General features: G+C 49.6%; 1 protein-coding gene across 9 annotated transcripts; it reads right to left on the minus strand.

The window, feature by feature from the left end:
- Positions 1–25,744: 25,744 nt before the first annotated feature.
- ATOH8 (atonal bHLH transcription factor 8) lies at positions 25,745–51,808 on the minus strand. Of its 9 annotated transcripts, none has more exons than XM_084263059.1 (5): positions 51,081–51,808; positions 35,227–35,418; positions 33,083–33,193; positions 32,020–32,099; positions 25,745–26,735 (listed from the first exon to the last, which is right to left on the minus strand). In XM_084263059.1, the coding sequence occupies exons 1-5, from the start codon at positions 51,519–51,521 to the stop codon at positions 26,519–26,521; spliced, it is 1,041 nt and encodes a 346-aa protein (XP_084119185.1). In that variant the 5' UTR covers positions 51,522–51,808; the 3' UTR covers positions 25,745–26,518. The 9 variants fall into 9 exon arrangements, 8 of the variants coding, with proteins under 8 accessions (XP_084119185.1, XP_084119189.1, XP_084119187.1 ...); XM_084263061.1 differs by having other exon boundaries at positions 26,624–26,735; positions 32,020–32,157; positions 33,080–33,193; XM_084263056.1 differs by lacking the exon at positions 25,745–26,735 and adding an exon at positions 30,870–31,322.
- Between the last annotated feature and the right edge of the window lie 18,838 nt (positions 51,809–70,646).

Here is a 70,646-nt window from a genome sequence, read left to right on the forward strand (position 1 = left end):
TGTCAGTAACTTTCCCAAAAATTTCGATCACAAATGCCATAATCATTGGAAAAACACTGACCTGATTTTTTCCCCCAGTTCACATTTAGAAGTGAAAATGCTTTCACAGCTGGTGGCTCAATATAGACTGATTTCCATGCACCCCACAACTCTGAGAATCCCAATGGATGTGTAATTGCCTGAGTCATTTTGGGTCACCAAACAGGCAGGTTATTTCAGTCACTGCACATCATTAAACTTCTGGGAGCCTCTAAACTGAGGGGTTGTTGTCACATAGAGCTGGTGTGGGATGAGCTTGGGAGCTGGGATGTGGTAGTACTTCATCAGAGCACTTGCAAGTAAGGGCACCAGAACCATTAGGGGCTTTGGGACAGCTGGAAACCATTGAAGTGAGATAAAAAAAAAAACTCTCTTTGCTAATTAAACTACTTTATTTTTATTTCCTATCCAAAGTGATGCCCACAAGACATTGCCTGGGGCCAGAAGCCCTTGTGTACTGTGTGAACAGTACAAGTGAGGAGGGCTCTGTTGTTTGAGGTGCATTTAAAAATAGTTCAGTGGCTCAGAGGGAAGGACAAAGTAGCTCAATCTTGCCAGCTCTTAAAGGTTTTGGTGTCTTTTTATTTGTCCCAGGAGGCTTCAGTGCTCATCCAAAGGTGTGAGCTGAGCAAGTCACTTGCTCCTTGGAGGGGACGATGCTGGGTGGCAGCTGGGGACTTACCTTCCAGAGACTCTTCTGCCTACTAGAGCCCTCCAAGTGGCCTGCCCTAGCTGAGGTGCAGCATCACAGCCAGCTCCTGAGTTAGAAGAAATGACTCACTACAGGTGCAATGAGTTCCACTATTACAGATCTTGCCATAAACTGCCACCTGAAGGGAGCAAAATGGCTTTTTTTGTGCCACTCACATGGGTTTCTTGTCACTAGGGGCAATTTCTTCTGGTTGCTTTTCAAGCTGAGGCCTCTTAGCCTTCAAATAAGCAAACCACCAAAGGTGGCAACTCATACCCAGTGCAAACCAGTGGTTTGGAGAAAGATGATGAGAAGCTGAGGGAGCTGGGCTGGTTCAGCCTGGAGAAGAAAAGACTGTGGGGGGACCTCATTGCAGCCTTCCAGTCCCTGAAGGGAGCAGAGGAACAGGAGGGGAATCAGCTTGTTCAAAGGGCAGATAATGGCAGGACAAGGGGGATGGAGTGAAGCTAAAGGAAGGAAGGGTTAAATTAGATATTAGGGGGAAGTTCTTTCCAGAGAGAGTGGTGAGGGGCTGGAACAGGCTGCCCAGAGAGGGGGTGGGTGCCCCGTCCCTGGGGGTGTTCAAGGCCAGGTTGGCTGGGGCCCTGGGCAGCCTTGTGTAGCTCCAGGCCTGGAGGTTGGTGTCCCTGCCTGTGGCAGGGGGGTTGGAGCTCTGTGATCATTGGGGTCCCTTCCAACCCAGACCATTTTATGATTCTATGTTCGGATCACCCCAGGAAGGGGAGGAAATTGAAGCAGGGCCCCTCATAGCCTAAGTGAATGTACTAACCATGAAGGTGTTAGGTACAAGCAAGGGGTGTTGATGTGCCCAAGGGAGGAACGATCATCACTGCTTTTTGGGCTAAATTTGCTCTCCCCTGAAAATAAACAGCCTGGCCTTCTCTGCTAAGAAGTCACAGTCTCCCATTCAAATCTTTGGGTTCTCTGTTCACAGAATGACCTTTAATTGTGTGAAAGACTCTGTGAATCTCTGCTTTGGGGAGAGCAGTAGCTAGAATGGAATGGCTCCTTACGTAAAGCCCAGAGACATGAATAGTTCAAGGCAGCTGCAGGGATTAATGCTTTGCAGGGCGGCTCTTTGTCTTGGGCCATGGAAAGGACTGGTATTTGGCACTCTGTTTTGTTGCATATTTTATGGTCTGGAAGAGGTCTTAACATCTTTTATAATGCAGTCGCTCCACAATGGCTCTCTTCAGCGGCTCTGAGGGCTGGTTGGTAGGGCTGAATGAGAACATGGGCTGTTTTTCTTTTTGTATGGGTGTATGGGACAGGGTGCTCTCCACCAAGGAATTCTTTCCAGGTAGAGGTAAAAGGTTTTCCTCTAGGAGCTGAGGTTTCAAAGGTCATGAGATTTGGGGTGGAGTTGTGAGCTCTGGCAAGATGACACGTGTGTTTTGGTTTGGTTTCTGCTTTCAGGATGGGAGCATGCTGATGTAGTGAGCCATTGGCACAGGGCCATGACCAGTGCTCTGTGATGCCAGACATGGGGATATGGAGACTATCCTTAGTAGATATTCATCTCAAGATACTCATCAGTAGGATCTCTCGCTCATGGTGAAGGAGGTGATCTGGAGGATGATTTGACCTCTCAGGCCAACTGCTACTGTGTGCACTAAGCCAGGGTGGCTGCTGCATTTTAGGCAAACAAAAGATACCTTGGGCATATATACCTTGGGCAGAAACTTGCTGCTGTACCAGTTATTATCACAGAATCATAGAATCCCAGACTGGTCTGGGCTGGAAGGAACCCCAAGGATCACAGAGCTCCAACCCCCTGCCACAGGCAGGGACACCAACCTCCAGGCCTGGAGCTACACAAGGCTGCCCAGGGCCCCAGCCAACCTGGCCTTGAACACCCCCAGGGATGGGGCACCCACCCCCTCTCTGGGCAGCCTGTTCCAGCCCCTCACCACTCTCTCTGGAAAAAAATTCCCCCTAATATCTAATCTAACCCATCCCTCCTTCAGCTTTAATCCATCCCCCTTGTCCTGCCAGTCTCTGCACTTTAACAAGCTGATTCCCCTCCTGTTTCTCTGCTCCCTTCAGGGACTGGAAGGCTGCAATGAGGTCCCCCCACAGCCTTCTCTTCTCTAGGCTGACCCAGCCCAGCTCCCTCAGCCTCTCTTCTTATTACTCCAGATTTCTTTCATGCTGCTTCTTTCTTGCAATCTATTTCTTCTTTCCAGCATACCTTTGCTTCCCACTTGTTTATTATGATGGCATCTCCCTCTTCTGTCTCAACCTTTACTCCCTAAAACTTTGCAGTGTCTCTAACAGCCACTGTTGTCGAGTTGGAGAGACAAATCCCATGCACCCTCCTTCTAGGCTGTGGGAGATCTGCAGGGATGTGGCCCCATTTTGAAATTTTGTGGAGGGGAAGTGCCCATTCTGTGAGATCATCCCCTCTGATATCTGCTGGGAGGAACTAGAGATGCCATGAGCAATGCTCAGCTCACCCAAGCCCTGTCTGACAGGAAAAGGAATTCCTGTGTAATAAAAATTAAGGTAATTGCCTATGAAGAAATGTTTCATTGTGGAGGGTATTTTCATACTCATTAGTGGATGGGAGGTCAAATTCAGAGAACATAAGATCAAGCCCTGGGAGAGGCGACTTTGTTTAGCTTTAAATTATCATTTTGGTTTTTACACAGACAAATTTGGTTCCTGGGGTAAGTCCCCACTTTTCTGGGGAAAGTTTAGAAGTCCTGAAAACTGTGGAAGCTCTCAGCAAAGGGACTATCTGTTCTATTTACCTCTCCTATGCCTCTTGAGGAAGAAAACTGATTTTTTTTTCATCTGGCACCTCCAAGTGCAAAGCTCAGTAGGTCACCTTGCCCCATCTGGCCCTCCAGTCAGTAGAGCAGCACCTGAGCAGGGCCAGATTTGCTAATCCCTGGGTGTGAAAACTCTGAGAAGATGGAGTTTCAAGGAGTCACAGCTGGAGAAGTTGTGGAGAAGTACCTGGTCCTCACCTGTTCTCATCCTGCCTGAACAAACTTCAGGTCAAGGGATGAATAAAGTGTGATTTTCTTGTTAAAGAGAGGGGAAAATGAGGAGAGAAAAAGGCAGCATGACTGAGACCTGTCGCACATTGAAGAGTTTGGAGCTTTTGTGGCTGGGGTAAGGGCAGAATTCTGCATGAGATACACACCCCCTTTGACTGAAACCCTTGACAGAAAGGGAGCCTGCCCTGTCAGTTTGAGTTACCACATGAAATACATCGGGTCTCCATATGCTAAATAATTCCTGTCTTTCCACCAGAGGGATCTAAGAAGGGGATGAACACCAATGCAGGCAGATGCTGGGGCCTTTATTCCAAAGCTGTCATTGCTGGAAGTGAAGCTGAGCTCTAGCTGGGTATTTGGCTTGTGTCAGAAACAGTGTGGCCAGTAGGTCTGGGGAGGGGATTGTGCCCCTGGACTGGGCACTGGTGAGGCTGCACCTCGAGTGCTGGGTCCAGTTCTGGGCTCCTCAGCATCAGAAGGACATGGAGGTCCTGGAGCGAGTCCAGAGAAGGGCAACCAGGCTGGGGAAGGGGCTGGAGGGCAAATCCTCTGAGGAGCAGCTGAGGGAGCTGGGGGTGTTCAGCCTGGAGAAGAGGAGGCTGAGGGGAGACCTTCTCCCCACCTCCACTGCCCTGCCAGGAGGGTGCAGAGAGGTGGGTGATGGTCTCTTCAGCCAGGGGACAGGAGATGGGACAAGGGGCAATGGGCTCAAGCTGCCCCAGGGCAGGGGCAGCTCAGCTGGGAGGGAAAAGTTCTTCCCTGGCAGAGTTGTGGGGCTGTGGCACAGGCTGCCCGGGGAGGGGCTGAGTCACCTTCCCTGGGTGTGTTTAAAAAAGGGTAGATGAGGTACTTAGGGTTCTGGTTTAGCTTTGGATGGGAATGGTTGGACTTGATGATCTTAAAGGTCTTTTCCAACCTTGTGATTCCTGTGATTTCCTTCCTTCTGTGTTGGAAGTTTCACAGGCTTTGGTTCAGATCCATCCCTAACAAGAACAGTGGTTGACATCAGCCAGTCCAGGATGGTGTCCATAAGGGAGCTCTCCATATCTCTGTCCCTCAGACTGCTCTGTGCCCTGGCCACTGCAAAGATGCACAGAGTGTTTCATCTGTCAGCACCTCCAGGGTCAAGCAGGGTGCCTTTTCACCAAAACCCCTTATCTTCTCATCTACTTTGGTACCAGCACTGGCATATTAAGAGCAAAGACTTGCAAGAGAAGGGCAGTGCTCATGCAGTCAAACTCATGATTGGGATTTGCACAGCATTAGCAGAAGCCCAGATTTGAGCTTCCAACATATTGTCAAGAAATACCTGAGGTTGGTGTCCCTGCCTGTGGCAGGGGGGTTGGAGCTCTGTGATCCTTGGGGTCCCTTCCAACCCAGACCCGTCTATGATGCTATGATTCTATGAAATGGGATTCCCAAGCACTCATTCTGCTTTCCAGCTCTGTGTGTTTTATGCTGTCGCCCAAGGGGCCCTCAAAAGAACATGTTTCACCACTCTCCTTCCCCAGGGACCTCATGTCAGATTTGCTATGGAGGGGTCTTGGCCTGAAGTACTGTCTGAGCAGCAGTGATTCCCTATCTGCTTATCTCCTTCAGATGCACTCTCCAGATACTGCTCCTTTTGTCTCCTTCTGACTCTTCTCTCCTCCTGCTTGTCCTTGTTTCTATCATCCAAGAATGTGCCTATGTGTTGTCTACAGTGGATTTTTGAATGAGTGCCTTTTGGCCAGCTGGTGCTGCTGGCATTTTGGTGCAGACTGGTGAGAAGAAAGGAGAAGGACTTGGATTCAGGACTCAAAGCCCGAAACCACCTCATTTTTCATCCCCTTTGATTAACTCGCTGGTTTATTTGCCTGTAACAATGACAAATGACGCCACCAGCTGATGCTATCACATTTGGCAGGCTCAGCCTAGTTTTGAACTGGGCAATTAAAATTCTACATGGGACAGATTTATGGTAATGTTTCACAAACTCTTGGGAAAAAAAAAATGTCTTTGACAGATACAAGCTAAGTGGGAATCTGAGAGGTCCTTAACAGCAAGAACAAATAGTTCCTTTATGTCCTATCTATTTATTCTGAGCTACTAATATCCACTAATGCTACTCACTATCATAATTGTAGGATGCCTGTGTTTTATTCTCATTGTCTTTTTGTGTGTCTAATCCTGTTGTTACTTACACCAGTATAAGCTGGGAGAACTTCCATGGAAATTAACTGTGCTGACTTTACACTAGCACAGGCTCCAGAGAGGCTTAAAATGCCTCCTGGAAGCAGCTGAGGGCAGGTGGTTGCTTGTTGAAGGAGAAATCTCACCTTTCACTTAAAATCTGCTTTTTTTTTTTGCCTTCATGGCTCTTAGGAGAGGCTCTCTGAATGCAGCAGGCCCAAACCAAGAAAGCAAATTACAACTCCAAATATATTCCTGCCCTCTTTGTTACTGTCACCTGGGGGGTGGCTGGGAAGATGTCTCATGGATGTTGAGTTTTCAGTTCTGCTGGATGCCAGGGCTTTGCACAGAAGCCATCCCATGTCATGTTTGTGCATTCATTAATGCCAGCACCAGTTTTGTGCCCTGAGTGTGGGATATTCTTTTCCTGAATCACACATCTGATGTGTTTTACAGCCCCTGGAGAGGAAAAGACATCCCCAACTCCCCTGAACTACTTGCAATGCTGCGTTGGGGGGCCATGAGACTCACCTAGTTTCCTAAAGTCCAGTTCGATCCCCACCATGGCTGTAGCAAGTGTGGTCAAAATTCCTCACCATGCAAACTCTGTAGCTAAATCCTCACATTCTTGAAAGCCAAGACGGGAGAGGAGAAGATGCTCCAGGAGAAGGTGCTGCTATGGCTCACAGGAGGGTAGAGGGTTCCCACAGGGCACTGCAAGATAGAAGCAAATGTCCAATGTCCACTGGGACATTTTCTTGCCTAGCCATGCACAGAGGAGTGGGGGTGGTTGTGTTTGGATTCACTTTGCTGGGAAATTGCTAGAATAAAAGCAGGGATAGGATTGTCCATGCCTGGTGAGGTGTGGGGGGCTGAACAGACAGGAGGAAGATCAGTCAGTAACAACACCGTCCTCCAGAGGAGACACAGGTTGACCTAAAGAACTCTGCCTTTTTCACAAAGCCTAAACTCATGGATTACAAGCAAATGGGCAGTAAGAAACCAAATGAGGTTCAACAAAAGCCAGTGGAGAGTCTTGCACCTGGGAAGGAATAACTGCTGGAATCAGGACAGGCTGGGGATGAGCTGCTGGAGAGGAGCTCTGTGGAGAAGGACCTGGGGGTCCTGGTAGATGACAGGGTGGCCACGAGCCAGCAGTGTGCCCTGGGGGCTGAGAGAGACAATGGGATCCTGGGGGGCATCAGGAGGAGTGTGGCCAGCAGGTCACAGGAGGGGATCCTCCCCCTCTGCTCTGCCCTGGTCAGGCCCCACCTGGAGTGTTGTGTCCAGTTCTGGGCTCCCTGGGATCAAACAGACAGGGATCTCCTGGAGAGAGTCCAGAGGAGGCTATGGAGATGCTGAAGGGCCTGGAGCATCTCCCCTGTGAGGAAAGGCTGAGTGAGCTGGGGCTGTTCAGCCTGGAGGGAAGAAGACTAAGGGGGGACCTGATTAATGTTTATCAATATCTGAAGGATGGGATGCAGGGGAAATGGGCAGCCCCTTTTCAGTGTCTGTGGGGACAGGACAAGGGGCAATGGCTGCAAGTTGGAGCACAGGGAGTTCCACAGCAACCTGGGGAAGAACTTTTCCCCAGTGAGGGTGAGGGAGCCCTGGGACAGGCTGCCCAGGGGGTGTGGAGTCTCCATCTCTGGAGAGATTCCAGCCCCGTCTGGACGCCGCCCTGTGCAATATGAGCTGGGGAGCTGCTTTGGCAGGGGGTTGGACCCCATGAGCTCTGGAGGTCCCTTCCAACCCCTGGGATACTGTGAAATCCAGCAGAATGAGTGGCTGTGTTGTAAGTCAGACCTGTGCAAGGCAATGCAGCCGTCCTCCCCTCCCACAGTTAGCAATCCATTCGGCACATCTGCTAATGATCCTTGTCTCTCTCCGCTGCCCATGGCTTTTGTTTAAATGTTAATACCACGTGTGGTACCTTTTATCTGGAGATGAAGATGGATTGCTGTGTCAGGCTGGATTTAAATTCATTTTGCTGTTAAAAATTTGTAATTATATTGAAAGGTTGTATGAAGTCCAAGACCTCTCTCTGCTACTGTGGTTAATTAGCTGCTACAGATATTGTGCATTCAATCAAATCCGCTCTCACTGCATTAAATTAAGTTATTAAACATTTGAAATCGTTGAGATATTAGCAATGCTTGATGGCTGGAAGGTCACACACTTCGTTACTCATCTAGGCCAAGTGCTGTGTATTGGGCAATTTAAGTGCAAATGGATTTGCAGGTTGAAGAGCCCTCTGAGAAGGCTTTTGCTAATGGTTGGCAGATTTGCAGAGATACTGAGAATGTAGTTAGGAGGCTGAGGCTGGCAGAGCTGGGAAAGCAATGAGTTCCTCATGCAGAAGATCAAGTGAGGTCTGTCCTTGCTTACAGGCTTCACCAAGCAAATGGTATTCGTTTGAGACCTATTGAAAAGGTCCTGTCTGGCCAATTGAAGGGAGAGGATTGCTCCAAACAAATTTGGATGGAAATGGATGCCTTTGTGCTGCTGCTGCTGCTATGGAATGCTGGCTTTTGCCCTTGGATTTCTTTTTCAAGGGCCTTGTCTCTCACACCAAGCTTTGTGCCAGGGGGTCCAGGTGGGTCCTGTGTCCAGTCCTGGCCATCTCCACATGCTGGATGTGTGACTTGCAGAGCTCATCACAGCTGTGTCTACACCATGCTGTGATATTCTGGGACACCTACATGTCACAAACAACCAGGGTAAGACTTTCTACCTACACAGGTCAGCTGGATCTGGTGGGGTGCTCACTGGGTGGAGATGACACTGGGCTGGTGGTGGTGGTGGTGGTGGTGGTGGCATATTCCCCAGTTACAGCCTCTTCCCTTTCTCCTAACCTGCTTTTGTCCTGCTACACCACCAAATGCATTGTGGATCCATGGCAAGGGGCTGCATAGGCTCTTCCAAATACCCCTCATTCCTCTCCCACACACGTCAGCAGGCCAGTTTGTCTCTCCTGTGTTTGGCTCTCTGCTCCCTCCTTGCATCAGCCAGCCCTGCTGGCACCCAGCTTGTTGTTTGGAGGGGGCAGGGAAGAACAGGTTTGGAGATGCCAATGCCTGTTTCACATGCCATCGAAAGCCTTGTGACCACAGACTGGGAAGACTTCTCTTGAAGGGGCATCTGGTGGCACAGACAGGCAGAAGAAAGTCCCTGAGCTGTGGGCCAGGCTCTACCCAGTTTTACTGAGGGCATCATGAAATGTGGCTGAGACAACTGGAGAGGCAGCTCACACAAATGCCACCCCTTTACAGATGGGAGAACTCAGGCAGAAAGTTACGTAAGGAAACAGACAATGGAAATCTCCTCATTTCAGGAAGCAAACCCAAAGCTTTTCCATCACTCAAAGTACACTTCAGTGTTTTACTGGGGATATTAAAGTCAGCCCTCAGACCCCACTGCAGCATGGGGTCTGTATTTCAAAGCAATGCCACAGATCCTCCTCCTTCCACCTCCATGTCCCTGGGAGAGGGAGGCAGCAGCGACTGTTCAGTTCTCTAAGAAAACCACAGTGAATCATATTGTACCCCTTATTCTTATCCCAGGTGCTCCCCAGAAATCGGTATTACCATGTGCTCCTCTGCAGGAATGTGCTGTGCTTGTCTTCATTGATCTTTCCTGCTGGAGAGGAGCTCTGTGGAGAAGGACCTGGGGGTGCTGGTGGGTGACAGGGTGGCCATGAGCCAGCAGTGTGCCCTGGGGGCTGAGAGAGACAATGGGATCCTGGGGGGCATCAGGAGGAGTGTGGCCAGCAGGTCACAGGAGGGGATCCTCCCCCTCTACTCTGCCCTGGGCAGGCCCCACCTGGAGTGTTGTGTCCAGTTCTGGGCTCCCTGGGATAAAACAGACAGGGATCTCCTGGAGAGAGTCCAGAGGAGGCTACGGAGATGCTGAAGGGCCTGGAGCATCTCCCCTGTGAGGAAAGGCTGAGTGAGCTGGGGCTGTTCAGCCTGGAGAGAAGAAGACTAAGGGGGGACCTGATTAATGTTTATCAATATCTGAAGTGTGGGATGCAGGGGAAATGGGCAGCCCCTTTTCAGTGTCTGTGGGGACAGGACAAGGGGCAATGGCTGCAAGTTGGAGCACAGGGAGTTCCACAGCAACATGGGGAAGAACTTTTCCCCAGTGAGGGTGAGGGAGCCCTGGGACAGGCTGCCCAGGGGGTGTGGAGTCTCCATCTCTGGAGAGATTCCAGCCCCGTCTGGACGCCGCCCTGTGCAATATGAGCTGGGGAGCTGCTTTGGCAGGGGGTTGGACCCCATGAGCTCTGGAGGTCCCTTCCCACCCCTGGGATTCTGTGATTCCTTTGGAAAAATACAGAGGCAAAGAGGTTATTGTTCCTTGCTCTGCTGGACATGTGCTATCTCCCAGACCCGCAGCCTGCAGCTGGTTTTCTCTGTCAAATGACTTTGGCTGAGCTGCTGTGATAATTACACAGCTGGGCAGTGGGAAATCCCGCCCAGTAGCTGACGCCTGCCTAATCGCTGCTGGTCGTGTTCAGAGACTCGAGGACCTGCTGTAATAACACCACCACTTAATTAGTCTTTTCCTGGCTTTGGAAAGCAAAGGAATTGGAGCTTCCTAGACCCTTGTAACTACAGGAGTACATGATGGGTGAAAATAGCCCTGACAAAGGACCACAAAGGGAGCTTATGGCAAGCTTTGCCCCTGCCTCAGTTTCCCCTTCTTGGATTTCTCATTAGCTGGTGTCGAGACAATCCAGATAACACCCGCTCCTGGGGCATGGTTTATTATAAGGACATTACAGTTCAAATGTCAGAATAAATCAACATAAATATTGCCTTCTCTCCCAGGGCTGTCTGGCATTTCACCCACGTCTCCATTTGCGAGGCTTTCATCACAAGCAGTCCCAGCTTCCCTTCCAGGCTAACCACTCTGCTCAAGGGCCTCCAACCCCAGCCTGTGCTGGTATTTCAGCTTGTTTCTAGCCTTTTTAATGACAGAGTGACTCTTCTGAGTTTGGAAGGTTCAGCTGCACAACTTAACAGTGAGCTGAACTGCAGGAATTTATCGTGCCTCTGCTTTTCCCCCGTTGCAAATGGGAAAGACTTAAACTAATTCATTCCCCTTGCTTTGCTTGCCCTGGGCTTAGGGGAGAGTACTGTTAACCACCACTCAGTTGACAAGGCAGGGTTACACTATGTCAAGGCTTATAAAACTTTGCTGAAAATCAGATTAAATCTAGTGCAAGGACTATTATTATCCAGATGCTGACAATAGAAAAGAAAGGTAAAACCTCATCTGCTCCTCTTCCTCACCAACCACCCAGCCCTCTTAATCTTTCATTATCCCCTTCTCTTCACCTGCCCTCTGAGAACCTACAAGGCCCTCAGACCCTCCTCCTTATCCCTGCCCTGTTCCCAACTCCTGACAGATAGCACCATCCTCATAAACAACCCCTGACCTCCCTCATCACCTATTCATTCCTTATTCTTTCCCTTCTCCAACCCACCCCAAATCCATCTCTTCTTGTTATCAGTTCTTGTCTTGCCTGATCCCCTTAAACATCCTCCTCAAAGCCCTCCAGGTTGGCATCTTTGCTGCTAGGAACTCCCATTTTTGCCTAAATTTGGGACAGACCTTGAAAGCAAGAAATGAGAGTATTTCCAGGAGGAAATAAAAAGCAGCTATAGGATGGCTCTACTTTATTTTAAAGACTCCAAGATCTCTTAGTTTTAACTGGGCAAAGAATAGCTCTTTCAGTAACCATTTAATAGGAGATTGGTTGGAAGACTGAAGTTCAAAACTCAATCCAAATTCACACACCTTCAGGAAGTTGAGATTTCTTAAGGTAGTTTGGATCTACGTCATGAAAGTCCAGTCTTGAACTCCAGCACGCAGACTCCAGTCCAACTTACTCTCACTTTTGTGCTGTTTCTGGTTTCAGTGTCGAGTCAGATCAAAGTTATCCCAGGAGCAGGGCCCAATTACCTTCTCAGTTCTGAGCTGGGTTCACTCTTCACCCCCCATCTCTGAGTTCAGTGATTAGGATAGAAAAGTATGAACCTTCCTAATTTTATTTTTGGGTGCTATTGTGTTGTGTTTGTGTCAGAAGTCCAGAATATCTCATAATTTTCCCTGCCCATTTCTCATGTCCACTTTTCCTGTGCCACACCTTGAATATTAATATATTGGCCATGTACTCTGTGGACCTTATGGTGGACCAAAGACCAGCAGCTTTTACAAACCTGTGGGTGAACAACATTAGGGTGCTTTGGAGGACAGGTGCCAGCACCTTCATCTCCCATAAGCTCTGGTACTTATCTTTGTTACACTTCTTCATTTCCACAGAGGTATCTGGTATTCCCAGCTCAGAGATGCTTGTCCCTGGGAAGGTCAACATAACCTGGACATGGTTAAAACCACAGCATGGTCACAGCCCTGAGTCCTATGGACAAGGAAAGTGAGCTGGGGAGAGGAGATAAAAGTGAGGGTGTGATAGTGCCTCCAAGGGATCTGCTTACAGAGCTGGATGAAATTGTTCATTCAAAACATTCTTTTTGTGGAAAATGCCTTTTAAAAAAAATGAAAAAAATTCTGTGGGAAACGTCCAGTTTCAACATCAATTTTGGGGTTTTCATTGAGAAAGAAAAAGCTTGAAAAATGTGCAGTTATTTGGCAAAGGGAAGCTAAAGTGTTTGGCCAAAACCCAAAACAAAACCAAAACCCAGAAACCCCAAATTGTTTTGATTTGTGGCCAAAAATTTTCCAGTTTTTGATTGCCAGAAACCAAACATTTTTCAGTTTCTGCTTTTTGAATGAAAACCCCCAAACTTCTGCAGGAAAACTTTAAGATAAGCTCTTGTTTTCACCAACTGTCGTTCAGAGGAACATGAACAATGTCTGGCTTTACCTCTTCCCTCCATGGATGGATGCATGTGTCACCATGGGGCTGTGATGGTCCATTTGTGAGGTCCCTTTGTGTGTCAACCTGAGCTACAGCATTTTGTCTTCCTGGCTTGGCTCCTCCAGCCCTGGCAGCCTGCCCATTGCTGACTGTCCGTGGGCAGGTTTGAGCATCCCCTGCAACATATCTTTATCTTCCAGAGATGTCAGTAGCATCTGAGAATAGCAAACATATTGAGGGAGTAGCTGGGCTTCATGCAAGATCTGTCCCCCAATAAAACTACCTTCATCTCGGTGGGGAAGTTTGGATTACACACCACCACTTGGCTTCTTAATTGTGATTTTTCCAGCCATGCTTCCCACCCACGGTGCCTGGGATTACACCTGTCTTAGTGTTCCAGCTTGGATACACTCCCTTAAAAACAATTACTTCATGTGGTGGGTCTAGTTAACGCCTCTTCGCAGGTCTCAAGCTGCCCCTGACCTTGCAGATGCTACGTGTTAGCAGTTGTGCTCTAGTTACCACAATTCTCATTGCCTCAGTGTAGACAAGACCTGTTTGCACCTTGAAACCTTTACAGTCTTTTAGGGAGGTGAGCTATGAAGGGTGTGATGGTGGTGGTAGTTGGTTTTTCTTCTTCCCAGTGATGCTTGGTGCCAGCCTCTGTCAGTTCCTTTGCTGAAGTAATGCGAGATGGGCACCCGTGGTAGCTCAGCCAACTTTTTGCCCTTTCCCACCCCACTGAAGTCATTGCCAAATATAAAGCCAGGCCCTTGTGGATTTTCTCCATTTCAGAAGTGAAGGTGAACAGCTGTTGATTGAGTCTTGCAGAGATCTTTGGAGAACAGTGCGCTCCCGGCTTGGAGATGAAGGGCTAAATTCAGACCATTTGTGCTCTTGGCATGATGCTCATCCTCATCAGCTCTGTGTTTGCTTTAGAAGTCTGACTAGCTGGCATGCCCTGGCCACTGGCTAATGCAGATTAATTCTGATTCTCTTCAGGCTTCAAGGAAACACATTCTGGAAGGTTTTTCATCACAAGGGGAGCTAAAGAAGTTAGCAAGGTACCTTAACCCAAACAATGTCGCCGGTGGCTCTCAATCAGGAAGGAGGACGGATGAGATTAACCTCAGAAACCCCTCAGCTTTCTTGTGGACACTGTAAACCACAGTGCCAAGAGAGGCAGGAATGCAGGAAGAAGATCATTTTTATGTGGACATGTAAGGAACTGGACTTAGACCACCAAGCCCATTCCACATTGGCCACCGAGCAGTCATCAGAGGGTGTTGACTTTTGACCACTACTGTTTTTGTTAACAGGGAAAATAAAACCATATGTTGCCTAAGTAGATGCACAAAAGTTTTCTCCAAATCCCTACAGACAAACTGTCAGCAGCAAAAGTATTTACTTTGGTAATGCAGCTGGGCTTAATCCCAGCCCCATTGTGTTTGTGCATGCCTTTTCACCACTGAGCTCAATAACATGCTGTTTGCGAAGAGGGTGAATGAATGCATGCAGTATGATCTCCGTTATTAGGCCTATCGGTTACAGCCCAGGACAAAAGGCTGGAGTCAACAATGGTAGCACTACATAGGCACTGCTCATGCTTTGAGTTAGGCTAAATGGAAATCTTAGTCATCAGTCACGTCAACTAGCCATCAGCTTGAGGTAGGCCAGCGGGACTTGGCCTGGTGGAGCAGATCCTCAGCTGGCTTAAATCAGCGTAAATCCAGTGCAGTCCAAGGAGCCACAGCTGAGGATTCTGGCGCCTACTGTCTTATTTGTGAGTTTAGTGGTTGCTGAATACTTAATTCGTTGGGTTGCAGGCTCCTGCAGCTGAGCGATGGGTGTGCTCACAGGCTGCTCCTTCCTGGCCAGGGTGGTGGAAGATGCCAGTGGGGTCCCTGCCTGGGACCTCTGCGGGTACCAGCTCTCACCTGAGGGCTGGAGTCCTGAGTGACTGCTCCACCTCTCCCTCCTGCTGTCCCAGGAAGAGTGGTGTCTCCACCTTGAACAAGCTGGTTGAGGACTACAAGTACTTAGTGGTAGTTGGGTGGAAAGGCATACAGGTTGGATGCTCATGTCCAGCAGGTTCATCATTTGGAGGGCTTCAAGGAGTGAACTGGTGATGGTGATGGGGAACTCACTGAGCTCTGACCTCAGGCTAGGTACTCTATGATGCACTCCCCATGGAGGACACATCCAGAAGTAAGCTGCCTCCTTGTGTGACAAGCCAGCATGCAGGGCATATGTTGCATGGATTTCTGCAGGGCTTTGGCCTGTGCATGCATTTATAATGGTGCCACCACAGAGTTTTTGAAACTGCAGCTTGTGTGCTGGCTGGTATGGATCTGAATGCAGTGCAGTGGGACCATACCCAAATCAACCAACCTGTTGGTGCACTGGTATGGCATGAGCCCAGTCCAGAGCAGGAATATGTCTTTGCTTCAGGCCTTGCATGGTGTAACTCACATCAATTCTGACATTCCCTTCCTTGGGCAGGAGACAAAGAAGAAAGGAGACTGAACTGTCCCATGGTTGAAGACAGGATGGGTGCAACTTACGTGGAAGGTGAGCAAAGAACTTAAACATTTGGAGTGAATTGAGATTTTCTGTGCAAGGCATGGAGCTGAGGTGGTGTGGTGCTTGGAGCTGTGTGTAATTTGAGGGAGTGGGGCAGGGAGCAGTAAGATAGGTCACCACTTGTGGTCAGCATTTGTGTGAGCTCCCTGAGATGGGAAAGCTCACAAAAGACCAGATTTGGTGCCTGGTTTGCCTCTCCCTCAGCACCTCAGCATTCATAATCCTCCAATGCAGGCAAAGTGTCCTGGTTGCTGTCACTGCAAACATCTGTGTGGCAGGGTGAGCCCTGCAGCAGCAGGTCTGGGCCTGGTGCTGGCACTGTTCTGGTGGCAGTGCGTGCAGGATGTAGGTCCTCTCCCAGAGGCAGCGTGCTGTCATCGTGCCCCAGTCCCCATTGTGCTAGGCTGGTGACAGGGCACGGTGCACACCCTCATTACAGGCTTCCCAACCAGCTGCTTGACAAAGAGAAAAGCTGGGGCTGCAACAACTCCAGGCCAGGGAGCAGTGTAAGGACACCTGTCCTCACTGTCTGCAGGTCAGGCCCCACCTGGAGTGTTGTGTCCAGTGCTGGGCTCCCTGGGATCAAACAGACAGGAATCTCCTGGAGAGAGTCCAGAGGAGGCTACGGAGATGCTGAAGGGCCTGGAGCATCTCCCCTGTGAGGAAAGGCTGAGTGAGCTGGGGCTGTTCAGCCTGGAGAGAAGAAGACTAAGGGGGGACCTGATTCATGTTTATCAATATCTGAAGGATGGGATGCAGGGGAAATGGGCAGCCCCTTTTCAGTGTCTGTGGGGACAGGACAAGGGGCAAATATAACCCCTGATAAAGGTTAGGGCTATTCTCTAACATGGCCCTATAAAACATGGTGCAGCTGTTTTTAGGGCTGGTTGACACAACTTACCTCACAATGTCTGAAAATATTACAATGACACCAATTATTTCTGTAACATCAAACCTTTGGGATGAGAAGTAGATTTACTTTGGGGCAGTGGCTGAGCAAGACAAGAAGCAGAGAAATTAAACCAGAGAGGAAGCCCAGCATCTTTTAAATGCTCTTGTGTTGAGGATCACAGAGCCACGCCTGGATCTGAGTATTACCATCAGTGATGAAGTTTGATTGCAACACTGACACTGGCTGTGCTGTGATAAGCACAAGAGGGAATCCTGTCCTGGCCTGGAGAGGCTGTACATGAGCTGGTGAGCGCAGTGAGGCGAGGGCAGGGCTGGGAAGCTCTGCAGAAGGAACGTTGCAGTTGAAGACAATGAGGCAACCATTAAAAACCACCCATGGAAAAAAGCTGATATTTTTTTATGGTTTTCTGGGGAGTGGCAAAATGACTTTCTCATGGAAGAATTTCAACTTTCAGCAGAGAAAATGTTCCTTTTGATATTTTCCCCCCAAAACCTTTTTATCCTTCTTTTTGTTTTTCATTTAGGCCAGGCCTGTTGTTGCCCCTGAATCTGAAGTTTTTAGTTGAAATTTCCTATGGGGTGGGAAACTGGGAATTACTCGAAATAACTCATTCTACAGAAAAGTCCTAAACCTCTCAACTTCATGCTGCTCCTTCCAGTCATTCAGTAGACAGCCCCTCTTCCCCAAGCTTCTCCTCAAGAAAAGCTGCTTTAAGGAGACCCCAACGCTCCTCACCCCCAAATGTTTTCCTGCTGTTGCTTGGCAGTTCGTTGTCCCACTGCTGTGCCAAAACGATTGCTAGTGGGTTGTGCAGCAAAGGGGGGGGTCTGTGAACCTTTTTAAATCTCAACATCTCAATTAATTTGTTTCCCTTCTTGGCCCCCAAGTGTTTTCTTTCACTGACTTGGTTTACAGATGATTGCATGGCTCTGGAGGAGAACATATGGGGACCTCTTCAGATGGCTTTGCCACTGGAAAAATGTCACGTGGGAGATGTTAGGGGAGTGTTTTCTGGCCGGTGCCATGTGTTACTGGAGTGATCATCTCTTTGAGATCAGTCCCTGGCTAAACAAGGTCTCCTCTAACCTCAGCACTGTGTCTTCATATGCTAATGACCTCCGGGTAATTAAGGTCTGAGCAGCACACTACAAGGTAGGCATTGTGTGCCGGGCAGTATTTCTTGGGAAAGGACATCAACACAAGTGTTCCCTGGATGGTCATGAGAGCACTGATGCCATTTCAAAGGCTTCCCATGCCTTTGCTTGGCCCCGGTGCCCGGCACAGACTGCTGCAGGAGAGAGGCTGGAACCGCAGGAAGATTATAAGGGAATTAAAATGTTCATGGCCCCCTCGAGCCAGCTAGGATGCTATTTAGAGGAATGTATTATTCCCTGCTGTATCTTCTGGCCTGCATAGGGAGCTTTCATTAGAGCAGCTGGCAGAGAGAGAGAGAGAGAGAGAGATAGTGCTTTGGAGAGCTCACGCGGCTTTCCACAACGTCTCGGCTTGAAAGAGCCTTTGACTCTGCATCTTGCAAAATGTTTTCCCTGAGCTGTCAAAATAGGCATCAGTCAAAGCAAAGGAGTCTGGAACGCATTACATGCCTGCTGGTGCACCCTTACCAATAGAGCTGCAGCCAGGAGGGAGGGGGTCACAGCAGGAGCTCCCCGAAAGCTCTGTGAAGACACTGTGGTCCTCAGGGGATTTCTGAGGTCCTGGGGTGTACATCGACTTCTGTTGTGGTGGGGAAAAACCTCAAAACCTGGTGAAGGGGATGTGGGTGTGTGTGTGTTCTCCTCTGTGGAAGAAAAGCCTTTCAAACCCCACTGGGTTTGACAGGAAGCAAACAACTTTTAGCTACACCATGTCTGGAGGAAGGACAGGTCCTTTGGCCCTTTTCTCTTAGGAGATGTGAGGGTGCACAGGCAGGGACACAGAGTCAGTCCTGTGTCCCAGTACATGGCTAGAACATCCATGGGGACCATCAGAGCTAGGAGCCTTGGGAGGTCATGTAGCATCCAGACCTGGTGTGGGCCTGTATTGCCCCAGAAAACATGGTTTGTGGATCAGAGGTCAGCTTGCCCTGCTGTGTCTGACCAGTGAAGTTGAGGAGGAGCCACCGACTGACCATTACAGAGCCCTGCAAACATGCAAGGCACCTCCATGATCTGGGGGTCACCTGGGAGAAGCCCATTTCACATGTCTCCCACCCAGCCCTGAGGATTTGAAGGCTGTTGGAGGGAGCTGGGGAACAACAACATCCACATTTTTCGTAAGGAAAACACACCATGAAGCCAACTCCAGTAACACAGGGATAGACAAGCTGTGAAGAAGCTTTCAGGACAACTCCTGGGCCTACCCCTGGAGCCTGTGGAGAGCTGCTGGAAGGCACTTCATTGCAAGAAGAGGTTTTTGGTGTCTGTTTTGTTTAGAAAACATCCAAGCCTGGCCTCGAGCATGGCCAGAGGGTGTCCTTCAGAGCATGTGGGATGCTCTTGGCTGGGCTTGGGTGGCCTGCTGTGCTGCTGGAGCCCGCTGGATGGATGGTGCCAGGCTGACGGCTTGGACGGTGCCAGCCGTGTCCTCTGGGCAGCCCAGGGAGCAGGTTCCTCCGGAGCGTCTCTCGCTCATGGGAATGCAGGCATAGTGTTTCCATGAGTAAGCCTTGCTTGCAGGGGTGCATGTTTGCAGGGTGAGGCCATGGAGCGAATTAGAGAGCTCCCAGCCCTTCGCAGAGCTGCTGAGGTGCACGTGGTGTGGAGGGGGGCAAACCCACGCTTGAGAGCTTTTCACTTCATGCTTCCTGAGCAAACACTCTTTTCTCCATAAAAGCTGCAAGGCTTTGGGGAGTTCCAGTTCTGCATTACATTGGGAAATTTTTTTTTTTAAAAGTAAAAAGGCTAAAAAAAGGGGGTGATAGGGAATTGGGGCAGGTTTGTGTGCGGGCTGGGGCAAGGGGCACCGTTATGGTTTGCACTGAGGGTGTTTACAGAACGGTGTTGTCCTGCTCTTTGCATCTGAGCACGTGGCACTAAACCTTCAAAAATGCAGAGTGCAAAGATCTTGCTCAGGTTGAGCTGCGGCCCTTCCCTTCTAAGCATGTGGATAACGTGAGGTGTGAGGCAGGGCTGTGTTAGAGGTTCCCCAGGCAAGGTGAACGAGGCTTAGTACACCCAGACAGCAGGTCCCCATCCAGGTCCTGATCCCAGTCTCACGTCGTGCTAAGACTGCAGTGCTAGAGCCAATATGCTCCTGTGTGGGCTAATTAGTCATGATTTTGGCTGATGCTGATGTAGGCAGACCATTTCCATGTCTGAGGCCACCTCTGGGATCTGAGCACCATGCTCTGTGTTGCTGTGCTCCCAGGTGTGTACAGAAAGGCACTTCCCAGGCTTAGTGAAGTGCAAGAAGAGAGAGAGAGTGAATGTAGCAAAACCGTTTGGTTTGCTTCGTGTAACAGTGATTTGCTTTTTCATTTTCCTTTCCTTTCCTTTCCTTTCCTTTCCTTTCCTTTCCTTTCCTTTCCTTTCCTTTCCTTTCCTTTCCTTTCCTTTCCTTTCCTTTCCTTTCCTTTCCTTTCCTTTCCTTTCCTTTCCTTTCCTTTCCTTTCCTTTCCTTTCCTTTCCTTTCCTTTCCTTTCCTTTCCTTTCCTTTCCTTTCCTTTCCTTTCCTTTCCTTTCCTTTCCTTTCCTTTCCTTTCCTTTCCTTTCCCTCACTCCCTGCTCTGTATCCCTAAACACCACCCCGGATCTGCAAATCCTTACCAGGTTTCCAGTCCTTACCTGGTTTCTAATCCTTTAAACCCATTTTTCACCCTCTAGTAGATAGCACATGGAAAACTTCAGGTTCACGGTCACGCTCCCTGCACGGGTGTGAGTGCAGTCCAAGCAACTAAATCCTGAGTGCAAGCATTCACACACCAAGCACTTCACACTCGGAAACATGACCACATTAAACTGCTGCCAGGGTTTTAAAGGCAGCTTTTTAAAAATATTGGCCCTGCCTCTTGTATTTCTGGATCAAATGGTTTGATTCATTAGGGAAATATCAGCTAGCTGCACATAGGGCTGCATCCTGGGGATGCAGGGAGGAGAGAGGCTGGGATGAAGACAGCTCTCTCCTTGTACGTAAATACACCCCAGGCTGATCAGCTACCAGAGGAAAAGGAAATCTTGATTACTTCTGCCTTTATTGTCCATGTCTCTGCAATTACAAAGACTTGAGGCAGAAGAGTATCTTTAAAGTATATAAAGCATATGCTCCCCAGGAACATTCAGCAGCAATGTTTTTGGCTTCTGTAACTAATGCTAGTGGAAGGTTGAATTTCCTGATCGTCAGCACCAGTTTTTATGAAGAATGAGCATTTTGCCTTTATTTTTGGTCCCAATTCCCAAAGTATTATTGATAGTTGATTGTTACTATTCTATGTGAGGTAACAGCAGTTGTAGATGTGCAAACGTGCAGCCTGTGAAACTCAGGGCAGTGTTGGAGTATGTAGATAGTACATGCCTGTAATCTGCACTGAGGCTGTGAACTCCAGCATGGAGACATTAGGATATTCCAGAATGAAGGTTTTTACCTTCCATCTTCATTTATCTTTCATAAACCCACATCTCATCTCAGTCTTGTGATCACTGTACTGTATTTTCATGCAGGATCCTCAAGTCCAACCATTCCCATCCCAAGCTAAACCAGATCCCTAAGTACCTCATCTACCCTTTTTTAAACACACCCAGGGAAGGTGACTCAGCCCCTCCCTGGGCAGCCTGTTCCAGGCCCTGACAACTCTTTCAGCAAAAAATTTGCTTCTAATAACCCTTGTCCCATCTCCTGTCCCCTGGCTGAAGAGACCATCGCCCACCTCTCTACAACCTCCCTTCAGGTAGTTGTAGGTGGTGAGAAGGTCTCCCCTCAAATAAGTTACTTGCTATGATGTGGGTTAAAACTTTTGAAACCGTGTCTTGGGCAAGCTTAATTCTGTGTATAACAAAGGGTTAAATTTTGTCCTTCCCACCCAGCTCTTACCTTTTACTACACATTTTGTTTCAATCAAGATTTGCTTGAGTTCACCAGGTCCTATTTGAGGGCAGAGTTTGTCCTTCTCTCTGTTGCTAAATTTAGTTACACTTAAAGTGAAGAGATGCTGGGATCCTTGAAGGAAAAGGTACAACCAATAACAGTAAAATTCAATTACCAAACATCTATCAGTGATAAAGTGTTGTGGATGACGTTTTGATCTGGACAAAACTCTCAGCTCTACATGAAATGAAATGTTTTCTGATATCTGGGGCTTCTCATAAGCAAATAGAAACGAATTGTGATAGACAGAGAGGAAAAATCAATGTTTTGCTTTGAAAATTAGCCTTTTCTGGATTGTTTTTTCTGGCTGAGACAGTCTGACAACATTTCATGAAATATTTTGATCTGCTTGAAATTGTCTCTTTCTCTCTCTCTCCTTTTTTTAACCAAAAAGATGTATTCTTGGCTTAAAATTTTTACTGCATCCAGAAAGGGAAATTGTTCTGTCAAGGGCATTGTAAAAAGCCCTGTGTTTCATTGCCTTTTAATGGAACCTTAATAGAAGTTGGCAGCATAGATGACGAAGCTGGAAGGCTGCAGTGAAATTAAAATAATCAGAAGTTGTACTGAGGTTCATGACCATGAGAAAGCCCTCAAAGCCTGCAACTATTCCCTTGGCCATAAAAGTGGCTGATCTCATTTCTCCCCATCACGTCCCATCCTTGGGAGAAACGCTCGTGACTGCAAGAAGCCCACAGGGGACCGTGCTGTTGCTATTGATTTGGGATGGAAGATGTGCAGGTACTGCAGTGAGGAGAGAAAAGGATCAGCTTAACCCACCCCCCCCACAGAATAGGTGCATTGAAATCTGGAAAAGCTCTGGGATCTGGGAAGGAGGGGATAAATTTGAATCAATGTCAATGTTTCCAGCTGATTTAGAAAAGCCTGACTATGCATGAAGCCATAATGACCTCTGGCAGACTTCGACTCTAGATGCAAGCATGACAGAACTTTTGACATGATGAGCGTGGCTTCTAAATACTTTTAAACAGTTGCACCTGAATCAGATTGTGCTACTTGGAGCTTAGGCTGCACCCACTAGAAATTCCTTGGATTTCTGCCAGAGCATCGCTGAAATCAGAGTTAGAATTGTTCCCTAGGGATAACACTACCTGGACTGGTACTTCTCTGGCTTCCCTACAATGGTTACTTCTCCCCCTTAATACACCCACATGCTCTTTCTCTTTCCCCATCATTACTGCTAGATATTCAGGTGGCTTTGGGTTGTTCAGTCTGTTGGTTTGTCTATGGCAGAGCCTTTAATAATGGTTATTTCCTGGTAGGGAATGCTCGACTTGGTCTAGGGGGACCTGTTTGTAGCATAGTTTTCTGTAATTGCCCAAAATTTACACAGCAATTCCAGGCCTATTATATGGGGCATAGTATGTAATTACAGGCATAACATATTAGGTCCTAATAGCAGCAAATATATCATTACATAAATCATTTGTGTTACTGTGCTGATATTTTTATATGGAGTAAGTGAATGCAATTACTAATAATTACAATACACATCTTACAGCTGCAGTGGATCTGGTGCTGCTGCCCCACGTAGCTGGATGGGGCAGGAATAAGGAAACTCCCACTGAAATATGACTGAGCCTGTGAAATATCATAGCCAACAATCAAGCTGGAAACCATCTCCATCTAGTTTTGTGTGTGTATGCATGGGTGTGTATATGACAGTTGTATTCATCAAGGTAGCCATCTAGGAAGGGGGATCCACACTGTCTTGAGTAGGTGGTGGATGTCCTGGGTAGTTATGGGGTGGGAGATGGTTCTCCATGCCCCAGGGCTCTAGAGGGATGGAATAAATCCCATAAAACACAGCAGCAAATAGACTTGAGCCAGGAAGAGTGAAAGGCCAGTCCTGACCTTTGCATGCATTTCTATCAGGATAAAGCCAAGATCACAGAGTCACAAGGTTGGAAAAGACCTTTAAGATCATCCAGTCCAACCATTCCCATCCCAAGCTAAACCAGATCCCTAAGTACCTCATCTACCCTTTTTCAAACATACCCAGGGAAGGTGACTCAGCCCCTTCCTGGGCAGCCTGTGCCACAGCCCCACAACTCTGCCAGGGAAGACCTTTCCCCTCACATCTGCTCTGCCCCTGCTCTGGGGCAGCTTGAGCCCATTGCCCCTTGTCCCATCTCCTGTCCCCTGGCTGAAGAGACCATCGCCCACCTCTCTGCACCCTCCCTTCAGGTCTTACTTATTGGTTTGGGGGGTGGTTTCTGGCTCAATATGGCATCCAGGATCTGGGAAAAAAACCCAAATGAACCTCATCTCCCTTCTGTCCCACGGTGGGTCACAGTCAGCGAAGCTCCTACAAACCATCCTTCGCGGGGTCTGCCTTACAAAGGCTCCTGTGCCCCCATCCAAGAGGTGGAGGTGTGGGCTGATGCCAACGGGGCTCAAAGGCTTTGGCTCTGCTGCCAGTGGGCAGGTGACAGCACGAGGGCTGTTTTGCTTTTCCAGCATGATAACAACTGCTGTTACCTTCTTATCAGGAGAGGAGAGTGATCGCTCGGCGTGTTTGCTGGGGCGCCAGGCAAGGTCGGCTCTGTACCTCAGCTGACCCTGGCTGCAGGCAGAGCCAAGGGAGCAGCATGTCACCACCAACCCTGGGGTTCAAACACACCTTTCTGACCCCCTCAGTCAAAGTTTACCCTTCCTGTGGCTGTCAGAGTTGGTTGGTGGAGCTGGACTGGGCAGTGTTAGGGATGGCATCGCCACTCCTCTTGCCTCACCTGAGCTCCCTCAAAAGCATCCACACAGCCTCTTACAGAGCCTTGCTCACTTGAACCAGGCAAAACTCTCATTTTTTGAACTTTAGGGGCTATGTTTCTGCCTTCATTTACTGGAGGGCAGTGGTAAGGTGGGAATCACAGGGAATGTTTAAGGAAAACGAATTTGGGAGTTTGTAAAGGAAACAACTCGATCCCAAGGGTTAATGTTTCTCTAATCAGGAGGACAAAGAATATTGCGTGACCCAAAGCCTGATGATGCTGCCCATCTTGTGACCTGTGTATTTACAGCAGATTCCTTATCAACAGAAATTGAAAGGGAAAAAAAAAAAGGCAAATAAAGAATATCAGCAGCATTATATCACTGACTCTCTCTGCAGACCTTGCCTTACTGGTAATTATTAACTCTCACAAATCGAAAGCCACTGCAGAACTGGTGACTAAAACATGGTATTTCTCAAATTGGAAACACTTGGTGCATTTTGGATGCTGCTTGAAGACAGAAACGCTTACAGGGCTTCCTTAGCCCCCAGCTACGTGGCACAGGCTGCACGTGTCAGGGCGTGGACAACCTGGGGTTGTCTTTTTGCTCTTGCTCAGAGCCCAGATGGGAGAATTGCAGCGTGGTCCTGTACAAAACCTGCAGTTCCCCCTTTAGGTCACCTTGAAATTAATTTTTCTATTTCCTACTGCTTGCTAATTCCCTTTTTCTCACTGTTTTCTGTGGCTGGGCCACATCTGTGACGTCTTGAAAGCAAATGGACTTTAAACCCAACCCTCTGACATGGGTACAAACATCCCCCGGTGCATTCCCCACAGTCCATGAGCTGTCCCCCTCCCTGTTCCAAGCTAAAAAGCTGGCCTTAATGTGCATCATGAAAGACAGGGTTAAAAACTGTACTTTAATAAAGAAATACAAATGACAATCTAAAAATGTACTTTATTGGGCTGCTAATAATGACCGGCGATGAGGGTGGAGGGGTGAGCAGCATGATGAGCTCCTGGGAAGGGGCTTGGACACAGTCATCCCCCACGTGTCCCAGTAATCAGGTAGAAGACATCTCAAGCTTCCTCCCTGGGAGCTTGCCCATCCCCACCGTAGCCAGGGGACCCGGCAGCGAGCAGCCTGGCACCCCAGACCCTGCTATGGGGAGCTCAGGTTTTGCATCCCGGGTCCCCAGCTCCGTGTTCATCTGCCAGTCACTCAGCTGGGGGAACGAACAGGCAGGCACCCAGCAGGTCCAGTGCTGTAGCCACATCACAAAGCCACATCACTCCCTCCCCCTGCCTGCTGATGCTCACCTGCCCCAGCCCCTCGCCCTCCCCAGCGCACACCGACGCCCGGCCAGATTTGGACTGGAGTCAGTCAAGACACCCAAGAACCTGTTTTTTTTTTGCTGATGTAGCCAAGATGCAAATCTGGCCTGGCAAATAACTCTTTCCCCTTGAGTGGGAAACAAAGGATGTTCATCTCCTTGGTTTGGAAACCTTTTCCTTTTCTTCACTTGAACACAGAGCTCTGCCCCCCCCATCATTAGCAGATGTCCTGCAGGTGACCTGCATTACCTATAAAGTCTGCTTACTCCAAGCAAAGGTTTCTCCATATTTTGTTTTTTTTTCTTTTTTTTACTTCAATTTGAAGTGAAAGGTACAGTATAGGATTCAAATGCTTTTTGCATTACATGGGTTTCTGACCACCTTGAAAAAACCCCATGGAAAAAAAAAGACTTCACAAACCTGAATGGTTTTGCTGCATTTCATTCTGCCCAGCTAAACTTTCTTTTGCTATCCTGGGTTTGGGGTTTGTTTTGTTTCTTTTCTGTCTTTTATATGGCACTTAGCTTTTGCCTTTTGAATTTTATTTATTTATTCTTTTTTTAAAAAAAAGTCACAGCTCCTTTTTCCAGCTCTCACTTTGTGTCAGTATTTCTACCCTGTGGATGTGTCACACAGGCAGGAACGTTGGGAAGTTTGCCCCAAAAGGCAGAACTAAGGAGTAGTAGAAGCAAACCTGGATGCTGAAGCAGGGTTTTGGTGTTGTCCCAGCTTTTGCCCACACTGAACGCTGGCTCCTGGGCTGCAGGCAGAGAAGTGCAGGCAGGAGGAATAAGAGGTGACTCAGAGAAGGATTCAGAAATTCGGGTCTGTCACCAGCAGCTGGTTGGCCACCATCTGAATGGCACCTCTGACTTTTCTTTGGCTCAAAGATTTAACGTTAAGGCAAAAATAAGACACAGTGTAGAAGCTCCATCAAATCTTTGGCACAACAGCAACAACAACAACAACAAAAAATTACTGTACACATGAGCTGAGAGGGTAACATTTCCCAGTTAAGCAAAGGGAAAAGTGCTAAATAAATTGCACGTACTAGAAGGTGGCTTAACAACAATAAGAAGCATTCCCATCCTTTTTTTCTTCTTCTTCTTCTTCTTTTCCAGAGGTTAAGAAAGTTCCTTGGCCAATTGTCATCTTGAAAAGGGGTTTCTGCAAAAAAAAGCTGCTTGCAGTCTTCATCTGGATCATGCAACCTTTGCCAAGAACAGATGTAACTCTGGCTGGAAGCTCTTCTGAATCCTCCCTTCCTGGTTTATTACTCCTGGAAAGAGAAAGATGCACCATCAGAACAGAGAACACATGGTGTCCAGACAGCTCCTTGCACCAACAACTATGGTTGACACACAGTGGGGTGTCCTGGGGGACCGTTGGCCATGGGACCCGTTAAGAGTTGGGCTTGCAGAGCAACCACCTGCAGGTGCCACAACAATGGCCAGAGCCCACACAGAGCAGAGGGACTGGCAGAGAGGGGATGAGAAAGGTTTGGGGAAGAAATGCAACCAGGTAATTAGGTGCTGGCTCCAGCTCCTGCTGCAAAAAACCCCTAGAAATGATGGCAAATACCAGCTTTTGAGAAGACTGACATCTCTTTGGGTCTATTTTCAGCTTCAGAAGCCTATCTTGGAATTACAGGGGGAAAGCAACCTGTCCCTTGTGCCTCCCTATACCCCTGTGAGGCATGGCCATGCCAGATACACTTGGGCAACAGCATTTGGGCTACAGAGTATCATGGCCAGGTCTGTTAGGAAAATACACAACTCCAAAGCACAGGGAAAAGCTCGTTAAACCCCTTTTAACATCAAAATAAGCCTCATCAATATCCCACAAACAATTGTTGGCATAGTTCAAAACAGTAAAATACTCAGGGTCTGCTCTTTCATGAGCTCCCCTTTCTGTTGTCCAAACTGCCTTCATCACGTGGGCTCCTAAATCCTCCTTTAAGTAACTTAGGAATTAGAAACTTAGAAATGAGAGCCCATTTATTGAGTCCAACCACCGTTTCTTGTGGATTTAAGAGCCCTTCAGGGTGCAGTATGGCATCTGAAGGTCCTTTGGACAGAGTCATCAATTCCCTGGACAGATCAGTCGTCTTTCTGACAGTCTTAAAAAGGTCAAACTCCTTAAAGCTTGGACTGAAAAACATCTTTTCCTCAGTTCATTTAATTTCTGTAGTGCCTCTCCTTTTCCATTACTGGGTATTGTAACATTAAGGTATAAAATATTACCAGGACACTTTATTTTATTCTATTTTAATCACTAGGGCAGCTGCTTGTTAGATGAAGCATCATAGCTGACTGTCCAGACACCATGCTAAGGAGGAGCAGGGAGATCCAAAATCCACCCTGACACCCTCTCCTGCAAACCACATGAAGGGATCACCCCAGGACCATCAGAATTTCTACTGGTTAAGGGCATTTTGTTCAAAGGACCCAGCTCATCCTCCCTGCAAGAAATCCTGGTGTCAGCTCGACCCTGGACCTGTGGAGCTGAGGTCAGCACATCTGGCTATGGCAGAGGAGGTGTTTGGTCATGCAGATCTGCAGGAGAGCATCAGAGTGGCTGTGCCCCAGGCTAGCTGCATCCCAGCACATCCCAACAGTACCAAAGTCCCCTGATAAACATCACTCAGCCCACATGGGTGGCTCTCCTACATAACCAATAACTAACTCTTCACATCTGGCAGAAGCCAAACCCAAAACCTCATTACTGCAATTATTATCAATGAGGAGGTGTCTCTGGAAGACACTACCTAGCGCTGCCCAGAGCAGGATGCTGTGGAAACTGTTGCCCTAATTCAAGTCCTTAATTGGGATTAGAGATTTTGAATAAAGGAGGTTTAGGTGGGTGAAAGACCTTGTTTATCATAAATGTTTTTGTCAGGAAATCTCCAGAATTTTTTCCCAACAATAAACATTACATATTAATAACCTGTGATAGGAAAATCGGTTGTTTAATTTATCTCACGTGGAAAGAAAATGTAAAAGAAGAAAAAGGAGGTAAGTCATGACCTCTCTCATTAATATTAAAAGACAGTGGAGACAAATCCCCCCTGTTCCCTGTCTGGAACAGCAGTCTTAGCAAGCAAAATGTTTTCCACTGCAGGAACGAATTACCCAGCGACAGCAGCCTCACACCCTAAGCCAAAGCCACCAGTCACAGGGCCCCTGGTCCCCTCTCTAGTGCCTCTGGTGCTCTTTAAAGTGCTGAACAAACAAGACCTGAGATTGCAGTTAGGAACTGCAGTGAGCTGTAAGACCTCCTGCATTCATTTAGGGACCCTCCCCTTTAGGTCAGTGTGCTTAAGGCTGATAAAAAGCACTGGTAGGTTTTGGGAAGCAGGATGGTTTTAGGAAGAAGAGCCTCAGCAGATGGACTCTGAAGTCTTTGCAACTGGGGAAGATCAGCCATGGGGATGGGGGCAAAGGGCAACGTGTATGAAGCAGCCAAGGGCAGGTAAAGGCTGTACCTTCAAGGTGAAGAATATGGGAAGAGGAATGGTGAGATCCCTCTGCAACACGGTGGAGGATCTGCTGGCACCGCTTGCTTGGTCCCCAGGTGCTGCCTGACGCTGGCCATGGGTTATGTTAGATGGGAACAGGCTCCTTTCTTTCCCCCTCCACCTTTTTCTACTCCAGCCAGGAGCTCTGAAGACAGATTTATGAACCGGAGTCTGCTTCAAACTAATAATATCAGAACTCCCATGGGTCTTGAATTTGACAACTGGCCCAATGACCTTGGTGAGTTTGCAGCATCCCGGAGCATTTCAATCTCTATAAATCAAAGCACTTCTGGAATTGAGTCAGCCTTTGTTCCAGGGCTTCTCCTGTCTCTTCTACTCACATTTTCCTTTTGCTGTAGTTACCTGATATCTGTGGGGCGGATCTTACCCTATTCTCAGTAATACCCTTGCTACAAGTGGAACAGAGTCAGTGCTGGGAGCTTGCTCCCACTGTGGGAGCAAATCCCCAGCCTCTGAATGCTGTGATTCAGCTGCTCCCACACCTCTTAAAACAAGTGAATGTTGGGTGCTGATGCTCAACACGGGGTCCCACATCACATCCTTGTTGGAAGGAAAAGCTTTCAGCCCTGCTCTTTAGGGTACTGATGCTCAGCCCCTCAACGGGACAACACAGGTTGTGCAGCACTGCTGGGGATGCACAGAGCTGCTGCTGCCTCCCTGCCCAGCGCTGGGTGAACTTGTTCATGAACCTAACATGAGCCCTTAGCCTCACCCCTCTGCCCCATTTGCAACTGCTGTTTTGGGTTGCAGGGATGCATCATACACGAGCGACAAGCACAGGATTCCGCTACGGTGCTGACCCACCCTTCTTTTTAAGCAGGTCTGCTCCTTGGCTGTGTAATCCCTCACCCAGCACAGGGCTAGGATAACTCATGGCCAGGAGGATCCAGCCCCCCACCACCTCCCTGGGGATGCTGCCTTCCCACTGCCCCGTAGGCAGACGGATGGATGGCTGGGAGCGGGTCGCTGCTCTCCTGTGGTCCAGCTCCTCCCCGGGGCCCGCGGAGCCGGCGGCTGTGGGGAAGCAGACTGGCTGGCTGCCCGCTCTCGCCTGCAAGTCCTAGCAGGGAAATGAAGCTATTTTTAAAGAGGAACCTCTGCTAAGTCGAACTGCAGAGAAAGGCAGGTCGAACCTCATTATCAGACCCCCCCCCCACCACCACCTTCCACCCCCAAACCTGCACAAGATGGGAAGCGGCGAGGAAGAAATGCCAAGCAGATCATTGAGACTGTTACTGTGCTGGCTCTGAATGTGTTGTAATAATCAATATCAGATGATCAATAACAGCAAGGCACGGCAGCCGGGGTCGCCCAGGCAAGCCAGGGGGTGGGAGCCGTGCCTTTATCTTGGGGGCTCTGTCTAAATAAATCATGAGTCACGATGCGGTGGTAGAGCAAAAATATGCTCCAAGAGAATGGTTTCAGCGTTACACAAATCAAACCTGCCACTACCACTTCTCTTTCATGATACAAACCCTGAACTTGGTCACTTCTGCAAGTAAATATGCCTGCAGAATGCCCTCTTCTCAATTTTTTCGATGGGAAAGAGTGTTACCTACAGCGGGGGCTCTGCTTTTAGCAAAGTAGCAATGTGGCAGCATCAAGGCACGGCAGAACACCACAGTAACTGCTTTATATAATGCAGCAACTCCATACACAATGTGAGCCATTTTAGTGCAGCAGGCTGCAAGAAATAGAGTGGCTTTTCATTCTCTGTACGCTTCTATATCATTTAATTATCGGGGTATATATATATATAGAGAGAGAGAGAGAGAGAGAGCACATTTTAAGGTTTTAATTCCTTGCGTTTGTGCTCATCCACACACACACACACACACACACACAGAGCCACAAAAACAAGAGACTAAATTCCAGCCCCAAACTTTTTATTGAGCTCCAACTGCTCGCCTGTTATTCATAACCCAGTTTCCTCTCTCACAAAGAGACCTTTTGCATGGTTTGGGGTTGGGATTTGTATTTTTTTTTTTTTTGTTTTAATGTGTGTGGGGTTGTTGGGTTTTTGGGTTGGGTTTTTTTTTTTTTTTTCTATTTTCTTTCTCTCTTCCCCCTTCTGCCTCGCTAACAGCTGCTCGCAGTGTTGTATCCTGAGTGATGATGAGGTTCTGAAAGTGTTTTTTTGGAACAGATGGCCAGGAGAGAGCCGGGGAATGTGCCAGCAGCGAGCTGGGGAATGCGCCAAGTCCTGCAGTGACTGAGTACTCCGGGTTCCAGCTCGCGTGCCTTTCCCCTGCCCTCTGCCCCAAGTGGCGCCAGCAGGACTTCCCAGCTCGCGCTCCGAACATCTGGAGTCTGCGACTGCCAGAAGAGCTGGGACGGGGGGAGGATGAAGTGAAAAAATAAAAGAAATTATATATATATATATAAAACAAGCAAAAAAAAAAGCTAATCCCTTGCCCGTCCCCTTCCCTGCTCCCATGGCTGAGGCGGTGTTGCTGCTTTGCAGGAGGGTTAATCGACAGTGAAGAGGAAGGAAAAGAAAATGAACCTTGCTTGGGGGTGTCTGGGGGTGGGTTTTGGGGTTTTTTTTTCTTTTTCTTTTTGTTTTTAGGGCTTGGGTTTCTGTTCAGTGCTTGGTGCTGGGTGTGCCGTGTAGGGTGTTTGCTCGCGGCTGGATCTCGCTCTGCCTAGGCTGAAGGGCTGTGGGTATGCTGCCTGGGGGTGTGTGGGGGGAGTAAGGTCTGCCCCATAGCCCCGGGGGATGCGGGGGGCTGCGGTGCACAGCTTTGCACCCACAAAATCACTGATCTCCAAGGAGAGCGACCGGCCGTGGCTACAGCCCTAAGCCTGCCCTGAGTCTTAACCACCCTCTTGCAGGGCACCAGAGCTTGGCTCTAGGGGGGAGAAGGCTGTAAAAAGGGGCTGTGCAAACAACAGGCTGGACCCAAAACCCTACAGAGTTCACACAACACCTTCAGATGCCCTCTAACCACTCGGGACCATGTCCCGTGTGCAGGAGCAGCGTACACCAGGGATGGGCAAACCTGGGCTCCCCTTTGTGACCCACCTCCTCAGAGGACACGGCCCCAGCAGGACTCGGGACTCTGCTGAGGGTGTCGCAACCCGAATCTCCAGTCTGGTGTGACTCTTGCGTGCGTAGTGAAAGGCAAATCCAGATCATTTGTATAACCAAGGAAAAAGGCAGCTTGAAAAAATGAAGACTCTCATCAGAATTCACCACCCCCCCCATGCAGCTTTTTTTCTTTTTCTTTCTTTTTCCTCCCCTAAAAAAAAAGGCATTTGAAGCCTCTCAACTACCCCCTTGGCCACTTAGAAATGAGACCTCCCATCACCAAACACCCTCAGTCAAATCTCAGTTGCTATGACTGAAATCACCATATAACTGCAGTTAGGACTGGAAAAGGGACTTTTTCACCCCCCCCCTCCTTCCCCCAGCCAAGTGTGAAAGGCTAAAGCCAACTTTCCTAATTAACACAATGGAATAGAAAGGGGGGTGGGTGGGGAGGGGGAAACCCACCTTGTTAAATTTCCTATTGCAACAGCAAAGCCTGAACAACAACCTAACGTTAGGGACAGCAGATAATTCACCCTCCAAAACAAAGCAAAAGGCGACACAATCCGGCAAGCATCACATCTGGAGACCCTGCCTGCCAAAACAAACTCCAACCAGCTACTTTTTTGTGTGAAAAAGCTCACAGTGCCACAGCACATCGTGAGTGGAGAGCTGAGCGAGCAAGCGATAGAGCAGGGACACAGTAGTACAATGGGGATGACAGGAGATGAGGGTGCAGCTCGAGGAGCTGCCTTCAGCCTGGCTCTGATTTCTTTTCTCTTGTTTCTTTTTTTTGTTTGTTTGTTAGGAGAGAAGAAAAAAGGAAACCCAAAAAACAACAACAAGAGGGATATAACAACCACCCCAAAGCTGATAATTCAGAGGAACTGCTCGGCAAGCAGTGGTTTTTGGAGACCTGATTGAAAACACACACACAGCTGAGAAAAACGTGCTGATTTCAAAACTAATGAGGGCGCGGTAATTTTTGGCCAAGTCATTGTATCCTCATCCAGCTGCCTGCATGAGACCCCCCAGGAGAGACATCCCTTCGCACCACCTGACATCCAGAGCTGGGATCTTCCCTGCACAGCCATTCCTGATCTGTAATTCCCCTCTGACAATGGCATCTCCCTCCCTCGTGCTCACGATGCCATCGATTTGCTTGGCTCTAGGAGGAAAGGAGATAGCAAGATGAGTCCTCCCAACCCTGGCTTTGCATCCCCACTCCTATCTACTGGGAATTACTGGTATTACTTTAATGGTGCCTTATCAGCTGAATGTGCTCTTTAGCTAGGGGAATCCACAGGCTCTTGGGCTGCCCAGGCTCTCCAAACTTTCCCAAATGGCAGAAACGCATTTGCAAGACACTTTCCAGAAACAAATACAAGGCACAGCAGGGACTGGGACCATGCTTGGGTCTAAAGCCTGGCTTTCTTTTCAGAGAGGGCCTTCAGAGAAGGGTGAGGGTGGATGTACTTCAAAAATTTGTCAAAAAAGGCTGTTTTTTTCTCCTGGTGGTGCTGATTCTGTGGATGAGCAGTGGCCTGGTTGGAGGCGCGATGTGCCAAAGCCCCATGAGAGCCTCATTGTTCATATGGGCTCAGGGCTTTTCTCCATGCATCTGCTCAAGAGCAAACTTTAGAGAACAAGCACCATAAATGGAAGCCTTTTAATTCTTGACTTATTTTTTTTTAACTATGGGTGGGCCCAGCCCTAACCCTCAGATGTGAACACCCTGGGATTTGGAGCCTTTTGAAATCTGGCTCTGTGTTTTCTGTCTTTAAGCTTGCATTGGTTTACTAAAGTCAAGACATCGGGCACCCAAAGCCTGAACACCAGCTGAATGCCCAAGAAGGATGCTCAACGCCTTCTTCTTCCCCATCCTGACTCGAGGTGGGAACCCAAAACTGAACTAGCAATCTGCTGAAGCCCCACAAAAGGTTGGTCATCCTCTTCTCCTCCATCTCCTCTTGGGGACAGGACCCAAGACCCAACTCTCACCTCGCACGAGGGTGGAGAGCATCACATCGGTGTCCCTGGGACCCCACTGCCTGTTGGCAACAGGGACCTCAGAATGAACCCCCAAGTTTGGACCGTGCCTCCCAGTTTCTGCTGATGCTGTTGGCCACGGGCAAGCGGTGCCGCATCCCTGCCTGGCACTGCTGCTCTGGGAGCATAAATACGGCCTGTGACAGTGAGAGGAAGCGACAGGGAGTGTGCTATTGTGTTTATTTATAAACTGAATTTCTGCAGCATGATTTGTTGGGCCAAAGAGGAGGAAAAGCAAGGAAACCTGCCCCAATCAGAGGCAGATCTTAACGACACCGGGGAAGGAGCCTGCTCCCCGGCTTAGCTGCCCATTCATCCATTAAAATCACGCTGATTTATTATCCTGCCTGACAAGCGAGCCCAGAAAGCAGGGGGAAGTTCAATTCAAGTTTACAAAACTCTTTTTGTCATAAAAGCCCGAACAAAGACATCAATCACTCCTTTAATTCACCCATGTCACTCTCGGAGAGGAAAGCTGGCAGAACGCTCCGCTTCCTCCTCCCGCCGCTTGACGATGATTTCACCTAATTGGTTCAGTGTTAAGTAACCTAAAGGAATGCAAGGCGTAATTAGATTTAACGTCGTTTCCTCAAGATACCCACATGTCCTTCAGGTCATACATCTTACTAATGTGTTTATACATACAACATCTCCATTAGCTACTTCTTTCTCTTGTTGTCGGGTGGGTGGGTTTGGGGTGGGTTTTTTTTTGCTGGGAGATAAGTGTTGGATTAAAGAAAACAGAAAACACAGGCAGGCGACCGCGTTTTATGGGCTCTGAGAGGCGACTTGAGGTTGGTTTGGTTTAAACAAATAACAGCTCCAAGATGACTCTGAACGGGATCACGCTTGTGTTAAAACACAGCCACGGGCGGCTAACGAGAGGAAGAACCCGTCCACGGAGGACGGGGAGGAGAGAAAAGCTTTTGATTAGAGAGGAATGTGGTTATTACAAGATCAGATGGATGGAGGAGAGAAAGCAAGAGAGAGAGAAAGGCCAGGGATAAAAAAACAAAACCAGGAAAATTTCAAGAAAAGCAGGAAACTGCTGTAGATTTTCCCTTTTTTGGGTTTTTTTTTTCCCCTCCCCCCAGCCCCCCTTTTGTAACTTTTCCCGTTATTTGGGGGTGAGGGGGAGAGGCTGTAACATACCTTCCTTTTTTTAGATCTTCCTTCTGCTTGTAAGGTCCTAGTGCACTGCTCCACGCATTCAGAGAAGCTCATGTTACTGTGGTCAGCGCTGTAATCCAGGTCTGCTAGTCTGGCCAGGGAAAGGATATAGTTACAGGCTATTCTCAAGATGGCCAGTTTGGACAACTTTTGACCATAAGAATAGCAGGGAACCTAGAAAGGGTAACAGGGAAAAAGAAAATATTAAAAATTAGGCCAGATAAATAAAATACCTTGCTTGAAGCATGACAAAACAACTGTAGGTTATTTTCTTAGCAGTTTCTAACATAAATAGGAACTCTAGGGATAAAAGGCCATATGGTCCCAAAAGGTTTTTAAGAAGAACTCCCCCGCTGATCTCCATGGGGATGAAAGCAGCACGAAGCCTCTTGATTTCAGCGGGGCAGTTCTGCTTAAAACACGATGGCAGGATACGGCCTGGGATGTCGGCCTGCTGTTCAGTTCGCTTCTCGTAGGCCCCAACTCCCATGTCCACCCTGTTACTCATCTTGAGCAATGCATTCCCTGCACGTGGCTCCAATGCCATCACAGGTCTTGCAGAGGAAATAAGGTGGGTCTGAGTAAAGTTATCACAACCTGGTGGTTTTGCATTCAAACAGCCTCGAACATGACTTCCAAGGCCGTGTAGGAGCAGGATGAAACACCCCATCATGGTACCTCACATCCCAGAGGAGACCAAACCAGAGCCTGGGTCAGGATTGCATCTTATGCAATTTATTTCCCAGTGTAATGTAAAACATTCAAACAATTCAAACCGAGCAGTGTGTGCCTAAGGAACTGAACAGCATACATTTCCTGCTGCAGGAGGTTTGATTGCTTTTCGATCAACACAACATACACGGTCAATTCCAGGCACACAGCTTCAGCATGTCCAGCTTCAAGAGAGATCTTCTGGGTTCAATAGGCTTGGGGCCCCATTTACTAGTTTGCAAAATTGCTAAAGGTCGTCCAGGCTTTCATGCACAAGAGTCTATCGCCTACGGGAAACTGGAGCCGGGCATTTATCTGAAATCCATCCTGGCCACTCAGGTTGTCTGACTGCCCATCAGTCTAAGTTTTCATCCTACATCAATCACTGGAATGCCTCAATGTCCCTCTACCATCTGCCCCCGTACCAGTCTCCATCCTCCTCAACCCTCTAGGGTGTCACGCTCTGCTTTGGGATGGAGTGGGGGGGGGTTTATGCTTCTTGCCATGCTCATACCTCAGCTACCCTTTTCTCCACAGGGACACAATGCCAGGCTCATCCCTGGAGCGATGCCCCTGACATTTCATAAGGTAAGATGGGTTCACTCCCTCTATGAACCCCACAGAAGCCATAAAGCAGATGCCAAGGGAGGAAGAGAACAGCTCAGGCATATATAGGATTTCCCCAAGTACTCTGCCAGGCTCCAGCTAACAGCAGCTCCATGACCTCAGCTAGATGTGCCTTTCCCATATTTAGCAACCCATGATAGGGTTTTTTGTCTGTAAATGTGGTCTGGTAAGCTGAACCCCTGTCTGTTCTGAGCACACACAACATCCTTTTGCAAATTTTCCTTCCCAGTCTATTTAACACTGCCCTCCTTCTGCTTCTTTTGAACTTGGCTCTTCATGTCTTACAGGAACATGTCCCAGTTCCCGTACCAGAAGAGAGGACACCAGATTTTTATTCACCCCCTCTGTGACACACATTTTTACTCCTCCATCATCTATCTCCTCACTTTTCCAGAAGAAAATGACCAAACCTCCTTAGCATACAGCTGTGTGGAAGCCATCCCACACCTTACATGACCTTTGCTGCACTTACCCAAGCCTTTCCTAGTCCTTTTGGAGCTGAGAGGATGAGAACACCACACAGTACTCATGTTGTGGGTGTTCCATTTATTTGTCTAACACATGCTCATGTTATCTGTTTTGTTTAATATTTGTTTTCTCCTAACTCCTGATTTGATTTGTAACCACTAACAGGCGCTGACCCAAGACTTCCACTGAACCACCTACAGAAATCCTGAGGTCTCTCTTCTCAGAGGTAAACAGTCAGCTCGGGGTCTGTCATTTCCCAGGTGGAATTGGGTATGGATTTTCCTATATGCATCACTTCATCCCCCACCTGGAGTGTTGTGTCCAGTTCTGGGCTCCCTGGGATAAAACAGACAGGGATCTCCTGAAGAGAGTCCAGAGGAGGCTACGGAGATGCTGAAGGGCCTGGAGCATCTCCCCTGTGAGGAAAGGCTGAGTGAGCTGGGGCTGTTCAGCCTGGAGAGAAGAAGACTAAGGGGGGACCTGATTAATATTTATCAATATCTGAAGGATGGGATGCAGGGGTAATGGGCAGCCCCTCTTCAGTGTCTGTGGGGACAGGCCAAGGGACAATGGCTGCAAGTTGGAGCACAGGGAGTTCCACACCAACCTGGGGAAGAACTTTTCCCCAGTGAGGGTGAGGGAGCCCTGGGACAGGCTGCCCAGGGGGTGTGGAGTCTCCATCTCTGGAGAGATTCCAGCTCTGTCTGGATGCCTATCTGAGTGATATGTCCTAGGGACCCTGCTTTGGCAGGGGGTTGGACCTGATGATCTCTGGAGTTCCCCTCCAACCCCTACAGCTCTGTGATTCTGTGATCTACGCTGTATTTATTTCAACTGCCGTATCATTACCTAATCACTCAGAGCCACAAGTTTCCCCTGTAACTGTTTTTATCTCTCTGCCTTTAGCAAATATGCCTACCTTTTGCTGCAGTATCAAACCAGCAAACTTCCCATCACACTGCTAACCCACCTTTGCATGTGGTTTATAAACACACTTGGCAGCACAGCCCACATGGTCCCAATTTCAGGTGATGGGACCTTTGAGATCTCCATCCCAGCTTAGTGCCTGAAGCAGAGCTAAGCTCAGGGCCAGACCCTGTTATGTCCACTCGTGACATCTCTCTCTGCAGCAACCAGCCCTTTTTCCCTACACGCTGTTCCCTGCTTGTCCACCAGTCACCAAAACACACTCCTGGCCAAGCTGCTCAGTTTCTTCAAACACCCTTAGGGAAACCCAAAATAACTACAGTTGGTTGGATCACCCTTAGCCACGAGCACGTGGGTTTTAATGCTGTTGACCCTGGGGGCCGTTTGGCTTGTATGATACAGCTGATGTCCTCAGCAGCATCCAACCTCTCCAGAAGCAAGCCAGCAAGCTTCAAAGGGCCTTTTTTTTTATACACTTTCTTTTATGACATCCCTGAGGAGGCAAGGAAGCATAGAATAGTTTGGGTTGGAAGAGACCTTTAAAGGTCATCTAGTCCACCCTTTCCCCTAGGGACATTGCAGGGAATATATTTATTCTCTGGGAATACCCAGTGTCACTGCTGCATTGACCTCGGGCAGCACTTGCACAGAGCAGAAAGTTCTCTGCTGGAAATACCAACCTAAAAGGTCCTTGTGATGGAAAGCAGAACTAGCTGTCCCACAGGATTTGAGGTAACACCCTGTAAGATGTCCTTTGCAAAGCTGTCAGTCAAGGTGTCATCCCCATTGCTCCAGAGTGAGTCAGGGGGACAGCTGGAAATGGTGGAGTCTCGTGGCACAAAAGGGCCTCTTTTTGTCCCCAAGAAAAATCACAGAATCATAAAATCCTAAACCAGCTTGGGTTGGAAGGGACCTCAAAGACTATCAGGTCCCAATCCCCTGCCATGGGCAGCGACACTATTCACTAGCCCAGCTTGCCCAAAGCCCCATCCAGCCTGGCACTGAACACTGCCAAGGACCCAGATGCAACCCCAGCTGCTCTGGGCAGCCTGTGCCTGGGCCTCACCATCCTCACAGGGAAGGATTTCTTCCTAATACCTCATATAAATCTACTCTCTTTTAGTTTAAACCCATTCCCCTTGTTCTATCACTACACTCCCTCATAGAGTCCCTCCCCAGCTTTCCTGTAGCCCCTTCAGGCACTGGAAGGCTGCTCTAAGGGCTCCCCAGAGCCTTTTCTTCTCCAGGCTGAACAAGCCCAACTCTCTCAGCCTGTCTCCATAGCAGAGGTGCTCCAGCTCTCTGATCACCTTTGTGGCCTCCTCTGGACTCACTCAACAGCTCCATGTCCTTCATGTGTTGGAGTCCCCAGAGCTGGACACATTACTGCAGGGGGGCTCTCACCAGAGCAGAGCAGGGGGCCAGTATCCCCTCCCTCAACACGTCACACTGCTTCTGGTGCAGCCCAGGACACTGTTGCCTTTCTGGGCTGCCAGTACATTGCTGGGTCATGCTGAGCTGCTCATCCACCAACACTACCGTGCCCTTCCCCTCAGGGCTGCTCTAAATCATAGAACCATAGACTGGTCTACATTGGAAGGGACCCCAAGGATCACAGAGCTCCAACCCCCCTGCCACAGGCAGGGACACCAACCTCCAGGCCTGGAGCTACACAAGGTTGCCCAGGGCCCCAGCCAACCTGGCCTTGAACACCCCCAGGGACGGGGCACCCACCCCCTCTCTGGGCAGCCTGTTCCAGCCCCTCACCACTCTCTCTGGAAAAAATTTCCCCCTAATATCCAATTTAACCCTTCCTTCCTTTAGCTTGAATCCATCCCCCTTGTCCTGCCATTATCTACCCTTTGAACAAGCTGATTCCCCTCCTGTTCCTCTGCTCCCTTCAGGGACTGGAAGGCTGCAGTGAGGTCCCCCCACAGCCTTCTCTTCTCCAGGCTGACCCAGCCCAGCTCCCTCAGCCTCTCTACGTAGGGGAGCTGCTCCAGCCCTCTGAGCATCTCCGTGGCTCCTCTCCAACAGTCCCACATCTTCCTTGTCCTGGGGCCCCAGCTCTGGACACAGGACTCCAGATGAGGCCTCATGATGGCAATCCTTGCCTTCGTTTCTTTGCCAGCCCTCAGACCATAATACCTGGTCCCCAGATGCAACAAGCTGCAAGTTATTTTGAAAGCAAGAGAGAGCTTCAGGCAGCAGAAACACCCAAGCCTTTCCCCGATGCTGTTGTAAGAAGAACAGTGGAGAACCCAGATCAAACAGCAGCGTGGAAGACCAAAGCAAGATGGAAACTAAAATGGGAGGATTCAGTGAAATATGGGAGTAATTTCAGAGTTAGAGCAAGAAGGAAGTTAAATCGAGTGGAAGGAAAATAGACCACGAAATCCTTGAGGCTGATGCACAGACACTGTCCAGTTACAACACAAGAAGAAGGCAGGCTAATGTCTTTTTCCTCCTCATCTGTTTTGCTCTTTCTTTTGTGTTTTGTATTATTTAAAAAAAAAAAAAAAAGAAAAGAAAAAGAAGAAACAAAATAAAACCCAAACTGTTTTGTAGGACGTGGTTGCTACAAATTCCAAGAAAGATCTCAGAAGGAACTCAGTTGACAAAACCCTCATCTGGGATTACACAACACTTTTTCCCACATGCTGCAGCAGAGCCCAAGCTGGAGCTGCCCCATATGTACAGATTCACCTTGAGCAGCTCAGATACCTCTGCCATGGGTGCAGGGCACCAACGTTAGGAGATAAGAGGTTTTGCCATGGTAACAGTGTTAGCATAACTTTTTTGTAGGAACCTTCCCTGCCTTGGCTCAGCTCCTGCCATTTTAATGTTTCCTTTTGAATTAAACATGGGAAATTGAGAGAGGAATGAGCCACTTAGTTCAGATCCAGATCCAAAGCTTCCTCAAGCAGTGTGTGTGTTGGGAGGGGGGCAGGGGGTGGAGAATGTGAGCTCTGGTTTTACCCCTCCTTGAAGAGGGGGCTGATTCCCACAAGCTGGAGCGAAGGGGGTCAGTGACACACCTGGATGACAAGAAATCTTCAAGATCCCAACGCAAAGCAGAGCAAGGGTCTTAGAACTGGGGGGGAAAAAGCTTGATGTCAGTGTGGCCACACAGATGTGACCCTCCCAGCTCCCATCAGGGCTGTGCTACACAGGTTTTCAGGCAGGAGGTAATGTGAGCGGGCAGCTGTCACGCTCCTGGTGAGCACCAAGCCTTCCTGTTCTGTCACCTTCTTGCTCATCACACCTGAGCAGAACAGACATCAGCTCTCTGGTGGGAGAACTGGGAAGACAGGAGCTAGGCAGGTCTGTTCAGAGCCAGGGGGAAGCAGGGGGGAGAGAGCTCAAGTTCCCCTGCAGTTAATGAAAATATTTTCCTTATCTGACCTCCCTGCTTTCTGTGGAGTGGCAGCTCAGCTTCACCATCCTGCCTGCAGTATTTGCAATGATTACAAGGAATTAGGAAGGAACTGCAACTGAAATTTCACACCGATCCGAAGGAATGCAGCTGTCTGCTAGAAGGGAAAAGATGCTGGCACCATCCTCAGCTTCTGGAAACCAGCACGGCAGTGGGCTGGGACCAGCAGGAACCAGGGCTTCAGCCACAGGATGTCTGTTGGTTGTGTCTGTGAAGGGCTCTGCAGAGTCTCATGATGTCTTATCAGCGATCCCCAGGCTGGCAGGGGCTGAAGCAAGGCAAGATGCATGCTCTTGAGACATATTCCTGTGCAGAAGAGCCCTTCTTCGGCAGGAAGACAGGACAGGATGTGACCTAACAGGTCTTTTTCCCACCCTTGACGTGTGTGATTCAGAGGCAGTGCCCTTGGAAGAGCAGTGATGCTCCCTTTGAAGTCCATGGGAAGTGTGCTGGAGCAGCGCTCGGCCTGCAGCCAGCCCTCTCAAGGAAGGTAAGAACTCCACTGAAGCTCCCCAGAGGGTCACTGTCATCCACCAAAGACACGGTGTTGGAGCTGATTCTCATCCAGGGTACAGGAAAGAAAGACTGGTTGGGGAGCAACTGGAGGAAAAGATGGGTGAGAGGGTACAATACCCACCCTGGCCATATGAGGATGCAGGGTTTGCTCCCCATGATGGGTCTGTGGGCAACAACCAGGAGCATCCCATGGACTTCAGTTCATGCCACTGAGATTCTGATTGAGTAGCTCTGTCCTTATCAGTGAGATACAATTTCTGTAAACATCCTCTGGACCCGTACAGATGTCTGTAAAGCCATGTCCACCCTGCTTTTACACTGCTGGAAGCACTAGACATGGGACTTAGCAGTGTAGATTGCACAGATCCCCTCCACAGGAGGGTCTTGCAGGGCAGAATTGTGCCCCTTGGGTACAGGAGGGAAGATGGGATGGCTCCAAGGCAGAGGAGCGTCTGTGTTTGTGATGCAGTGTAAGCTAAGCCCTCCTGACAGAAACATGCCATAAGAAGACACTGAATTTACCTGCCTGCTAATTCATCTGGTTTATTTTTATGCTGGGAGTTAAAATACTTCAGGCTCCCCCCCCTCCCACCCTCAGGAGAGCAGTTGGCTGCCTCTTCCCCACGTCTGAACATGAAGTGCAACTGCACTGTCTCATTGTTTGTGCTGTGCCTCCTGCCAAAAATAGTTCCAGAAGGTTCACATAAATGTCCAGTGCTTAATAGTTCTGGCTTTCATACACTCATCCTTTCACCCTGGTGTGAGTCAGATGTTTCCCAGGGTTATGGCACCTTGGGGGAAAGCCGGCAGGTTGGGGCAGCAGGACCTCTGGTACTCCTTGCTTGATGGTCCTGAGCACAGGGCAAACGTCTTCCCTGCCACTCTCCCTGTTCCAAACTCATCTCCAAGGCTGGTATCTGTGGAGCTACTGGGAAGGGGAGAGGAGGCACTGATTCCCCATCATTGTATGTGTTCAAGGTTGGGTTGGATGTGGCTTTGAGAGACCTCATGTAGAGAAAGATCACAGAACTTTTGAGTTGGAAGGGACCTCAAAGCCTGTCAGATCCCAACCCCCTGTCATGGGCAGGGACACCCTCCACTAGCCCAGGTTGCCCAAAGCCCCATCCAACCTGGCCTTGAACACTGCCAGGGATCCAGGGGCAGCCACAGCTGCTCTGGGCAACCTGTGCCACAGCCTCACCATCCTCACAGGGAAGGATTTCTTCCTAGTATCTCATATAAATCTATTTTCCTTTAGCTTAAGGTCATTTGCCCTTGTCCTGTCACTCCCTGCCCTTGTAACCAGCCCCTCTCCAGCGTTTGAAGATGTCCCTGCCCATAGTACATGGCTGGGCTAGATGACCTTTAAGGGTCCATTCTGTGATTCTATGACTCACAGCCTTAGCAAGCAGAAGGCCTTGTTCAGCAGATCAGTGCTTCTTTTCAGGATGCATTACACTGTGGAGTGTGTTTGGGAAGGGTTTGGAGGCAGCTTTCTTCCTTCCACCCCGTTCCAGCCAGGAGGTGGGCACATATGGGTCGTCCTACTTCTTGGGGAACCTGTGGGTTGCCAGGCTAGTTGGTGTCTTCAGAGTTGCCATTAAGGAGCTTGTCTTCCCCACGATGCTCTTGACAGCTACATGCCCCAGAGTCCTCCTAACATCCCTGATGGGATGATGATGATGCAGCTGCATGATGGAAAAGCCTGCAAGTGTTGCTGCAACATCCTTTCACCTCCCTGCCAGACCCTAGGGTGGATGTGGTGATTGCAACAACCACACCATGGAAGTTGCCAGCTTTCATGGAGTGCCTGAACTTAGGACTGAGGAGAACCATGGTATGATTCAGAGTCACCAAGCTGCTTGCAGCTACCAGACAGGCAGCTTTGCTGCCTGCAAGAATACTCCTATGTGCAGCAACAGAGCCTGACGTGTGGTCCTTGATTCTAAATACCCCTCCTCCTCCCACAGCACAGCACCAGACAGCTCCTCCTGACAGCTCCTCCATGCCTACCGTGCTCGCTACACCAAACCAGACCTTCACAGGTTTGAACCCAGCAAGGCCATGGCACGGTTCTCAGGGGAGTTCTTTTGGAGAAGGGCCTCATCTGAGGCTGTCACAGCTTCAGATGCTCCACAGAGCTCTGTTCTGACCAGCAGTGGGCAGCTATTTCACACCACAGGTGTGGGAGGCTCTTGTTTCTCTGCCATCGGGCCGCGGTGGTGCAGAACGGGCAACCTCATGCTAGGAAAAGCAAGCCCAGCGTTTGGAAAGCAAGCCTCATCCCTGCCTCACCACAGGCAGTGAAGCATCCAGCCAGGGACCAAACCTTGCTTAAAAATGCCAACAAGAACAAAAGCAGCATCTCTCAGGCGGGAGCATTAGTCCCAACCCAGGCGCCTTCGCCTCTCGGGTGGGTCCACGCAGTCGAAAAACCCAGCTCCCGGTTCCCTCCCAGCTCCTGGCTCCCCCATCCTCCACATTGCAGAAACATGAGTTCACTCCTTGGAGCGAATGAATTGGCTTCCTCCAAACAAAACCTAGGTGTGGTGCTGGGTGAGTTCACCCCAGGGATCTCTTCCAAACGGCAGTCTGGTTAACACTGCCCCAGGCCTGGCTCCACTGCTTTTTGGACAGTCCTCCTGCACTGTCCCTGGACGTTCTGCATCCTCAAAGCCTCTCACACATCCTCAGGGTATTCAACACACATTCTCAGTATCAGGCAGGAAAAATATCACACTACTGGGCTGTTGCAAAGCTCTCACCTTACTGCAGGCGCTTTGAACCACCTCCTAAAATAACAACTACATAGAGGACTCCTGGGATGTCTTCAGAGAAATCCCAGGGGCATTTGGCACAGAAAATCTCCTCTAGAAGGGGTTAACCTCAAGCACTATAGTGGGGAAACAGTTTTTTGGGTGACATTTCAGTAGTGGCCATCTCTGTCTCTGAGGTCCAAGGGGTCCAGTTCACCTGTGGAACAGGAGAACAAGCTGCACTGGAGCTAACAGCATTACACCAGCCCCAGCTTGGCCTTGGTGATTCTTTGTTGACCAGCCTCTTCTCCACACCTCAGGGTCCTCCACTCCTTTGCTATCGCTGCTGAGACCCAGGAGCTGCCCTGAGCCTGCAGCCAGTTGCAAGGAGCACGATCCTCCCGCAGCACACGTGTGGCTCTGCTCGCATCCCTGCATCCCTGCTTGGCATGGAGACCATGCAAAATGTCATTGGGGTGGGATGGATCACTTTGTGAACAGACATGGCATGGGCTAGATAAGGTGCAGGTTGGCACCAAAAAGCTGGGGCGGGGTAGGGGAGGCTCTGGTGTGAGGTACCATAAAGCATCCCACCTCCCCACCATAGGTCCTGCAGCCCGGAGAGGAATTTTGAGAGCAGATTAAGTCAAGGAAATAAGGCTGGATTCAAAGTCCAGCAGAGAAAAGCAGATTCTTTCCTCTGATTCAGAGGGAGCCATAAGAAAACACGGAGGTTAGATCTGGGTGGCTGCAGCACGCAGAGTAAATATCTCCCTACAGGAGCAGGACTTGTAGCAGAGGATAACATCAGTCAGCAGCCAAGGGAGCAAACAAGCCCCGTTCTTGGTGACACACAGTCATTGTTTTCAGGATTTTTGTCCTTTTGTCTGGTTTCTCCCTTATTTTCTCTCCCCTTGCGTTGCTTCAGGACAGGATTTTGTCATCTTCTGTAGCTGTCAAACCACAGCGCTGTCCCACTCTGCCCCAACCAGGCTCTAAATAGCTGTAAGCGTCACTCCCGACCGGCTGGGAACACAAGATGCTCTGGTTAACGCTATGGTGGTCGGTGGCAACGTGTGGATGATGCTCCTGGAGCCCAGCAGCAGCCCTCCCAACTGCCACCGTGGAGCAGGGCCAAACCTCCTTGTCCAGCTGTCATCCCCAGGGAGCTCAATGGGCAGTTTGCTTTCAGGAGATGGGGTTTTAAGGCATCTGAGGGTTTCCTGCCGGTGGGGTCGTGATGGGGGATGAATCACTGGGAATAGAGAGGTGTCAGCAGGTGATGGAGGGAAGCTCTCAGCCTCCCCATCACACAGTAAGGACATGCCAGTGACACCAGCTGCATACGGTGTCCAGCCTGCGGAGGTGATAAACCAGAGCTGCCTTTGGGATGACACACAAACAGGGCGAGCACCTAACCCCAGAGTAGCCTCAGCCTCCACTGCCTTGTGGCTAAGGCACTGCTCAAGCCACTGGTCCTGCTGGCATTTACTGACTGGCTTGTCCCTTCAAACCACTACAGACAGGTTGTCCCCAGGCAACTCCCCAACAAGGCACCCTCCTCCCGTGGCTGCCACTCCAGATGTCCCACCACGTGCCTGATGGGAGCAAGTGGGGTCTCTTCTGCTCTGATTCAACAACAAGCCACAGCAGCCACGTGCACGCTGGCAGCAAAAAGAGAAAGGATCCTAGTTGGGGGCAGGAAACCCTCCACTCCAGCAGCTAAAAAGCCCTACAAAACCCTAAAATATCTCCAGAACCCACATGAGTGTGGAGACGGAGGCTGTCAGCTGCTGAGGCAGAGAGTGCCCTGGTAATGCAGTGGTGAAAAGACTTAGGAAAAAGCCAATATACTTCAAGGGAGAATGAATATCTGTGGACACATCTGCTCCCGGCGCAGACTCTAGCTCACTGTGGGTCGCTGCACTGCTTGCTTGAGGAGAAGCTGGACAGCAGTGCTCCAGAGAGAAACCAGATGTGCAAGCCTAGGCAGGCTCCAGATCAGGAAGGCTGCTGCAGTTGTCTTCCTCCACGAAGGGAGAGTTTGCTGCCACCTTAGGGTCTGTCGGCACAGCTGAGAAGCTCGATCACAACTCCTCTGAGTCCAGTACGCTGGTGGGAGTCGGTTTGCTTGGGTGCCCGCTGCAGCCTCATGGTGGAGAGCACCATCTCCTCCCAGCCAGAGCCTCCAGGAGCAAACCTGGTGGCTAATTCCATGCTGTGACAAACACCAAGAGGGTTCAGTTTCACACTTGGGATGTGCTGGAGTAAGAAACTCTTGCTGCCAAAAGGAATTTGCAGACAATAAAGAGGAACCAGTGCTGCTGGCAACTGTGGCCTGGCATAGACAGCAGTTGCTCTGAAGAGGTGCTGTCACATCTTGCTTCCTCCATCAGATGCACAGCTTCACCAACTGGGACATCCACCAGCACAGGGGCACTTCAGATGGAGGAGAAGGTGACCTTGGGTTCTTGTGAACTCAACGGTGCTGTGATGTCTCAGTCTGTTGACCACCCACAATGGCAGGGGGAGGAAATGGATGGGAGTGACAACCCGCCACGTCCCTTATGGGGGTCCTGGAGCAGCTGGGATGGTGCAAGAACCCCCTGACCAGCACCTGCCAGGGCATGAGGGTGGGAAAGCAGTGCTGTGGGTAGGATCTGCCCAGACATGGGGACAGGAGCAGCATCCAAAAGGGACACACAGAACAGCAGCAGCAGAGGGGCAGTAAACTATAGCAGAAGTATCCCCACCACCTCAAAGTGTTTTAAAGCAGGTGAGTGTTTTCTACAGGGAGCTACGTGCTCAGCCTCAGGAGACCACTGGCAGTGGAAGGATCACTTGGACAAATGATGCTTGGGGGATTGAGGGGGAAATCTCTACCAGACTGAGTACCTGAAGATCACAAGTCCCAAGACTAGGGGGAAAAGAGCTGTAACTCAGGAGCACCTACTCTTCAGTCCCCACTTCAGTGTTATGGCCCTATGGTGAAGGCAGCAGCTCAATACTGAGAGAGACCCTGGTGGCCACGACACCGAGGGGTGAGCACTACAGCAGCGACCCATCTCTCCCAACAGCAGCAACACGTCTCTCCCAACAGCAAGCAGCTTCCTGGAGCAGGCAGCTGCCTGTCTGCCTCCCACCTCGGAGGGGGCCCCGGCCTCGGAGGCGAGCTGGGGACAGTGAAGTGCTCAGGGACACGGCTGGATTCGCCTCTCCTTGTGTGAAAGGACTGTGGTTGGCTCTTCATCCATGAAGAAGTAGTTGGGAGGGGGGGGGCGGAAAAGCCACCCCTTCCTGCCATCTGGAGAGTTAGCTGACACAAGCCGAAACATGTGTGCCATATGTACACAGCTGCGGAGCACAGGGATGCCGCTGTCAGCCCATCTGCCCGGCATGCTGCATGCCAGTCGCTCGCCCTCGGGTGGGCTGCTGAGACAGGGAAGGTGTCCTGCGGGGAGGCAGGCTTCCCCTTCCTCCTCCTCCTCCTCCCCCTGCATGGATAGGCACCCTACGGTGCGGCCACGGTGGGCCTGATCCTGCAGGGATCTCAGGAGGGATCTCTCCAGCCCCACACATCCGAACAGGCTGGGGAAGGGGACCACACCTGCATGAGTGCTGGGTACCAGTGGCTGAGCAGGGCTCCAGCTTCCAGCAGCTCCTCATCTAGCACCCAACCCCTTCCCAAAAGGGCACGGGGCTGGAGCCGGGCTGGCTGCGTGCAAGCGCGGGACTCTCCCGCGCTCCTCGCCCGCCCGTCTGCGGGGAGGTATCAGTTTCAGTGCCTCAGGAAAAGCCTCCCAGCTGCTTAAGAGCCTGATCCGTGATGACAAGGAGGGGACAGAGAACTAACGAAAGAAGAAGTAAACCGAGGTCTGCGGCTGACAGCACCCAGGGATTGCTTCCTGCATGGGGCTGAAGGCCCTTTGTACGCTCAGGGATGTGAAAAGACATCGCTTACAGGAGGCAAGAGAAAGCCCCACTACAAACCCACCTCTCCATAGTCCCACTTTCGTGGCCCCGCTGGCCAAGACGTCACGGAAAGCAACGTCCCCCCCCTTCTGATCCAAGCTGCTCCTCAGCAGCCTTGCCGCCGGCACCGGTGTGAATGATCTGAGTGACAAGCCAGCACCGCGCGTATGTGCAATGAAGCCGCCTGTCACCTGATGTCACGTACGGCACCAAGCACGCCGCTGGCAGCCCAACGAGAAATGAATCCAAATGTCATCCAATGATGGTCGGGACAGCCAGCCCACCCCTCAGCAAATTGCTAGGAAAACCTCGCAGCAAATACTTCCCAGAGAATGATTCCTTTCTCTCCACAGAGCGAACACAGCTCTGCCAGTATGTTCCTGGGCTGACCCCAGAGACCGGCTTTCATGGGAAGAGAGGACAGCAACTTGTTCTCCAGGCTCTTTGGGCTCCCAGCTGAGTCCAGGGCTGAAATGATTTATGGAGACAGGGCCAAGGCCAGGAATCTGAGGCTTTTCAAGAGTTGCTCATTTCCCAAAAGAGTGCGGCTTTAATTTGTTGCTTGCCTGACTTCTGCTTGAGGCTCAGCCTAGAACAAGATTGCCAGTGATTTGGGAAATCAGTGCTACTTCCCCTTGCGGTTTTGGTGGTGTAGATGTCTGTCCATGGAGAATTAGACTGACACTTCCAAGCGTGTTACACGCAGTTGCCAAACAACCGAGATATGGAAGCGGCTTATAGAAACAAAATCTATCAAGCCTGGAGTTTGCATTTACAAGGGGTGGCCTCTCAGAGCTGGAGGGAGAGCATCCAGCACACACTGGATTACCATGGTTATAACAGAAGCTGTCAGGTCCCACCACTGCACAGTGATTAAGAACACTCCAGTTTAGATGCTCATCAGCGATTCTCTCCTGACAGACACAACAGCCCCAGTCTCAGCCTGTACTTCCTACTGAGGTGGGGGCTGGAAGTCTGCAGAAGTGGATGATGGGGAAGGATTAACTCCTGGGGTGCAAGTTCCCAACACACAGCGCAGTCACTGAGAAGGGCTGGAGGCATCACAGTGAGAGAGCGCAGGAGATGAGGATGTGCAGAGCTGCTCTATGTGGGAACAAGATTCAGGTCCTAAAGTGAGCCCTCAGGGGACAGCTTGGGTAAGCCAGGTTTGAAAGACAGTAGCCAAAAGCCCGGCTGTGTGTCTCCCTGCAAGCAGAGTGCACCACTCCCACCAGGCTGAAGGGACCACTCTGGGATAGGTGACAGGCAGCATCTCTCACGGAGGGCTCTGAGCTGCAGATGAGTCTGACCAAGCCCTGTGCATCTCCTTCCCCCACACCTGGCATAGTCCTGTCAGCAGCACATACTGGGAAGGCAGAAAAACTGGGGCAGCTGGGTGTGCACAGTGTGACAGCACAGCTCTGTCTATCAGAGTGCTGTTACAGGCTGTAGGTCTGAGCACAGGGGCCAGGACAGCGTGCAGCTTCTCCGGGATCTCCCCTCACCTTCCACATGTTGGGGAGGCGAGAGAGGGATTTTACACAAACCTTCATTTACCTTGCAGAAGCTCCACCCTGCCAGTGAGAACACGTCAAAGACCCTTCACAGAGGGACCACGAGGAATTTCAAGACCTCTCAACAAGAAACTCAGGCACCGTACACACTACAAGCACACACTACAGCAGAAGCCACGCATGGCAGGGCACCACAGCTTCAGCCACCTATCCCCTGCAGACACAGGGCACACAGAAAGTTTCTGAGGGGGCTGTGGTAACCCCCAGGGGGTCAGGCAGCCTGCACAAAAGCCAACGGGAGCAGGTTGCTGCCCACATTCCCAGTGACCCTTTGGGCTGCCCAGGAGTGCTAGCAAAGGTGCGTGCTCTGGGCAGAGGAGCATCACTGCATCCCACAGCTGAGCCAGATGCCTCTCTCCACTTGCACTCGGGGGGCTTTCTTGAATTTTTTTAAAATTCCTTTTCCCCCTCCATGTCATTCTCTCTCCGGGGGGGGGGGGGGGGGGGGAGGGAAAGAAAAAGAGTTTCTAAGTGCAAGCAAATGAAAAGCCCTTATTTATTTACCCTGATTGTTAGCGTACTTCTAGGGCTGGTACTTCCAGGCATTTTGAACCGACTTCCCCTTCTGTCAGGCGTCCCCTCCGGGGTCCCGCCTCTAACCCCCCCGGCCTGAGGCGCAGGGCTGCGCGGGCTCCCTCCCCGTGCCCTGCGCGCCCACCAGCACCCCCGGGCGCCTGCGAGGGCGATGCCCGGCACCCCCACAACCCCCATCCCCGCAGCCCGCACCCGGAGCCCCGGCTCCCCGCGGGGACGCAGGAGCCGGGGAGGGGGTATGGAGTCGGCGGGGGTGTGTGTGTGTGGGGCGGGGGGGACACGGACGGACGCGGTGCCCCGTCCGGCGGCAGGTACCTGCTTCCGCAGCGCCTCGAAGGCGGCGCTGATGGTGTGGACGCGGGTCCTCTCCCGGGCGTTGGCCAACAGCCGCCGCGTCTGCTGCAGGGCTTTGATCTCCGGCGAGACGCCGGATGCCTCGCCCGGCCGCGGGCGCGGGGAGGCGGCGGGCGGCGGCGGCGGCGGGCGGGCGGCGGGGGGCGGCGGCGGCGGCGCGGCGGGGAAGGCGCTGGCGGCGCCGAGCGCGGCGGCGCTGCGCGGCTCCCAGGCGGGCGGCGGGACGGCGTGGGGAGGCGGGAGGGGAGCGCGGAGCCCCGTCCGCCTCCCGCTCAGCACTTTCAGCTCCACGCGGAAACTTTTGCAGCCGTGTTTGCGCCGCAGCCGCCGCAGCCCCCCGCCGAGCTCGGCGGCGCAGAGGCGCGGCCAGGGCTCGCCCTCCGCCAGCGGCGTGCTCCGCATGGCGCGGGGCGCTCAGCACCGCCCGCTCCGCCGCTCCGCTCCCGCTGCCGCTGCTGCTGCTGCCGCTGCCCACGCCGCCCCGCCGCCGCCGCCCATCTGCGCCCGCTCGGCTGCGGCGGGCAGCGGAGCCCAGGCGGGCCGGCTCCCTCCGTCCGTGCGTCTGTCTGTCTGTCCGTCCGTCCGCGGCTCCCCGCAGCCTGCCTCCCACCGCCGGCAGCCGGCCCGCCGCGCAGATGAGCGGCTTTAAAGAAACAGGAAGGCTGGCTCTTTTTTTTTTTCTCTCTTCCCAAAACAGCTGTGCTGCCAATCTCCTTTGTTCATCCCCCCCCACACCCCCCCCCCTCCACCCCCCCTTCCCTTCCCTTCCCTTCCCTCCCACCCCACTCCCACTTTCTTCTTTAATCTCGCTCTTCCATGCGATGGAAGAGAAATCCTGCCCCCCGGAGACTCGTCGCGACCCACCGTGTGCGCTTTTTTTTTCCCCCCAGCCCCTTCCTTGCCTCCCCGAGGGAAATTAACGATGTGCTTTGGTTTCCGACCCCTCCTCACCCCGCTTCTCCCCTCTTATCGCTCGTTTCCCTCATCTGCGAGCTGGGGGTGTGTGTGTGTGTGTTTGCCTGGCTTCACATCGCTTTCCTAAATGTGCCCCGGGAGTACTGAGAGCACCCCAGCGGGATGGGAAGCTGGGGAAGCCAGGGAAGCTCTACCACCTCGCTGATGTCCCCCCTGGCACTGCTTCCCCGAAGCCTTTCCTTGCTGCTCTGTGACCAACTTTGGATCCGCTTGGAAAAACTTATTCCACAGCAAAGGTGTTTTCACAGGGCTAACAAGGAAGCTTGGGCGCTGGGGTAGCTGCTGCCAGCCGTGGGCTGCCTTCTGCTGGCACCCTGAAACCCCGTAACTGCCCTTACCCCAGCCATGGTGAGGGGAGAATGCTGCCTCAGCTTCAGGGATGGAGAGATACAAGGAGTTGCTCACTGTCATAGTCAGAGCTGTGGCACAGAATCACAGAATCACAGAATATCCTGAGCTGGAAGGGACCCCATAAGGATCAAATCCAACTCTTGTCTCCACACAGGGCCAGACAAATCAGAGCATGGGACTGAGGGCATCATCCAGATGCTTCTTAAACTCAGTCAAGCTTGGGGCTGTGACCACTTCCCTGGGGAGCCTGTTCCAGTGCCCAACCACCCCCTCAGTAAAGAACCTCTTCCTAATTTTCCACCTAAACCTCCCCTGTCACAGCTTCATGCTGTTCCCTCAGGTTCTGTCACTGGTCACCACAGAGAGGAGATCAGCATCTGTCCCTTCACTCCCCCTCATCGGGAAGCTCTAGACCCCCATGAGCTCTCCCCTCAGCCTGCTCTTCTCCAGGCTGAACAAACCAAGCGACTTCAGCCTCATAAGCTCTGTATAAACTGTATTTCCCAAGATCGTAGGAAAAATTAGGACAGAGGGGACCTCAGGAGGACCTCTGCCATTTTTTGAAGTCTCCCTGTTGTTCAGGCACCTGTCTTACGTTTTCAAGTCACCTAAACTGCTTAGACATGAAGTTGTAATGAGAATCAATGGGATATAAGCTGTGAGATGCTTGAATTCACTGCAGAGAAAGGGATGTTTGTTCCCAACCTTCCTCCTCTTTGTCCCATGGCATGTCAGCCCAGCAGCCATCAGGGATGAGCAGGGGAAGTTGAGGTCCATGAAGCAAGACAGGCTCTGCCTGGGTGGCTGGTGTCTTCTGCTTCATGCTACTGTGGCCAGGCTGCCCCAGAGCAGACATAATCATAGAATTGTCATGGTTGGAAGGAACCCTATAGATCATCAAGCCCAACCATCACCCTAACCTGCCATCCACTACTAAACCATGTTGCTCAGCACCACAACTAACACCTCCAGGGATGGACACTCCACCACTTCCTTGGGCAGCCCATTCCAATGCCTAACAACTCTCTCTGTGAAGAAGTTTTTCCTAATCTCCAATCTAAACCTCCTCTACTGTCACTTGATGCCATTTCCTCTTCTCCTATCTCTTGTAACTAGGGAGAAAAGATCACCCCCCTCAACCAATGTGTACAGGTTTCTCCAGGTGGAGGAACTAGAGGTGCTGAGGATGGTACTAGAGAAGATATGCTGAGTCCTGGCTCAGCTCCATCAAATCCTCTGGCCCAGATGTCACTGCAGTTTGATTTTCCTCTGCAGAAGGACTTAAGGTGAGTCAGTTGAACTCAGAAGTGCCTGACTTCCCCAGTGCAGGTGGCATCACCCCCCTGCCTTGTGGTGGTGCTGGCAAACTGCTCTGGTTTCCTCAGCTAGAGCCTGTGCATTGTTGCTTCTATTGCCAGGGCATGTCCTGATGACCTGATTTTCTCCATCCCTCATCTCCAAGTTCCTCTGTCTCTCAAAGATGAGAGGCAACAAATGGGTTTGTAGTTGACATGGTTTCCCCGAGTGTCCCTGTGAATGGCAGTAACACCAGTCCCTGCAGGGTCTGCCTTTCAGTGCAAGCCTGCACTAAAGTCTTGGTGGCTCTTCTCACCAGAGAAGGATTAAACCTGAGATCTTGGCCGAATTTAAGTCTTCTGGCCATTACATTCTGCCTGCCTAAAAATCCTCTGCCTGTTCCAGCTTGTCTCCATGGACCAAGCCCATTTGAGGGGTAAACAGATGAAGCCCATTAAAAACAAAGGCATTTTAAGCTGTTTACACCACTTGTTTTTCAGGTCTCACCCTTTAAGGCACATGTGTTTTCTGGGTGCTGGTTACACCGCTGCTCCCTTGGCCGTAGCTGCATTACGGAGTGCTTCCAAGAAGAAACCTAAACCTGAGCGTCCCTGGGCACATAACTGCCTGTCAGACCTTCCCCTTCTCTCGTTTTAGTATCCTTGTGGTTATGGGTATCACAGGAGGCTTGGGGAGGCCCCAGTCAGGGCTGGGTCACCATGGTCCTTGTCCCTCAGGGTGACGCTCTGTGTGGAAATGGAGATAATCCAGGGGCTAAGTGGCAGCATGGCCCCACTGCTGGGATTTCCAGCACCAAGGTGGTGTCTGTGAGCTCAGGCATCACCAGCCATCTCCACTGCACGTGGGAAGCCTGCCGGTGGCTCTGGGGCTACCACAGCTTGTGCTGAAGGGCAGGGTTTAGTCTGCAGGAAGCTCATCCTTGCTGAATGTATGGAGTAACTTTCAGCTGAACAGCACAGGCTGGTGGAAGAGGCTGCACAGACCCTCTCCCTGCAGTCTGAATCTTTCTCTCTTCAGTTTAGTCTCAAGCAAACTTCAGTTTCATCCACCTCCAAGGTAAACATGAGCAACCCAACCGGATGATAAGAAGAGAGCCCACATGCAGGTTGCACTCCTTTAACAAATGAAGCAAAAGCAGAACCCAAAGGACAGGTCATCTTCCCCAGGAACACCTCCTTAACACCTCGGAAGGGTGATTCAGCTGGTGACTTTCTGAAAAGCAGGATGCACTTCCAGATCCTGTGATAAAACAGCATGGCACTCGTTAAAAAGGAACATCTACTCTCATGTAGGTTTTCCAAGCCCCTCCTTAGGCAGGAGGAATTACTTTAAAAAGCTGAGGCACAGAATCACAGAATCCCAAGGTTGGAAAAGACCTTTGAAGATCATCAAGTCCAACCATTCCCATCCCAAGCTAAACCAGATCCCTGAGCACCTCATCTACCCTTTTTTAAACACACCCAGGGAAGGTGACTCAGCCCCTCCCTGGGCAGCCTGTGCCACAGCCCCACAACTCTGCCAGGGAAGAACTTTTCCCTCCCAGCTGAGCTGACGCTGCCCTGGGGCAGCTTGAGCCCATTGCCCCTTGTCCCACCTCCTGTCCCCTGGCTGAAGAGACCATTGCCCACCTCTCTGCACCCTCCCTTCAGGCAGTTGTAGGTGGTGAGAAGGTCTCCCCTCAGCCTCCTCTTCTCCAGGCTGAACACCCCCAGCTCCCTCAGCTGCTCCTCAGAGGATTTGCCCTCCAGCCCCTTCCCCAGCCTGGTTGCCCTTCTCTGGACTCGCTCCAGGACCTCAGTGTCCTTCTGATGGTGAGGAGCCCAGAACTGGACCCAGCACTCGAGGTGCAGCCTCACCAGTGCCCAGTCCAGGGGCACAATCCCCTCCCCAGACCTACTGGCCACACTATTTCTGACAGAAGCCAGGATGCCATTGGCTTTCCTGGCCACCTGGGCACACTGCTGGCTCATATTCAGCCTGCAGTCACCCAACACCCCCAGATCCTTCTCTATCAAAGTTGAGTCATCAAAACAAGATCAAGATGCAGCCTTAATCCTTCTCCCTTCAATGCTTAATTATGTGCCCTGTACTGTGACATCACCATCAACAGTCTGACAGCATTTGAGCAGCCCTTTCTTGAGAGGTTACAGGATTTCAGTACGTGTTTTGAAGTGTGTAAGATGTAAGAAAGGAAAGTGGGAGACCTTTTTTTTCTTTGCCTTTTCGCAATAAAAATTCCATCAGGAGCACATTCTTTTATTATGATGTATTTAAACAACAACAAGAAAAGAAATAATAATAATAATAATAAAAAAAAGGCTTGGCAGGCTACAAGTTTGTCCAGTTCCTAATCTGGAAAAAAAAACCCAACCAACCAACCCAAAAAATCCACTGCTTTTATAGTTCTATGAAAAATACATCTTAAAAATCAGCAGTTTGAGAATATAGGCAGGAGAGGAGAGAAAAAGCAAGGGAAGGCTGCTGAAACACATGTCTATTATTAGGGAGGAGAAGAGAAATTTCTCCAGCATTAGGAAAACCCTGTAGCATTGCTAAATACCCATAAAATGTACACTGGGAGTTGCAAGAAACCATAAAGTTGGTGGTCTCTCATCAGTGGGGGTTTTTAGAGCTATTTGGAGACTTGGCAAATGTGCATGGGCAGGATTAGAGGATAGTCCTCTTGGATAATATGAAACTGAGGAAGGATAGTGAAATGAGTTAAGAAATGAGAATTATTCACACCTAATGTACATTGGAATCATATCTGTCATTGGCTTAAATTTGTATTTCTTTTTAAATCCTTGTTTTTCACATGGCAGTCCATATGCACTCAGAGGGAAAAGTCCTTAGGATAGTATGCAGCTTAGTTCTCTTAGACTAAATGATGATATTAAATCCCTCTCCTCTCCTCTCCTCTCCTCTCCTCTCCTCTCCTCTCCTCTCCTCTCCTCTCCTCTCCTCTCCTCTCCTCTCCTCTCCTCTCCTCTCCTCTCCTCTCCTCTCCTCTCCTCTCCTCTCCTCTCCTCTCCTCTCCTCTCCTCTCCTCTCCTCTCCTCTCCTCTCCTCTCCTCTCCTCTCCTCTCCTCTCCTCTCCTCTCCTCTCCTCTCCTCTCCTCTCCTCTCCTCTCCTCTCCTCTCCTCTCCTCTCCTCTCCTCTCCTCTCCTCTCCTCTCCTCTCCTCTCCTCTCCTCTCCTCTCCTCTCCTCTCCTCCTGTAACAGTGATCCAAGGTCTGAAAAAGGTGTTTTGTTGGTGTATCTCAGCAAAGAGCAGAAGATGAGATGCTTGTGGCCCATTTACCTTTCCACAAGGAGGACATTGCTGCTGCCTGGTGGCTTTCTCATCTGTCAGAAAAGTGCAGTGATTTCCAGAGGCAGGGTAAATGAGGCTTGTGAGAAGAGCTGTGTAGTTATGCTGAATATAATGATGCTTGTGGTATGTTACCTAAAAGAATATTGGAGCCTATGGCGCTTCAAGTGTATAAATAAGAGTTGGACATCTTTTAAAAATATCTGTTGTGGTTTAAGCTCTGGACTTGATGCAGGGATTATTGTATGAGTTTGTTTTATGTGGAAAGCCAGACTGAATACTCGTACGGGATCCCTTTGGCCTGAATAACTTCGAATCCCAATCAGGTATCTGAGCTGCTGAAACACCAGTGAGGTGGAAGCCACTTGGGGTCTTGGCAGTCTTGCAGGTCAGTTTGGATACACTCCCCTGCAGTCTGAGAGGCTCAATGTTCTAAAACCCTGAAGTTTCTCCCCCAGCCCAAGTGGAAGCACCACGTTGCCTCAGTGCCTCCCCCCTGCCAAGGCAAGATGAGAGGTAGGCCTCAACTAAGCAGGCCGGAGGCTTAGCTGCACCTTAACGGCCTATATGGTGACCCTGGAGCCATCGAGGTCAAGGACAACTCTTCCACTGGCTTCAGCAAAGGCAGATACAGGCTCCTGCATTTCAGGGATGTGAGATGTATGGGAGGTCGAAGAGCTGGGTGAGGACCTGCTAAAACCTCAGCTCTTTCTCCGTCTTTGAGCCAATGCGCTGATTTATGCACAGTGGCGCTGGCAGCTGGTCTGGCTTCAGCCCCATCTGACCTCATCCATCTTTGAAACCAGTAAAAATCCTCCCAGTTGTTTGTTTAGGACCTGTCTGAGGCTGGGAGGTTGTTCATGTGGTCGGGATTGGGGTTGAGTGTGGAGATGGGTGTGAGGTGCAGTCCCAGCTCTGCCAAAACCTCTCTTGTGGGTTCTTCTCCATAGTGTTCCTGGTGTCCTGTGGATCCTGGCAAGCAGCAGTACCGTGTCCATCCTTGCCACAATCCACCTTCTCACTGTAGTCCCTGTGCCATACTGTGCCAACAGCATGCCTGGTATCAGCATTAGCTCAGACTCTTCCTCCTTCAGCCAGTCAAGGTGGTGAGGGCTGAAGGGGTTAGCAGAATAAATGTGTGTGTTGAGCACCAGAGATCTCAGCAGCCTAGAAACTCATCCTCTCCTGCAGACTGGCTCCCTTTATTATGAAACCTGGTCCTTTGTTTCTTGTTTGGTCTCCTAGTTTTAACCAGTCGTTGAACCACAACAGGACCTTGTCCTTTGGTCAAGAACAGCTTAAAGTTTTTCATAGGTTCCCACACTTGGAAATCCAAGTGAACCCTATTACTCAAATCACCATTCCCCAAAACTCAACGACACCCTCAAGTGTCACTCAAGAACCCGGTTTGTGACACATGACTTCCACCTACAGATGCAATACTTGCCTCTTCCCCATCACACCTTGCTCCCTGACATGGCCCATGGGGGTGTTCTAGAATAAGTATCAGTTTGCCTTATACAGAGCCACGCTTGTCTGTATTTATTTCTTCCACGAGCTGTCTCTGGCAACTGCTATTTCATTTTACATCACATTTACCAGGTCTATTCTTTTGACATAAGCTGATTTAAACAGCAGGTTGGCTCTGCACGGCGGATAACCGTTCAGCAATTTCCTCTTTGGATTTCCATGGAGCTCTTGGGTGAATACCATCTGGTCCTGTAGATTTGTCTTACTCACTTTATCAGTTTGAAAAATCTTTGAAATTTGAGGTATCTCTTCAGACATGGTCCCAGTAAGGAAAGGCTGTGGTGTGGGATGCATTCTCTGTACTTGACTTTGCTATCATGACATAATGTATCTTGAGTGCTCATCTATCACGTATTGATCACCTATTAGTCTGACCAGCTGTCTGGAAAACAACTTGCTTTGGAAGTGTTTGGAGCAGGTTTTATTATTAGCTTTCAGAGCTTTAGGAAATTGCTCTTCAGAATGTTTTTAATAGATCTGATATTAATTTTTAATGTTGGCTTACCCACATGCATGTTTTTTCTATATAACTTTATTCCCATATTTTCATTCTAATAGATCTTACTCCATTTTTCATTCTACTAACATTTAGAATTGAAAATGTACTCTTCAAATAAACTCAGAGTCCTGAAATAATTTGACTCCTAGCTTTCCATTCTAACTTCCTTTCAGTACAACTCTGCAGTTTTCTGTTACTGCCTGTCAGCATCCTAGGAGTAAGAGAAACAGCTCCATTACTTAACATATGAAAGATGTGACTGGTAATCTATACATCAGTTTACTGCAGGACTTGGTTTAGTACTAGTCAGTAAATGTCTTCCTAGGTTTAATACGATATAAAATATGACCACTGCCAAGATTCAAGCCAGTTCTGCAATAGAGTTTCTCCACTTTGTCCTCCTAACATGTTTCACAGCACATAAATGAATAGTCTGTGGACATTATCAACTTGCTGACAGTTTGGTCTGTGAACTTCTTACTTTTACACTGATTGACAGCCTGGTGAACAGTGTAGGAAAAAGAAACAGGGAAAGAGAAATTAGTGATCACAGAATCACAGGATCACAAGGTTGGAAAAGACCTTTAAGATCATCAAGTCCAACCATTCCCATCCTAAGCTAAACCAGATCCCTAAGTACCTCATCTACTCTTTTTTTAAACATGATGGGCTGAAGTACAGTAGTCAGCTTGTGATACAGTCTCTTCATAAAGCCCAGAAAGTTTGGGCTGCTGAAGAACTGGGTTTTGGCCAAGATTTGTTGATCTGTTGTCAAATATGAAGCTGCCTTAGAGTGTGAGTTTAGCTTCAGGGTAATCTGATTGCTGCCTTGGATTTGAGTAGTTCAGTGTTGAGAGTTGGACACATCCATCCAACTGGGTGACATGGGGATGGTGCAAAGAGATTAATTTTCAATTGCCTTGTCTGTGGTTTGGCACTTTCTGCCTTAGCCAGTCATAAGAGTGATGGTCTCTCAGCTGCCTGAAGACAGATTGGTTTGGTGGTGTTGTTGAATTCACTGCTGTCCCATCAGCCTGGTGAAGACCCTCATAACAGGACCATGTCAATGAACCAGCCAGGCTTTTCTTCCCTGCCATGGAAGATTTTTTTCTCAGGAGGGTACAGAGACTGCCAAACCAAGGCCACCTTCCAGCTGGCACCCAGAGGACAGAGCTGTAGTCCATTCTGTTAACTTACAAGTCTGCTCTATTGGATGGGTTTGGTCTGGGCCAGGTGAGTTTTCTCAGATAATGAATGCCCAGGAACACTTTGGGGGTGGCCTGGGATAGGGATGAATCCCAATGGGCAATTCTCCTGTGTCAAACATGGGGGTTTTTCCTTTCTTCCTTTTCCCCTTGGATGGGGGTGAGGAGCATTTAGCCATCCAGATCCATATTATCCTATAACAATTGATGTCATAGCTAGCAAATGGCCTTTACCTGTTTTATTTATCATTATGCATGCAGCTGGAGTCCTCACTGCTGTTCTTGAATGGTCTTGGAGGTAATACATTTGAGCAAGTCTCCTTTCTTTCTCCAGACTGCTGTACTGTCAGCCTCATAGACTCTCAGCTCAGTCTGGATCTGGGAAAAAAGGTAGCTGAGCACACAGGTTATTGAACAGTCAATAGCACTGCTAGTCAGCAATGTCCTTAAACCAGGTCCCTGATTGATAAGAGGTCTCAGCAATGTGGTCAGGGTCAGGCAAGCCTCAAAAGAAGTGAATGAGGACAACTGGGGCCAGTGCATGTAAATTTGAAGAATAGAGAGGTTCAGGTAAGTGAGATGAAAGGCCAGAAATTTGCCCAAAATATATCTGGCAGCTCTTTGAAGAAGACAATAAAACTTTACTGTGGGATTAAGTTGAGGATTAGGAAGAACAGTGACACAGGAAAGGATCCAGGAAAAGGACTAGCCAAAGTGGCAGTGAGGTCAGGCAGTTGTGAATCAGGGACCAGGGCTCAAGCATAGCAGAGATCATATTCAGGACATAACAACCACAACCCAGAAGGTTGGTGGGCAGAGAGCAATGAGAAAGATTCCTTAAATAATGACTGGTTGAGGCAAACCTCCAAGAAAATTCTCAGCTACTTGGGCACATTTTGTAATTTTTAATAGCTGCAGATAACAAAATTCAGGCAGAAGTTAGCACAGGTATGGAAAACATTTTGGGATATAGCTAGAGAGCACAGGAGAGAGAGAGAACTGCAGAGACTGCAGGTCCTGTCAATAAGTAGTTGTGAGCAGTCCCTTGCAGTCTTTGTGAAACTCATTGATATTCCTGGTGTCGGTGGGGTTGCCCAAAGCAGAATTAGCAAAGACACAAGAGTTTGGGTACAATCTTATTAGTGATATTTCTTAACTTCTCTAAATGCAATTAGACCCACCTTGACCTAGGTGTTCAGATGTGGAATGTGTTAACTGCTGGTTGAGTGCTTGTTCAAAGGAGAAGCATCTCCCTGCAGAGCTGCAGCAAGCATGCTTCTAAAGCCTTGCACTTTTAGGTGTGATCCAAACTAATCTTTCCATTGGTTTGCTCTTGGATTAAGCCTCATATGCAGATTTGCCAGTGCTCTCTGATGAAAAACAGTAGAGGATGTGAAGTGCCAGATGGCGTTAAGTGAAATTTATTGGGTTTGGAGGTAACGCAGAAACCCTGAGCTGAATGGACCCAGAAATTCTGGCTGCTGAAGTGTGATTCACCATCTGTACTGAACATCAAGGTGGCTCAGATAAAGGTCAGGGACCCACATTACCATTCTCTGTTCCACTGATGGCTTATAAAATATTTTAGGATGCATTGAGTGGGCTGTATAGGAACAGACTGACTAGTTTAGCAGATGTCACCACTAGAAGAATGTCTGCCATGATCTGGTGTCTTGTCCTTTGATAGTTGTTCAAAGAGCAGGCAGGAAATTGCACCGCTGAAAAAAAAAATAAATTGGATATTAACAGAACAGAAAGAGTTGATAATGTTTCTCTTTGTGATAGCAGGCTGAGCTGATTGGAAAGCTAACCTCAGCCACCCTGAAACAGGAACCTATTGAATTCTGCAGCGTGTGGACCCGAGGCCAGTTTTCATTGTGGACTTTTTTATGCTTGTCTTTCCCACCCACATGATGCACAGCCCAAAACCACGCTGAAGCCCTTTAATTTGAGAATTCACCTTAATTATAACCATTTTCCTGCTACTGATTGCTCCCAATGACAGGCAGAGCCCTTGATAAAGGGCTCGTTTGCTTTCAAATCTGCAGGTAGGTATCTCAGTAACTATTAAACCTGGTCACAACCAAAGTGGAAGTGGGTTGGGGGGAAAATTATAGAGCCATAATGTGGATCTATTGCTGAGTTTACCTGGAAGGGAGGGGAAAAAGATTTCTCTTTTTAAAGGTCCAGATGACAGTGCTCCAACTGATATTTAAAATGGTTAATGTGTACTGAACTGAGCTAGGCAAAAGAGGGTTGTTCCAAAATGTGTACCTCACAAATGTTTTCTGACAGAAAAAGGCATTATGGATTAAGCAGCTTTTTTTTTTTTTTGAGAAGTGTCTTGTTTTCAGCATGGACTTTCAGATGTTCAATGAAGCTTTTCAGCCAAAACCAGAAAGTTTATTTTCACCCATTTCTATTTTTTATAAGCCAAAGTTAGAATTTTTGTGTGATAAGGAGAAAAGTCCATTTTCAGGTTTGCTGTAGTCCATTCACTCCTCCAGAAAAGCCTGAAGAATGGAGTTCTGAAGTGTCAAGCTCTGTGTGAACACTGGAAACCCGTAGTAGGGTCCTGGTTAGACAGGTTTGCCTCATGCCCTTTGCATGGCCTCGCTCCCTGCCACGAGACAAAAGGACAGCAGTTCAGGTATGAAACTTGCAATAACAATTTCTGAAAAGGTCTTAAAGCTTCTCAGAGTTGAAATTATGCACAGACATTAAATGCATGGCTGCCTTTTGTGCAAAACATTTGCATTCATAGAGGCTCTTTGAGTGTTCCTCCTTCCTGGACCACAAACACCACGTTATGTGAATGGGAAAGGAATCCACTTACTGTGTAGCATCAGGAGTCAGCCACAACTCCTTCCATGACCATGTCACTGTCATCTCCCTGGCCTGCTGAGCACGGCTGCTTCTGGTGCCTGGTGCTGGCATGATAGCCTCATAGCCCATTCCCACCAGAGGGTAGCATTCTAGTGTCCTGCTCAGCTCTGACCACGTGTACTAACTTGAGACAATCCATGGGCCACAGATCAGGATGACTTGAGCAGGCAGGGCCGAAGGTTTATTGTGCTATGTGGCAAATGGTTGAGGTACTACCTGAGCAGGAAAGAAGGCTGGCTGAGTGACTCCCATGGTGGAGACTGGGTTGGCCTCCACAACTTGCCTTGCTGTTCTGTCTGACACAAATGCTAGGTTTCTGTTCGTGCTAATGCTCAGCTGGTTCATCCTATTCAGTGCTAAATCCCAAGAGAGCTGGATGAACCAGAAAATGAGTTTGGCAAGGTTGGTACTGGAAGAATTTGGCAGTCTCTTTCTCCTTGGAGAAAGGGGGTTGTGCAAGGTGCAAGGCCATGCAGCATCTGTGGGGAAGAAGAAACCCAGTTGTGCAAAGAAGAGGAGTGTTTTGCATGTCCTCACATGCTGGTGGATGTGAATGTGTTACCTGTGACTGCCCAGTAGAAGCAGTGCTAGGGCACTTCAGGACTTTATGTGCTCTTTGATGGAGCTGAGCCTCCATCCTTGAGGTTTAGCAATTGAGAAGCGCCTAAGAGAACTACTACTCATTTCCCCTATCACCTCTCCTACCTTCCAGCACGGACCATCCTACAGAGCTGCACCTCAGTGTAGGGCATAGGCTCCCAACCATGCGATGCCACTGTGAGCCTGCATCATCCAGCCCAGCACCCAGCAGTTTGGGTATGTGTCTCCACGCATGGACAACTCAGAGTCATTGTTTGATCATTAGATTCCACAAACAATCTTGCTCTCTCCACAGAAGGAGTTGGCCTTTTTTCCATCAGTTGATTTTGGATCTTCCTGCTGTGAAGCTATCCAAGCAGTGAAGAGCTCGTTAGTGCTGTTAGCACAGAGCTATTCTGAATAAACTGACTCACAAGGTAGTGGTTGTTGTCACTGAAAGCTCCAGGATAAAAAGGAGATGTTTAATTTGTTCCCCTGGGGCAGCCTCTGTGTTGCAGAGGGACCCTCCTTCATGCTCCTGCTCCAGAGGCTGAGAAGGCAGCGCCACTTGGCTCAGAGGCATGTGATCATCTTGGCTACTGATGTGTTGGCTCTCTGGGGGCAGCTGGTAGAAGTGATGTGGGAAACTCAAACCTGAAGTCATCCTTCCCCGTTTGCCAGAATGAATCATTAAATAATCTGCTTTCACAGACTGTGGCCAGCTATAAGCACCCGTGGAAAGGGAGAATTCACTCTCCTTTTACCTCTGTGCAGGACAAATCCTAGCCTGGTGCCACTCCAGTGGGTTTGTACCAAGGCCATTCACTCTTTTCAAAGATAAGCTAGAAGTTGGTGGGGGCTTTTTGCCTTATTTTTTCTTCCTCAATGACTCCTTAACCAAAGTTTCTTGAAGACAGCTGATCAAATACCTTTCTAAAGGGGCCAGGAACACCTATCGCTGTATCTGAGCATCTACCAAGAGATTCTTCTCTCTCCAAACCCACTCAAGTCACATAGGATGAGAGGGACAGAAAGAACAAGAAGGAGTTATCGGCATACAATGAGAACTCCTCCTCTAATGTAGGGGATCTTTGCTCCCTGGCACCTGATGGTCTGCCAGGAAATGTCCTGTGTCCGCTGAATATGAAGTTGGGCTGCCACAGTTGGCTACGGGTGAACTAAAACTGTCAGACCTGGTTTTGGTTTCTGTTGGGTGATCTTTCTGGCAGTGCAGAAAGAGGAACTTGTTGAGAAGATGATTTTGTTTAGATTGAACAGCTCTCTTAAGCACAAATTCCTTCAGCAAAGCCAAAGATGGTGGCAAGTGGTATCTGGCAAGCAGAGCCTTTGGTTGATTCTCTCCTCTCATTTCCTTTTTTGGGTGGAAACAAAGTGATTCCTCTTCTCTCAATTACTGAGACTCAAGCCAGCTTTCTTCAATGCCAGGCTGCAAAGGTGGAAAGGCACAAGAGCCACAAAGTGTTCAAGTACCCCAGCAGGCTATGGACATCAAGATACAGAAAAAATGGCTTGAGGTGTAGAATAACCACAACTGGCACATGACTTATTGATTACACCCGTCATATGATCAGCCCTTAGCTAGTTATAAATATTATATTAGAAGTATTAGTGAAACCAGATGGGTTGCAACCAGTCCAGAATGTGGCGAGCCTGCGGCCTGAAATAAAAGAGGGAAGAAGCACAATGATTTGGCATTAAAAATCATCTTTGTGCTCGAACCAAGAACTGATGAGGAAAAAGAGGAAGAGTCACAGAGCCGCTGTGCTGTGCACATGAGGCCTGGGAAATAATTTCCCTGTGTCCCAAGGCACCAAAAATCTATTTCCCAAGAGTCTGCGGTCCACACTGGATTTTTCATCCTGATGCTAACTAGCTCTGTTAATTAGTCAGGTTGTGTTTATTTTGGGTCAGCAGCGAAAGAAAAGGGGGACTGTGAAGGCCATCACCCACTGCCTGTTTCTTGCAAAGAGGCTGGTGCTTAGCTTGGTGAAGAGGCAGTGAGGAAAGAGGTAAATGCAGCTTCCTCCATTGGTGCCTCCCGCCCTGACCCTTTCAGATGCTATCCCCCATCTCTGAGAAGTTTTTAACCCCCAGTACCCAGCATCTGATGCTGTGCTTGCCCCTGTGTGCTTCATATGTCCTAAGACACATCCAAGTGGCTTCACACCTTGGGTTAGTCCGCCCAAGAATCATAGAATCATAGAATGACATGGGTTGGAAGGGACCCCAAGGATCATAGAGCTCCAACCCCCTGCCACAGGCAGGGCCACCAACCTCCAGGCCTGGAGCTACACAAGGTTGCCCAGGGCCCCATCCAACCTGGCCTTGAACACCCCCAGGGACGGGGCACCCACCCCCTCTCTATGGTCAGCCTGTTCTCGTGAAATGCTCACAGGGATGCAGGGGCTTGCAGGCTTACTGAGGGCTGGTTGTATCCATCCTGCTTGAACCATCACAGAGAAATTACCCAGCAATTTCTAATCAGCCAATATTGTGGGGTTGGGTTTGATAGCTTTAGGCTATGCTCTTGCTTTGGTTGGGTTTGTGAGGGCTGTATACATCTATGGCAATACATGGATACAAATGACTAATAATAGGAAAGCATGTGCTGGGTCTGTGTCCGCTCCTTTCTGTCCCAAAAAGGAACGGCTCTCTCCAAGAGCCCTAACCTTGTCTTGAAGGCCAGGACAACATGCTTTGCTGATGAGGTGGCCTGAATTTCATCACCCTCGTATCACTTTTGGTTCTTGGCAGACATGACAGTCCGTTGCTTATAATACTACTTACCTCTTTAAAAGGGCTGTTCATCTCAAAGAGCTTTAAAAAGAAGCCAAGATCATTAGTTCCATGTTCCAGATGGGGAAACTGAGGTACAGGAAACAAAACCAATTTCCCCAAGTTACACAGCAGTGCTGAGGCAGGAGCAGGGAAGGGCTCAGTCCTGCCCATCTCCAGTGGCTGCCCTGTCGTGCAGGGTTGGGTGGGAGAGCTCACTGGGGTGTTTATCCTTCAGAGTGATTGAATGTGTCCACACTTTCTTTCCTTGCTGCCCATCAGTGCTCCCCTTGAACCACACTGGAGGTGTTCCTGGGAAGAAGGAGGCACTTGCAGGCATGCAATTAGGTGGTGTGGGTGAATGACAACTGCAGCATCTTGAATGGTTGTATGGATGGGCCACTCTGATGTGATCCTTTTTACAAGGATTAATCATCTAGAAAAAAGGTGGGGAAACATTTTTTTTCCCCAAGACATTGTCCAGAACTTGGTATTTTATTAAATAATGGTTAAAGATGCTTTACAATAAACCCAAATATTTTTCACTGATTTGCTTTGCATGCACTTTGCAAGAGAGAGTCTCTTCCTGCCCTTAAGACGAAAAGAAGCAGAGGAAGGAAAAGAACAGGTTGCAATATCTGTCTTACAGTAAGGTCTAGGGCAGGGGGATTCTTCACAAGAAGCTGGTGACTGACCTGAGAGTGCAATCCATTTTAACTAAAGCCCTTGCCCAGTGATTTAATGACAAGCTCTTGCTGCAAGTATGAGTCTTTTATCATGAAAAGGGATGCAGAAAAGGAGAATGATGGAGACCTGGGATGCTGAGTGCATTTTGGTCTGTTCTGCCTTGTAGCTGCTTCAAAGAGGAAAATGTAAAAAGGACAGAGCTGGTGGAAAGACAAGAGTGATGGGGCTAAACTCACGTTCAGCAGAGCAATGGCTCTGCAACCCAGAAGCAGTAAAAACCCCTGCATTTCAGGTGGGGAGTGAGTCCTGAGCTGAAGTTGCAGCTCAGGGCCTGATGGTCTTTGCACTCGGGTGGGCTGGTGGTGGCTGAGTCCCTGGGCACCACGGCACAGCAGAGCAAGGGCAGCTGCCAGGTTGGTGGACAGCAGCAGAGCACGGGTACAGACCCTGCTTAGGAGACCCCTCCTGGATCTTGACCTGCTGATCACAGCTGGGATCTGCCTCCAAAGATTTTCTTTGTAGTTTCTCTCCAGTTTCTTCATGGAAGATCACCTCTCCTCCACCCACAACAGCTCTGGGTGCGTTTGCAGCATGGAGTGGTGAGGTTATAGGGGCAGGCAGGTGGGTGCAGGTGATGGGTGTCATGGTGCTGTGTTTAACTGTGAAAATGCATCTGAAAGGTGTTGAATCCTGCAGTTTTGGAGTCACAAGTACTGCTTGGACCCTTCAGTGCTTCTGTAAGAGCTCCGATCCTTCTCATGCATCCGGTTTTACCCATAGGGATGGAGAAGGCATCCAAAAGGATGCTCCTTTCTACCTCTGGAGAAGTGCCGTGGTAGACAACAGCACATCATGTGCTGGTGACTGTGCTGCCTTCAGCTGCTGGCTGAACACCGTTTTCCCTCGTTAGCAAAAAGGACAAATCCCTAATGATGGTGGTTGCTGTGATTCAGGCCACCAGCTTGCTCAGACCTTGCCCCTGCTGGGACACCCTCCATCCCTGAGGTACGTGGGCTGTGCCTGAAGCCTGGCAACTCTGCAGAAACCAGAAAGCAATGTAAAACTACAGAGGTGCAGACAGAAATGCCTGTCAGATCCTTGCCTCCTCCTGCGCTGCAGAGACTTCATGGACATTTTTCATTAGGGGAATTTTCTCTTGCTGTCTTTTACCTACTTTCTCCACTCCCATAAGCAAATCAGCCTTGGAAAAAAATAATCCTATTGCCTCCCAAAAGTATAAACAAAAGTATTGTCTCTAGTTTTTCATACTGAAGGAAAAAATATAGCTGTTTGCCAGAGGGTATTTTTGGAGGCATGGGCACTGCTGCCCCATCCCTTCCCTGGGGATGCCCACTGCCCTGGCAGACCTGGCACATGGTGCTGTACATGGAGGCAGCATCAGGAAGGATTCAGCCCCGTCCATCAAAACACAACCTCTGCCACTGCTGTGTGGCCAAGCAGCCCACGGGGGCAGGAACGTGCCTTACAGCCATTACTGTTCAGCAGCTCCCCGGCTCCAGAACTGCTGGGGCTCTGTTTGCCTGGGGAAAGGGAAAAAAAAATTCAAAATAAAAAGAAAAAAAAGAAAAAAAAAAAAAAAGAAGAAGGAGGAAAAAAAAGCACAACATATACACACAACGAAAAAAAAACCTGAAGGCATCCAGTTGCTCCTGGGCAATTTGCCAGTGATTGAGTGACCTGCTGCTTCCCCAATATTGCATTCCGCTGGCATGTCTTTAGCCCTGGCTGACGCCAGCCATCTAACTCACCCCCAAAGCAAACATTTCCAGTTGGCACTGCTGCCTTGTTTTTCTGAAGAACCGATTCATGCCTCCCTCAAAAAAAAAAAAGTTTTACTATGTCCCCTTTTTTTTCCCTTCTTTCCCCCCCCTTTTTTTCTCCCCTGGTGTGTGGAGCCGCCGGGGAACCGCTGCTGCTTCAGGGATTTCTCCTTAAAATATATATATATATATAAAGAGAGAGGGAAAGGAAGGGGGGGTGGTGGTGGTGTTTCCACCCCTCTTTTTAGTGAGCATGATAAATCCATTCAGAGCTCTCCTTGTGAGTGTGGAAACCTTCTGCTAAAAGAGTTATTCTGTTCTCATTCACAGATAATTGCTCCCGGAGGGGCCGGGAGGGAGAGAGAGGAGGAGAGACCGATAATCCTGGGAGGACATGGATACAAATATCAGGCTGCGGTGCCGAGTGGCTGCTTAATTTATTGGGAACGAGCTGTTACTCAGCACTTTGCAGGATTAGACCCGCTGTAATTCTGTTATTTAAGGAGAGATGGAATCAAAGGACAACAACCAACCCATCCGGGGCCGCTGCGGAGCTGGAGCCGGAGCCGGGCGGCGTTGGAGAGGAGCACATGCTGGGTTATTTTTTACGCTATGGAAAGAATGAGCTTTTAGGACACAAAGTCCTCCTGGCCGGTGAGGGGGTGGCTAGAGGGGAGTGAAGGGACAGCCTGCCTCTGCGCTGGCTGCCCTGATGGACAGACCCAGGTTAGGGTTGCTGTTCGGCCAGCTGGGATAATGTATGGCAGCTGGGGAGCTCCCCCCAAAAAGGACATGGTTTTGCTGCCAGAGGGCACCGCCAGCATCCTCACTGCCTGGCAGGTAGATGGGTGACAGTGCCCAGTGGCACGTAAGTGGCGTAGGAGGGTTACAATCTGGACCACCACCAGTGCCTGCCAGCTCCTGCTTGGACTGCAGGGTGCTGGGGTTTTATTGATGGTGTCTAACTGTGCAGGGCACCAGCCCTGCCTCTGATGGACTCTTCAAGTAAAAGTGAGAATTCAGCCTCCTTCATAGAATCATAGACTGGTCTGGGTGGGAAGGGACCCCAAGGATCGCAGAGCTCCAACCCCCCTGCCACAGGCAGGGACACCAACCTCCAGGCCTGGAGCTACACAAAGTTGCCCAGGGCCCCAGCCAACCTGGCCTTGAACACCCCCAGGGACGGGGCACCCACCCCCTCTCTGGGCAGCCTGTTCCAGCCCCTCACCACTCTCTCTGGAAAGAACTTCCCCCTAAGATCTAATTTAACCCTTCCTTCCTTTAGCTTTAATCCATCCCCCTTGTCCTGCCATCATCTACCCTTTGAACAAGCTGATTCCCCTCCTGTTCCTCTGCTCCCTTCAGGGACTGGAAGGCTGCAATGAGGTTCCATCTTCAAGTCTTTCTAGGATTCATCCTGCATCCCTAAAATGCGGGTGTATTACCCACAAGGATGCCAAGAATCTTGAACAGGGTAAAGGAAGGAGCCTTCTCTTTTCTTTTCGTGTTGGACCTCTTCTCTCATTCTGAAATCCCTGTGATACTGGACACATTTGTCTGAATTTTCACTGACCATTTGAAAAAAACCCAACCCTCTGGGAAGCCAAGGG

The sequence above is a fragment of the Gallinula chloropus genome (assembly GCF_964237585.1).
Source record: "Gallinula chloropus genome assembly, chromosome: 4".
Taxonomy (NCBI): Eukaryota; Metazoa; Chordata; class Aves; order Gruiformes; family Rallidae; genus Gallinula; species Gallinula chloropus.

Coding starts and splice junctions, on each gene's coding strand:
- ATOH8 (XM_084263056.1), bottom strand. CDS start 51,521: ATGCGGAGCACGCCGCTGGCGGAGGGCGAGCCCTGGCCGCGCCTCTGC. Junction 32,100..33,082: donor ATCCCAGCTCTGGATGTCAG/GTGGTGCGAAGG, acceptor TACGCACGCAAG/AGTCACACCAGACTGGAGAT. Junction 31,323..32,019: donor GGGCCGTGTCCTCTGAGGAG/GTGGGTCACAAA, acceptor CCCCCGTCCCAG/CTCTTCTGGCAGTCGCAGAC.